Here is a 72,089-nt window from a genome sequence, read left to right as displayed (position 1 = left end):
AGGCTTACCTAAATGCTTTCCCCTTATTCTGGGTCTTGTGTCCCCAAGTTCTGGCTACCCTCCTTGCTCTCCCATCTCTTCGATAGCAGATTTTTGTTTTTATTTTAATTTTTCAATCCAGCTTTTAGTTTTTATCAGTAGAAGAGTACGTTGAATACCACCTATGCCATCCTAGTCAGAGAGAAAACCCTATTCAGATGGTTTTTAATACTCATTTTCCTATTTTCTCCACTCACTACACCTTCTTGAGGACAATGATCAAGCTTACTCTGTTTTAGGGTCAGTAAACTACAACCTACTACCTGTAGCTTGATTTTGCTAATAATGTTTTATTGGAATACAGCCACACTCCTTCCTTTACTGTTATTTATGGCTGATTTCACTCTACAACAGCAGAGTTGTGTACTTATGATGGTGACTGTATGACCTGCATAGCCTGAAATATTTACTATCTGCCTCTTTACAGCGAAGGTTTGCCGACCTCTGCTCTATTTCATTTATTTTTCTGTAACTCCTGGAATTTTCAGGCACTCATTAAACAAACATTTGTTAAAAGCTGCCTAGGTACCAGGAACTGAGCAATATTCCTGAGATACAAAGATAAAAAGATACGATCCTTTTATATGTAGCATGTAATGTACTCTGCACAATAATTTCTGTTGACTGAAATTTAAAAGACAGTTTTGAATGTAGCATTTATTATTTCGAATTGGAATTACTAATCTATTATTTGAGGCTTTGGTGTCCTTATTATGATTTTATTTCTGTTGCTCTCAGAGAGAGGTCAGATCTAGAACATACAGTTCACTCATTTTGCCACTTCCAGTCATGTACAGGACCTCCTTCCATCATGGTGATTTTTTATTTAAAAATATATTTATATATTTTCATTGAAACAAATACAAATATTTCAAAGGCTGCAAATTTTTTTTTTGTTAAACATCATACAAATATAGAAACTTTTAAATTTCTATCTGGTTGGTGACAACAGAATACACTTTTTTCTTCCAATATTGTCCAGATGTGAATTTCTCATCTTACTAATAAACATTCAAATAACAATTAGTTGTGATGAGGCAGAACATTTCCCTGCTAAAATTGTTTATCATTTGCATGGTACATTTCTTCATTTCATGAACTGCTTTAAATTGAGGATATATTATTATCCAAATGATCTATTCTTACTTTTTTTGAATCATTTATTTTTTCACACTCTTTAAAATAAGATGATGATCTGAAATCTAAACCTGACTGTAGACATACCACAAAATAATAAACACTCCCTGATGCACAATGGGACCAAGCTGACACCATATGAGCCAAAAGCAGACACCTGGATCTCTTGTTTCCTCTGGAAGCATTTTATTCTCTGCCATTGCCTACAGAGCTGTCCCTAATAAATACACATAATGGGAGATTCATGAATCACTGTAGCATGAAAAAGTGTTTTTGTAGCAGCAGAAATACAATTAACTGCAGCTTCAGTCATATCGTGGAAGAAAAAAACAAAAAAACAAACCTGTAGCAACATTTCTCAGGCAATGATAAATATGTATGAAATTCCCCAACTTTTCCATCTCACACTTAAAATATCTCACAGAATCCTTAAGAATTTGGTCTAAGAGTCTTGCTGTTGATACCCTCTTGACATCTCAATATATATTCTGCTTTCTTGTCAAGGTAGCATTTTAATTCTTAACTGATGTCTAATTAATATTAATATTTAAATTATATTTATTAATTTTTACAACTTTTCTAACAGCAGCATCAAAATTACCCAGGAGCTTGTTAGAAATGTAGATTTTCAGGCTCCACCCCAGACCCACTGAATTGGAATTTCTTTAAAAAGATCCCAGGTGATTTATATGCACATTCAAGTTTGCAAAGCACTGGTTAAGATTTTGAAGCTGATGGAGCATGAAATAGTTTCCAACAATGTAGAGATTTCCTAAAATTCGATCTCCTTGTGGAGCAGGATCAGTGGCTATGGCGGTGGGGATAAAAAGGGATGTGCAGGTGGTGGGGAGCTGGGAATTGGTGGGAAGAACTAAGCCTGGCTTGTGCTATCCAAGAAGCTCTTCACTTCTTCTGGCAAGGGTCTCTTGGTTGAAGAAAAGGTCCTCCACTGAGAATGCAGGAGATGGGTGCTTATTTCTATACTGCTCCTTGCATTTTGGGGGACACAGGCAATTCCAGAAAGCTTCCCCAAGCTGCAGGGCACTTCAATTCTCTTATGGTTATTTATATACAGGTTTTACCTCCCCCACTAGGTGAGTCTATCGCCTGAGGCCAGGATCCATGTTTCTTAAATCTCTACATGGCCAAGGATAATATCATGCCCACAGTAGGCCCTAATTAATATATGTCGAAAGGCAGAAATAGATACTTAGGTAAGCTAGAAGACTGAAAGGCAGGGAAGGAGGAGAGGAGGAAGGAAAGTACTCATATATAAGATTAATTGGTAAGTTTGACCCAGCCAAAGAATTTTACAAAAGTGGTAATACAACTAATAAAATAATCATAAAGAATTCTTAAAGCTACCATTTATTGAGCATTTACACTCTGTGCCAGCACTGTGCTTTTATATATTTTATGCCATTTATTTTCTACACCAATCCTCTGAAGCAGGTACCAGCATGAAAATCATCTCAGGAAACTGTTAAAGGCAAATTCCAGGTCACCACATCCAGACCCTTGAATGTACTCAGTAGGTGATGGATGGCAACCAAGAATATGCATTTTAGCGAACATCCAAGGTGATTTTGATGCACAATACCTTGATGACTCACCTAGACTTTAGGCTTCTATTTATCTAATCTAAGAAACATTAACATTTCTGGCAGCCACATCACAGTTTTCTCATGTTAATTTTGCTGTCAATCAGAACTCTTAAGTTCTTTTTACACTAATTACTTTTAAGACAGATACTGTCTCACTCAAGTTTCATATTTGTACAGTTCAAACTGAGAACTGCAATGAATAATTTTATATCCATTCCTGTTCAATTTCATGTGGTAAATACTGACTTCTATTCCAGGCTGTTGAGAACTTTCTGGATATTTCTGTATATTTATTCTGTCATACCATGAATTATCATCTCATCTCAAGCTTGGGTCATCCACATATTTGATAAGTGCGTCCTCTATTTGTAAGTCAATAATAGAGCTCCAAAAAGAAAAAGACAAAGGACAGAATGCTGTGATCTCATTAGATGCTTCTTTAAAGGTCGATGCACACCCATTATTTGAAAATCTTCAGCTAATCATAATTAGTCCACCAACTATGAATTCACCTATCTCAACTTCTCTCCAGTCTTTATTTCTCCAGTGGGTTATTTAGGAAAAATGGCTCATTTTATTAAATGCCTTGCTGATCAAGTTACAATATTTCTATTTCTTTCCCCTTTTGTACTAGTGTAAGAAATTACAGAAAAGGAGGGTTGTCTGGGATTTAACTCAATACACATTTTTGAACACCTATCTGTGTCTGGGAACTGTCTTGTACTTAATGAACACACATTAGTCTTGAGGGGTTCTTGCTTTCTCTCGTAAGTGCTCACAAGCCATCCATTTAGCAATGCTCTCTAGAATTGGATAAGACAGAGCATACAAAGAGGAAACATTGTGCTTCCTCCCCCTAGTGGTTTTCAATTGATTCTCCTTGGAGTTTTACATTCTCCAAGGAGGTGTCAAGAGGATCACTTTAACAGAAAAAGTCAAAGGAGGCATTTTTGCAGAAACTTAGATTATGTAGTTTAGACAAATTCTTTTTGATCCCAATTAACACAGGGATCAAACTAGAAGGGATATCAGGCATACTTTTCTGGTGACATCTTCTCTACTGTTTTCAACTTTATTTAATTCTTTTAGAGCTATTTATCTTTTATAAAGTTAGCCAATATCATCCATTCCCATTAGGCTGTCAATTTCTTGAGAAAAGAGGACACATTTTATTCTTCTTTTAAAACTCTAGTACAGTGCTTTGCCCAATATTGGAAACAATGAAAATTATTTGAGGATTAATGACTTTGGGCAGACATCTGAGAGGTTAGAAGGTCATAGAACCAACAAAAAGTAAGGAAATAACAAAAGAAAATTGTGTTGGAGATCAAGCAAATTATGCAGCTCATAATTTTGCCTAGGGTGGACCTTGGGCCCACTCTACTGCTAAAGAAATTGGGGCATATTAAGCCATCAAAATTGCCTGGTTTTCAGCCTTTTCAAAGGAAATGTAGAAGCAATCAAATGTAATTTGCAAAGTGGAATTGGACCCAAAGTGGAATTAATTGCTTGCTCAATTACATACCAGGTACTTTGCATGTATTATGTCATATTTAATGCTTAAACACCCCATGAAATGATTATTACTGTTGCTCCTCTTCTACAGATGAGGAAAGGAGAGCACTGAGAGATAATTTTCCCAAAGTGAATGGTGAAGCAAGGAAATTCCAGGCAGCCTGATGGAAAGACCCTGCACTCTCAACTTTTCAATCTATACTCCACTGCATCCGATGTAAAGAGTATTTAATATTAATATTAATAATCTTTAACACAATATCACAATGAGTTTATATTTTGGTCAGTGTAACTGCTTATCCTCTGACTTAGTCTACTTTTGGCTCCTGTGTGCCGTCTGCATAGAGAATGGAAAACTATACTCTCTCGTGGTGTTGGAGTCATTTCACTGTGCAGAAGAACAAATCTGTTACAGTAAAAAAATTACATTTACAAAGAGAAAAGTTAAATTTCAAATAAAAATATAATTATCTTGGTTAATGTAACACAATACGAGACACATATATACACATACATATACATATATACTTATATATAAAATTGATCATAATTTGCAATCAATTAGACCTGCAAACTCATTATCCTAGTGATAATATTAGTATAAGTGTATGTGAAAAGAGAAACACCTCAAGATAGCCTTGAGGAAAATTACAACAAAGTTTATACCCAAATGGACAATTTTACAACTGTATCTCCCAACATTACAATACTTTAAGCAAAATATGTCAAAAAATATGCCAACACTTTTCTTAAATCAATCCAAATACACCAAGAAATACAGGAACAGAAAAGTAAGGTTAAAACAAATCCAATTCAACATTTATTATTTGATAGTTCAATATTGAAAATTCTAAAATATGAGCTTTATTTTTTTTTAACTTTTTGTTTATTGCAGTAACATTGGTTTATAACACTGTATAAATTTCAGGTGTACATCATTATACTTCTATTTCTGCGTGGATTACATCATGTTCTCATGTTCACCACCCAAATGCCAATTACAATCCATCACCACACATATGTGCTTAATTATCCCTTTCCCCCTCCTCCCGCCCCCTTTACCCTCTGGTAACCACCAGTCCAATCTCTCTCTCTATGTGTTTGTTTGTTGTTGTTATTATCTACTACTTAATGAGTGAGATCACACGGTATTTGACCTTCTCCCTTTGACTTATTTCACTTTGCATAATACCCTCAATGTCCATCCATGTTGTCACAAATGCCTGGATTTCATCATTTCTTATGGCTGAGTAGTATTCCATTGTGTGTATATACCACACCTTCTTTATTCATTCGTCCCTTGATGGGCACTTAGGTTGCTTCCAAGTCTTGGCTATTGTGAATAACGCTGCAATGAACGCAGGGGTGCATGTATCTTTATGCATTGGTGTTTTCAAGTTATTTGGATAAATACTCAGCAGTGGAATAGCTGGATCATATGGTAGTTCTATCCTTGATTTTTTGAGGAATCTCCATATTGCCTTCCATAGTGATTGCACCAGTTTGCATGCTCACCAGCAGTGTATGAGAGTTCCCTTCTCTCCACATCCTCACCAAACTTGTTGTTTCCTGTCTTGTTAATTATAGCCATTCTGATGGGTGTGAGGTGATATCTCATTGTAGTTTTGTTTTGCATTTTCCTGATAGTTAATGATGTTGAACATCTTTCACGTGCCTGTTGGCCATCTGTATATCTTTGGAGAAATGTCTGTTCAGGTCTTTTGCCCATTTTTTAATTGGGTTGGTAGTTTTTTTGTTGTTGAGATGCATGAGTTCTTTATATAGTCTGGAGATTAACCCCTTATCAGATGTATGGTTTGCAAATATCTTCTCCCAATTGTTAGGTTGTCTTTTCCTTTTGTTGATGGTTTCCTTTGCTGTGGAGAAGTTTTCAGTTTGATGTAGTCCCATTTGATTATTTTTTCTATTGTTTCTTTTGCCCAGTGAGACAGGGTGCTTTAAAATATGTTGCTAAGATTGATGTCAAAGAGCGTACTGCCAATGTTGTCTTCTAGAAGTTTCATAGTTTCAGGTCTTACATCCAAGTCTTTAATCCATTTTGAGTTAATTTTTGTGTATGGTGTAAGGTAAGGGTCTACTTTCATTTTTTTGCATGTGGCTATCCAGTTTTCTCAACACCATTTGTTGAAGAGACTTTCTTTTCTCCATTGTATGTTCTTGGCTCCTTTGTCAAAGATTAGCTGTCCATAGATGTGTGGGTTTATTTCTGGGCTTTTGATTCTATTCCATTGATCTGTGTGTCTGTTTTTATGCCACTACCATCCTGTTTTGTTGGCTATAGCTTTGTAGTATATTTTGAAATCAGAGGGCGTGATACTCCAGCTTTATTCTTTTTTCTCAGGATTCTTTTAGCTATTCAGGGTCTTTTGTTGTTCCATATAAATTTTAGGATTCTTTCTTCTATTTCTGTGAAAAAATGTTGTTGGAACTTTGATAGGGATTGCATTGAATCTATAGATTGCTTTAGGAAGTATGGACATCTTAACTATGTTAATTCTTCCAATCCAAGAGCATGGAATATCTTTCCATTTCTTTGTGTTTTCTTCAATTTCTTTCAGTAACGTTTTACAGATTTCGGTGTACAGATCTTTCACCTCTTTGGTTAGGTTTATTTCTAGGTACTTTATTCTTTTTGTTGCAATTGTAAATAGGATTGTATTCTTAATTTCTCTTTCTTCTACTTTGTTGTTAGTGTATAGAAATGCAACTGATTTTTGTATGTTGATTTTGTATCCTGAAACTTTACCATATTTGTTTATTACTTCTAAAAGTTTTCTGGTGGATTCTTTATGATTTTCTATATATAAAATCATGTCATCTGCAAATAGTGACAGTTTCACTTCTTTCTTTCCTATTTGGATCCCTTTTATTTCTTTTTCTTCCCTGATTGCTCTGGCTAGGACTTCCAGTACTACGTTAAATAGGAGTGGTGAGAGTGGGCATCCTTTCTGATTCCTGTTCTTAGAGGGATAGCTTTCCATTTTCCACCATTGAGGATAATATTAGCTGTGGGTTTCTCATATATGGCCTTTATTATGTTGAGGCACTTTCCTTCTATACCCATTTTATTCAGAGTTTTTATCATAAATGGATGATGTATCTTGTCAAATGCTTTCTCTGCATCTATTGAGATGATCATGTGATTTTTATTCTTCATTTTATTAATGTGGTGTATTATGTTGATTGACTTGCAAATGTTGAACCAGCCCTGCATACCTGGAATAAATCCCATTTGATCATGGTGTATAATCTTTTTAACGTATTGTTGTATGTGATTTGCTAGTATTTTGTTGAGGATTTTTGCATCAATGTTCATCAGTGATCTTGGCCTGCAATGTTCTTTTTTTGTGTTGTCCTTGTTTGGTTTTGGTATCAGGGTAATGTCAGCTTCGTAGAATGAGTTAGGGAGCTTCCCGTCCTCCTCGATTTTTTGGAAGAGTTTGAGAAGGGTAGGTATTAAGTCTTCTTTGAATGTTTGGTAGAATTCACCAGGGAAGCCGTCTGGTCCTGGACTTTTATTTTTGGGGAGGTTTGTGATTACTGTTTCAATCTCCTTACTGGTGACTGGTCTATTCAAATTCTCTATTTCTTCTTGATCTGGTTTTGGAAGGTTGTATGATTCTAAGAATTTATCCATTTCTTCCAGATTTTGGAATTTGTTGACATATAACTTTTCATAGTATTCTCTTATAATCTTTTGTATTTCTGAGGTGTCCATTGTAATTTCTCCTCTTTTATTTCTGATTTTACTTGTTTGAACCTTCTCTCTTTTTTCTTGGTGAGTCCAGCTAAAGGTTTGTCAATTTTGTTTACCTTTTCAAAGAACCAGCTCTTGGTTTTATTAATTTTTTCTATTGATTTTTTAGTCTCTGTTTCATTTTTTTCTGCTCTGATTTTTATTATTTCCCTTCTTCTACTGATTTGGGGCTTTGTTTGTTCTTCTTTTTCCAGTTCCTTTCGGTGCATTGTTAGATTGTTTCTTTTAGATTTTTCTTGTTTGTTGAGATAGGCCTGTATTGCTATAAACTTCCCTCTTAGAACCACTTTTGCTGTATCCCATAAATTCTGGCATGTCATATATTCATTTTCATTTGTCTCCAGGTATTTTTTGATTTCTCCTTTGATTTCTTCATTGGCTCAATCATTGTTCAGTAGCATTTTGCTTAATCTCCATATATTTGTGGCTTTTCTGATTTTGTTCCTATAGTTGATTTCTAGTTTCATACCGTAGTGGTCAGAAAAGATGCTTGGTATTATTTAAATCCTCTTAAATTTATATAGACTTTTTTTTGGCCTAATATGTGATCAATCCTAGAGAATGTTCCATGTGCATTTGAAAAGAACGTGTATTCTTCAGTTTTTGGATGGAATGCTCTGTGTATATCTACTAGGTCCATCTGTTCTAGTGTGTCATTTAAGGCCAATGTTTCTTTATTGATCTTCTGTTTGGATGATCTATCCATTCGTGTAAGTGGAGTGCTAAAGTCTTCTACTATTATTGTGTTACTGTCCATTTCTCTTTTTATGTCTATTAATAACTGCTTTATATATTTAGGTTCTCCTATTTTGGGTGCATACATATTTATAAGTGTTATATCCTCTTGTTGGATTGTTCCCTTGATCATTACGTAATGCCATTCTTTGTCTGTTTTTACAGTTCTTGTTTTAAAGTCTATTTTGTCTGATATGAGTATTGCTACCCCAGCTTTCTTTTCATTGCCATTTGCGTGAAGTATCTTTCCATCCCTTCACTTTAAGTTTGTGAGTGTCTTTAGGTCTGAAGTGTGTCTCTTGTATGCAGCATATACATGGGTCTTGATTTTTTATCTAAAATATGAGCTTTAATGATGAAAATTAACTGACCAGGAGTTCATCATAGAAAAATACTGTCCAAAACTCTTAAAGCTCTTCCAGCTTAGAGAAGACAATTATTCCAAATATATTGCATTACTATTTGCTCCTGAGGAAGCATGCATCTACAACATAATTTACATATCCAAGTGAATATGCATTATGTGTTCACTCAACGTAGAATCTGAAAATTAATTTAACTCAAAATATTGTAGGAAAAGAACCCTTTGGAATATACGTTAAATATTAACAAACATTTTAGTAAAACCAAGTTTAAGAAGTCTAATCCTGTGTCTTCATACCTAAACACAAAATGTAGTTTTTTGCTTTACCAAATCAGTCTTTTTACAAACGGGGGAATGGTTGGATATAGTCTTATGGGTTTATAACACAGTTAGAAAATCATTTAGAGGGTAACGATCCTTTTAGTTGGAGATGTTTACACCAAAGAAGTTAATTGGCTCTTAACACAAACATCATTTTACCTTGGGGAAGCACTATAGTTTTTGAGTGCTCATGGATCCGTGATATTAGTAGAGTACATATATTCTTGAGAGTCTATTTACCAAGCATAACGTTCTCCTCATTGTTGTAAGAAGTTGAAGAATAATAAATTTGATTGTATTTTTATTTTAAGTCCCGGTTATATCTAATTAAATAAGGCACTCATATCTCTTAGTTCTTATTTAATTTTTTTTTGTTTTATTTTTAATAAAGTAAAATTTTTTAAAGTTAATATTTATTTTTTTGTACTTTATAGCATACTTTAAATACAAAGTATACCCATGTTGATAGTTACTGTATAAAGAATACACAGAGTTCCATTATCATTAAATACTGGTATTATCATTATGGAGATAAACGGAGTTGGAGATTGCTTCTCAAAATAAAGAACATCGGATACGTCAGTTGATGTAGCATCATGTACTGCCAGGTTTTCTTACATGATACATTGAAAAGTCTATACTGAACATGACTTATATGTACAGAATTGGGCTAAAAGTAAAACATAAGACAAAGAAGACATTCATCCTAACTGTGGCAAAATAATACAACTTTTTACATACCATTTCAAGTTTATAAAGAGGTTTCCATATATTACCTCATTTCATTTTTACTACAATCTTAAAAGTAGATAGAAAATATATCCTTATTTGCATTTTCAGACAAGATGTTTATGTGGAAAGAGGTGAAGTGGCTTGTCCAAGGTTATATAACTAATTGATGGCAGTGCTGGGCCTTGAACTTAGTGCTCTTAATTCCAGATGGAGAGATATTTCTTTTGTTTTGTTGTCACAACCTACATTGTATTAGATATGGATTGGTAAAATTGAAATGCACCACATAATGTTGCCATAAGGATGTTTAATGATGTGGCACAAGAAGTGGTTCATGTTTTTACTTAATGAGAAATTACATTTTCATTTTGAACCTCAAGCACGAAGGACCTCTTTCTAACAAAAGGAAAGTAAAAAGCTCTCCCAATCACAAAGGAATACAAAGAAATGTCTAACCTCATAAATAAAATGTAGCAGCTCTTTCTTCCTTCCTTCCTTTCTTCCTTACTTCTTGGAAACATCATACACTTCTGGTGGGGGTATAAAATCGTGTATTCACTTTGGAAAACAGCCTGGTAGTACTGAAATTGTTCAACATATAGTTACTATATGATCCAATAATTGAACTTCTAGATATATACTAAAAATAAATAAAAGGGTAAGTCCACATAAAAACATGAGCATAAATATTAATAGTCAAATTATTCATAATAGCCAAAAAGTGGAAACAACCCAAATGTCCATCAACTAATAGATGCATAAATAAAATGTGGCGTATCTATAAAACAGGAAATTATTCAGCCACGAAAATGAATGAAGTACTGATACATGCTGTGACATGGATGAACCATGGAACAATATGCTAAGTAAAAGAAGCCAGACCCGAAGGACCACATAGTGTATGATTCCATTTATATGAAATGTCCAGAAGAGGCAAATTTATAGAGATAGAAAGTAGATTGATGATTGCCTAGGGCTGGGTAAGGGGGCAGGGGATGGGGAGATTAGGAGATGACAGCTAAAGTTTCTCTTTGGGGTAATGAAATGTTCTAAAATTGATCGTGGTTATGGATGCACAACTCCATGAATTTACTGAAAGCTATTGAATTGTACACTTTAAATGGGTGAATTGTGTGGCATGTGAATTATATCTCAATCAAGCTGTTAAAAAACAATTTGCTAGTAAAAACAACACATGAAGAACTCCTTATAAAAGTAACTATATAGAAAGAAAAGAAAGGAAGAAAAGAAGGAAGGAAGAACGAAGGAGGGAAGGAAGGAGGGAAGGAAGGAGGGATGGGGGAAACCACACAGGACTCAGTATATTTAGCTTGGGTGGAACAAACAGTGGAAGGGAAGAAAGAAGACCACACGGTGAGATAATGTCAGTTCCTGTTTGGTGGTAGATTCAAGAGTATTTATTAGATAATTAAAACAAACAAATAAAAAGATTTTTAAAAGATGGCTTTTTTCAATGAACAATGAAGATTTTGGGTCACAAGACAAGGATTATTATTAATCCAGTTCTGTTGACATGAGGTCCAAAAAATAAAATTCATGATCTGAGAGAAAGAAAGGACAGCGGAAGGAGTCCTTGAAAAGTCAAGAGGATGTAGGTGACAGAACTTGTAAATGTACAGTTTTTTTCCACTTAAGGTTTCCATTAATGTTGGCTCATCACTCATAATCAAAGCGTCAACAGTGTACCAAATAGTAGCTTCAAAGTAACTCTAAGGAATAGTTCAAATGGTGGAAGTATAAATTGAATAGTACAAACTAATTAAATCTCTCAATATTCTCAGTGTTAAAGGTCATTGGACTGGAGGATTATGAAATCCACACTAGCTCTAGGATTTGATAGGCCTGAGGCATCTAAATGCCATCCCTTCTAGAATGCTATTCCTTGTTAATAAGGTGTCTAGATCACTATGAGTGGGGAGCAGGGGTGCCACTCCTGTTGGCCTCTATGGGTCCACATGCCCACCACATGAAAATACTAACAAATAGGAAAGACAATTTCATGTCCCCATAGAGTTGATAAAACATCATATTTTTATTTTTATTTTTTTACTTTTTTCCCCAAAGCCCCAGTAGATAGTTGTATGTCATAGCTGCACATCCTTCTAATTTGCTGTATGTGGGACACAGCCTCAGCACGGCTGGAGAAGCGGTGCTTCGGTGCACACCCAGGGTCCGAACCCGGGCCGCCAGCAGCAGAGCGCATGCATTTAACCGCTAAGCCATGGAGCCTGCCCAAAACATCATATTTTTAAACAGAAATAATTTAGCCATGATATAAGAATTTAGGGGAAAAATATTTTTTTCTTCCCTCTGGAATATTGGTCTATCTATAATAGTTACCTGACTAATTGATGAGGACGAAAGAACACTGAAGAACATTTCACAAGGATTTTATAGAAAATGAAGGTGCAATGTGGACTAGAAAGATTAGGAGGAGCTTAGATCATTTTTTTCTATAATTACAGTTTGATATTAGCTTTTTCCATAAACATTGATTAATTATAAGTAAGAAAATGGAAATTATTGAAATATTGGGCTGCAGTACAGCTAAGATTAAAATTAACAGCTGGAGTGTTGGTGAGGTAACCGTGTTCCTTGGCACTGATTTTGTTATTATTTTAGGAAAGTCATTTAAAAGATTGTTAATTGGCTACTAATGTTGGATGGGCTCGTTGCAATGAACACATTACTTCAAGTCATGGTGAGTCTATGTTCCCAGCTAAAGATACCATGTGGTCTAAGGACTATATACAGATATAAGAGGGATCTTGCTTCTTAAGTGGGATCAAACCAAATCTTTAAGACAAAAACATATCAAATAATCATAGAATATTAGAGTTGGAAGTAAATTTGTCAAAACTATTCATGTTTTAATGACAAAACTGAGGTCTAATGTGGTTAAAAAACTTGCCCTTGATCATTTAATTTGGGATGATCAATGATTCCAAATGTCCTTCTTGTTTGTCCTATATTTACTATACAGAAAATAACATATCTCTATCATTATTAATCTGTATTCTGAATTCTTACAAAGCTATATTTTTAAACATTTGGCGATCAACTCTCCACTCTTAAATGCAGCACAAAATAACCTCCAAAAATGGTGAAGTTAAACTTGGTTTTCCCATAATATGGTCTGTGAAAGCAAAAATTGCAGCACAAAATTAAACAGGTAAGAAAGAGTTTATTCAAGGCTATTGCAATAAGACAGAGAGTCTAGAACTCAGTCTGAGCTCCATTCCACTGAATCAAAGGATGGGAGAGTCTTTGAGAGCTGGAGTAAGAGAATTGTAGGCCATCTGTGTTTGCTAAGTGACTTTGCCCATAGGAAAAGTGAACTTTCTTCTTTCTTTAGGACAGGAAATAGTTTTAAAACTTGGAGCTAGATACCCATGGAAGTCAGGCTACTACTCTTCCACAGAGACTGGAAGATGAGGGCATTATCTTCCTTGATTATTACATTTCAAAGGGATGACTCCCAGGTTCTTGATAAATATATACCTGGATTATAAAACTAGCATGAGACTTCTGAAAATATTTTCATCTCAAAGGGTAGAGAATGAGTTTACAATTTTAAGTTTTCCAAAGTAAATACTCTAAGAAAAAAGAGAGAAAAAGGGACCTCTGTGGTTAGGCCAACTGGATTCTGTAAGGGCTAGGATGAAAGGATAGGTCAGGGGCATAGAGGCAGGAAGAAGCTTGTCCACAGTTTAGTCAAGCTAAGGGGAAGTTTAAGGCCATCTTGGTCATGCCCCAGGATGGCTCTTCAAAGTAAGTTGATGGCATTTTTTATAACATTAATTATATCAGAATCATCCAAAATCAGCCAAAGTCATTGGAAGCATGAACAGAATTAGAACGTCCTGTAAAGACTTAAGAAATCCATTTAGGGTTTTGACATTTGGAAGATTCTATATTCTCTTCTCACATGAAGAGCCAATCATTCTCTATCTTCTAGGGGAAGACAAAGGATGAGTGTTCTAATTCTTCTCTCATCTCATCTCATCATTTCTAATCTATAAATTCACACACACACCCTTCAAAGTAAATTTTTTCCTTTTCCCTTTTTGCAACTTCAGGTCTTCAGATTTATTTTCCTGACTCCAACACAATTGCACCCTTTAAAGATAAAACTATTAGAAGAACTGGGAGTGGCTGCACCAAAGAAATTTTTTGATTCATTTTTGGTGAGAATGATTTTAATCTTTCCCCTATCTTCATTTTTGGTTAGAATTGTATATGTTAAAGTCAAAAGCATTTACAGCTTTGTAAAATTCAAGTTCTATATTTTAAAAAAATTTAAAACATTTTGGCAACAAAGCCACTTTAATCATTTTTATTCTTTCCTTTAAATTGTAATTTCCAGATAAAATGGTAATTTTGAAATTATATTTAGTGCTAGAACTTTATTACTGTATATTAGCTTTTTCATATGGATTTTTGATAATTTATAGTAAATTTATTTTTCTGTAACATTCTGTCATTTCTTTAGAGTTACACAGGAGAGATTATCCTTCATTTTCATCCAAAATTACTAATTATTTGAATGGCCAATTTTTTAACAATAAAAAGACTTTAACCAATAGATACCAATAAAATATTCCAGGAACTAATTAAATTCTTTAGTAACTTAAAAAATTGTTAGACAAAATCTCATTCTCAAACTGGTTACCAATCATTTTCAAGAGAAAAAATAACTGTTTATTTCCCTTATGCGCTTTTACCCCATTGGAGATTTAGCTTCCAGTTCTCAAGATGGTGAATCCAGCTTGGGTTTTGATTCCTTCCTTCCACTAAGCAAGGTGGAATTAATGTGAAGTCTTGCTCAACAATTAGAGCATAAGTATGAGAAAGTCCTGGAAGATTAAAGGCAGATAGGATCCAACATAAGGGAAAATTGGTGGCCTGGAGAGATGAGGCAGAAGACACAGGGGAGAGATTGGGGAAAAAGGAGAGACTCAGAGGGGAGAAGCAGGGTGATGTGGCCAAGTCTCATTGCCCCTGGAGAACCACAACCGGAAGCTGCCACTTGGGTGTAATTGCACACCTAATGGCATTCCTGGGTGGAATAACTGTACCTAAACTGTCACCTCTGCCACTATGTGTGGAAACTTTGGCAAGTACTGGTGTGCTGAGCCAGGCATACAAGTAGGGCACAAAACAAAGGAATCGTGGTCAAAATCACCCATCATCTTGAAACTTTGATCCCCAGGTGTCGCTGTAGCTGTGCTGTTGGAGGACATGTAGCAATGCTGTCCAGGGGCAGAAGGAAAACACAGGGTGGTGTCAGAGCTGAGGTGAGGAATAGGTGCTGATGATTCTATAGTCTCCTGAGCATTCGTCCCTGACCCCTTAGGCAACTATAAAGGACAATAGTGGTCCCCAGAGCAGACCAGTGCCTGGGACGAAGGGGTGAGGTGGTATGGAGAGCTGGCAGGGATGCCAAGGAAAACAAACATTGTACATGGTTAAGCCCAGAGTTCTTAAGTAGAGTTAGCTACGAGGCCCACCCTGCTGGACATACAAAGGCTTTGTTTTATTTTATCCTCCAAAGTTGCTACCCCCAGCACAGGGGGTAGTTTCAGGGGAATAAAGTTAGGCTTGGGGTTAAGAGAAAGATAGAAAGAGACAGAGAGATACAAAGTAAGAATAGTATGCACAGGGAAGGAAATGAGACCCTACAGAGGAAGTGAATCTAATAGAACAGCCAGGATAACAATTTAAAATAAGCATAATAAAGGTTCTGGGCCAGCCCAGTGGCATAGTGGTTAAGTTCCCATGCTCTCTTTTGGCAGCCCAGGGTTCACGAGTTCCAATCGCCATTGTGGACCTACACACTGCTCATCAAGCCATGCTGTGGCGGCATCCCACACACAAAATAGAGGAAGATTGGCACAGATGTTAGCTCAGGGACAATCTTACTCACTAAAAAAAAACAATAAAGGCCCTTACAAAGATGACAGTAACAGCAATAAGTGGCTATGAAGCACTAATTGAAAATATTCAACATGAAAAAATAATTGTTGAAATAAAACAATGGAAGGATGGAGATCTGAGTAGATACAGAAAACAAATTGGTGATTGGAACAAATTGGAAATTCACACTGAGAAAAGTCTCCTAGAAGGCAACAAGAAGAGATAAAAAGATGAAACATAAAAAGACTAAAACATATTGGGCAAGAAATAAAAAAATCAAATCTTTCTCTAATAATTCCTCACTGTAAGGGTCCCAAACTGGCAAAGAGAAAGGAATGAATCCCTGAGTGGAGAGAGGGATAAAAAGAAAGCAAACAAAATCAAACAAAAAACTCTCCTACTTAAGTGAGCCTTCCAGCTACAATTGGAGCAGCAATTTTCTATGAACAAAATTTATAAATCTTGTAAATTTATGAGTTAAACAAAGTCCTTAAATTGAGTATTTTTGAGGCTGTCCAACTAGATAAGTGAATAATTAAAACAAAGAAACAAAAGAGACATTTGAAAAAGTGTCCTAGTTTGTTTTTCTCTGAAGCTGACTCTGAGACTAGAATGTGATTGAAGGCAGCTTATTTGGAAGATGATTCTTGAAAACATCAATCAGTCAGGAGCAGGGAAGAGAGACAGGAGGAGTAGAAGTCAAAAGATGGGGAGTTAGCCATCAGCTACCATTGCAGGCTCTGACTCAATACCCCTGAGGACTTCTGGGAGATGGTTTGAATGTGCTTGGGTTGTCTCCCCTGAGGTGAGGGAATTTGGAGTATATATATCCATCAAATTCCACTTGTTATTGGTTAAGGGCTGCTCACAGGAGTTTTGTTAACCCCCTGCAGTTTTTGCTTGTCCTGAATAGGGGCTGAGCATGTTCCCCTGGCCAGAGAAGGCCCTCAGCTGGAGTCATAAGCAGTATGGGGCTGGGGTGGGGCAAATACAGCTGTTACTACAAAGGAGAAGAGGTGGGAATTAATAAAAAGAAATCCTTAAAATAAAAAAGAATATAGCCATCATGGAAAAAAAAAAGTGAGCAAGAAATGCTTTATACCAGACCTAGCCAAAGAATAAGTTAATTTAACGAATTGGAAACTAATATTAGGGTACTCACATACAATGCAGAGCAGAGGTATTTGAAAAAATGTGAAAATACAGTTAAGAACCCGGAAGCTAGATAGAGATCCTGCAACACTTATGTAATAGAAGTTTTAGAAGAAAAGAGCAGGAGAGAATGGTGGAAAGGTAATAGAAGAAGAGATAATTGTAGACAGTTTTCCAGAATTGTAGAAAGACATGAATCTGCAGGTTAAAAGTACACTCTAATCCACACCTAGACACATTGTGAACAAACTGCAAAATATGAAACATAAAGAAACAATCCTAAAAGTATCAGAGGAATAAGAAAACTTACTTATAAGAGAATGTCTATAAGAGAAGTTGGTGAACCTGCTAGCTGATTTATCAACGGCAATAATAGATGTCAGCAGAGGATAAACTAATAACTTCAAAATGCTGAGAGTAAAAACATGTTTATTATATCCTGTTGACTCTCATGCTATAGTAAGGGCAAAAGAAAGACATTTTCAATTGAGCAAAGGTGATATATATATTAAAAGATCAATAAAAACATTGACAAAATATGATAGTACATGTGCTACTATGTAAATCTGCAGATATAACACTAAGTTTGTGTAAGTTCATGCATTTGAAAGGGGGCTACTTCTATTTCCAGCAGTATGGAGGAAACGTCCAAATAAAACAACTAAAAATGCTGAATAAAATATTTCCAAGTGTATATTTTTAAAGGCATTGATGAGCTAGCAAGTGAGCAAGACAAATTGCTAAATGAAGGCAGTAACCCAGAGAAGGAAATGAAGACTGAAGTCACCTTTCTCCTTGGGGGTATTTGCCACACTGGAAGAACTTGAACTTCAATTATTATGGCCTCATGAGATATGGAGATGGGAAAAAAGTCCGGATGGAGAATGTAATAGGCTATATCCTCAGTGTGTTACCACACAAAATTGGGGTTCTCTGCCTGATGCACATAAACAAGGCAATTAATTATGGCATCAGCCTTTGGGGGAGAAATCAGCTTTTATTCTGCAAGATTGATCTGCAGGGAGAGGGCACCTGCACTTAGATCTGTCTCTCTGATTCAGAATTTGGGGCAAAATTTAAGAGGCTAGAGAGAACAGGCTGGCATGTGGAAATGCTCGCGGGACAGGTTTTGATTGGCAGGCTTCAAGCATTTATGGTAAAGTTGTAAACATTTATGACAGAGTGGGGAAGGAATTTTAACACTGGATCTTCCTAAATGAGGGACACCTTGCTTCTGATAAGAGTCAGACTTTCAAGTTCCGGTTGTGTGCTGGTCCTTGGGTTGTGGAGAGGAGAATCTTTATTTCCGAGGTCGTTTCAGGTCATGATTTCTTCTTTTGTGTATGCTCTGGCTATGTGACTTTGCATTTTTTTTCTGAAAGACAATCCTTAACCACTTTCTTAATAAGAAATGGGGTCTGTTCAGACCAGCTCTACATGGGCCCCTGGTTACATAAGGGTGAAATAGAAATAAGCTTCTCCCTCCTCACCCCATCAGCCCACCCACCCACCCATTGATCCTTTTCTCATGCACACACCTACCAGGAGACTACAAGAAACAAAGCGAACAAATGAACAAACAAACACAAAAAATAACTTACTTGTTAAGAGCTTTGGCAACCTGCCGATGATTAGAGGGATTTTCTTTTCCCATTATAATTTGTAACCACAGGTTTTTCTCCCATGGTTTTGCAGTTTGAATTTACAGTATCTGAGTGATCCCGAATGACTCAAGCCAAGCATTTAGTTTAAAGTAGTCCTCCTGCATGATTACACTTCTATGAGGCATCTAAAATAGTCAGGGGTGGCCCCGTGGCTTAGTGGTTAAGAGCGTGTGCTCCGCTGCTGCTGCCCCGGGTTCGGATCCTGGGCGCACACTGACGCACCGCTTCTCCGATCATGCTGAGGTCGCGTCCCACATCCAGCAACTAGAAGGATGTGCAGCTATGACATACAACTATCTACTGGGGCTTTGGGGGGAAAAATAAATAAATAAAATTATTTAAAAAAATAGTCAAATTGTAGAAGCAAAGAATAAAATGGTGGTTACCAGTGGCTGGAGGGAGGAGGAGATGAGGAATCACTAATCAACTGGTATAAAATTTCAGTTATGCAAATGAACAAGTTCTAGAGCTCTGCTGTACAACATTGTGTCTATAGATGTGTTGTATACTTAAAAATCTGTTAAGAGGGTAAATGTCATGTTACGTGTTTTTACCAAATAAAATAAAAGTAAATAAAAAATTAAAAACCAAGTGAGAAAATAAAGTAGTCCTGCGCTAGTACTACCCTGAGTTCCCTAAAGCATCAAAAACTAACCTTCAATGTAGGAGTCAAAGAATTCCCATAGATTAGTTTCCAAGAAATATGAGCTCCTAGTAATGAGAGAGAGAGAGAAAAGACGACAGACAGGAAAGGAAGGGAGGAAGGAAAGAAGGAAGGGAGGAAGAAAGGAAGGGAGGGAGGGAGGGAGGAAGGAAGTGGGGGAGATAGAAAATGATGAAATACTCCAAAAAATAAGGCACCATGAGCAAGAGAAATAAAATTTAGCATACTCAGACCAGCAGGAATTTCAGATACTAAAATTACCCAACACAGGATATGAAATAAATGGGTTTAATATATTTAAAGACGTAAAAAAGGGGACAGAAAAATATAAGTATGACATAAAGCACTATAAAATGACAAGCAAATCCGAAGAACAAAACACAACTACTAGAAAAATAAAATATATATTTAATATTTTACATTGCTAAATCAATGTATGAGATTATCAGTAGATAGAAGAAGTTCAAGAGAGAATTGGTTTTCCAGTGCCTAGAAAGCTCCTCACTTAGAGATCCCCCTTGCTACTCCTTGCATCACTTCCCAGTTAAGCCTCTCTCTCCTCCCCTCCCTGACTGAAATTCCAAACTTTCCCCACTCCGGAGGCTTCATTTTCTTTTTCTCTGCTTTTATTTTTCTTAGGACTTGTCACTTAATATGTGACGTCCTTTCTGTAGTCTTTGTTCTGTCCCTTCCTCTAGAATGTAAGTTCAGCTGGGGCAGGGGTTATTGTGCATTTTCTTCACTGAAGTAGCCCAGGACTAGAAGAGTGTTTATACATAGGAGGGGCTCAATCAATATTTACTGAATGAATGGACCGGTGAATCTGTAACAAATTAAGAAAAACAAATCTAAAAAGTCCAAGAGATAGAACATATGAAGGAGAGCTAGGGGACAAACTAGGGGGAAAAAAATCACCAGAAAGTAAAACAAAAAGCCAAAGTGATTTAAAATAGCAGGATAGTGATGACATAATTCGAGGATTCAGTCTGTCCAGCAACAGACTAAAAGAAACTTCAGGAAGAGGAAACAAAATAATTAGGGAGAGGGACATGATCAGAGGAATAACACGAACAAGGATTTCCATAAGTCACAGGAGTGTTCTAACAGTGTGGACAGTGACCATTGATTTAAACAAACTCTTACATCACCTCGTTGATGAGATCAGAGGAGGGACAGCAGGCACAGGTGTGTGTCTGATGATGAGATAAGGACTATAAAGGAAAAACAAGAACTAGAAAACCTAGAACTACGTTACCCAGATACGGTGTAAATCTATGTTACGTAAAATGTGGGTGAATGCTTCTAACTAAATTAAAAATGATTGTCTTTGGATAGTGGAAATCAAAGATTAGAAGTGGTAGGATGAGTGATGCTGTTTTTAGTAATAAATCTTGTAGTGCTACTTGAGTGCAAAAGTGTGTATATGAATTAATTTGATATGGAATTAAAGTAACAATTATAAATTTGGTATATATACTTGATAGTAAGAAGAACTAAATAAACTTTCCTCCTCCCAAGAAAACTGGAATACAGAATTCATGGCCACACCCATAATCATTTCTAGGTGATGATCTGAGATAATTAAAGTGAACCTACACCTCATTCTTCAAAATTGTTTACAAAATATTTTGTGCCTTTGTGGCATACTAGAAAAATCGGTTTTCAAATATCTATATGTTTAGGGCAAGTCAACTGTTATTTCAAGTAAGCTGATTAAAGACACACACACACACACACACAAACACATAATCCACATCAAATAAAAGTATATCTTCACAAAAAATAAAAATATTTACACTATTTTGGGTAAAATACTACACTATTTTAAGACAAATATCTTTTTTCAAAGGAAAAATGTTTGTTTTGGAAGCAAAGATTTTGACACCTAGAAGATTTTGAAGTTAAAAGTTCACAGAAACAAAAATTTCAGCCTCAAATTTTTGATGGGAAAAATGTTTTCCTTCTCAGTCCTGCCACACGGGAAAGCTGATCTCAATCCCTACATTCGTTTAGGAAGAAAGAGAAAGATAACTACTTCCATGATGAGGCGACATTCTAATATATATGTCAGAATAAAACAAGTTAAAAAATCAGTTAACAACATATTTGATAAAATATACACACCTGCATTATTGGAGACACTGCAGGGCTTTGCATAACGACGAGATATAGTCTGAGAAATGTGTCATTAGGTGATTTTGTCATTGTGTGAACATCATAGAGTGTACTTACACAAACCTAGGTGGTATAGCCTACTACATACCTAGGCTTTATGGTACTAATCTTATGGGACCACCGTCCTTTATGTGGTCTGTCGTTGACTGAAATGTCATTATGTGGTGCATCACTGCAGTAGGCTTTGCCAATTGCAAACCAGCTGCAGTGATAACGCATGGAAATCAAGTTGCTGCTTCTGCAAAGCTTCATGCCAGTGATGACTTTTATTAAATCAGATCTTTTAGAGACATCATATGGTTTATCTTGGTGTGCTTTATGACTGCATGAATTTTCAGCAATTTCAAAAAAAGTAAAGCTTTTCTGTATATTAATAATCTTCACCTAACAAATATTTCATGAAACACACAGTTTCTTTGAAGGAAAGGCATAATTTAAACATTTAATAGACAATAATAGCTGATGTTTTTTGATTGCCTACCAGGTGCTACACATGATAGGAGGTACTTTATAATCAGGTTCTTATTAAACGATCACAAGAACTTTGTGAGAACAGGCACTGCCCATGTTATACCTCAACTGTGGGGTGAAAAAAGATCCTATTTCTGGAATGTTGGGGCTTAAAAGAAAAACTATGCAGAGAAATTGGTTGATTCCTTGTAGATATTTCCATTTTAGACTCTGGCAAGTTGGAAGGATGAACAGTTAAAGCTTTCTTCTGGCAAACAGAAATTTGTATTCCTCTATAGTCCCATGGATGTCAATGTGGTTGGGCTTTCCACTATGCAAATGGCACATTTCCTAATAGTTATGGACAGTGTGCATTTCACTAACATCAGCAAATAAAAAATAATTACAAAGTGACTCACTCCGATTAGTCTATTAGTATCATAAAATAAAATGCAGAGTCTCTAGTTTAGAGTGTGGAGAAAGACACAGATTAAATGGAAATTTTGAAAGTGTTCCTTTGACATCAGATTAAGAATTTGACTAGCTCATTAGATTGTTGAGGAAAAGAAAAAGCGAGGGAGACTAAGATCAAATTCACTATTGGTTGGAGCCAGATGTACTTGAAACAGAGAGTCTAAGGTGAAATATTTAACACAAATTAAATCTGTCTTAAACCAAATGTTGATATTTCCAAAAGTTGAATTTTACAATTAGCTGTGAATTTGGTCTTAAGTTTTTATCCAGTTTCTTAGAGTGTAGATCTAGATACTTTCATTTGAACTTGTCATATTAGGGTTAAAATAGAAGGAATTGCTTGTTATTCTTCACTTGGGTTGCAATTCACAGACTCCTTCACAATTTCCAGCATTTTGAAGGAAACAGTATCCAGTACTGTTGTACATCAAAAAATAGCAGCTGTCTCTAGCCCAAACCATGTGATGACTATGATTTTCCTTCTTGACAGCATTCTTTATCATTTTACACCATGGATCACAATGGCCACTTAATGACAAAAGGTAGTATGATCAGAGACCAAAAAAAAGCAAGAAATCTCCAAAACTGTCATTGTAACGGAGTAAAAATCATACAGTGGCACCTCATTAAGTCAGTGGAACCTCAACATTCTCATTCAATTCTAGAGTAGTTGGTGGTAGAGAGCAGGAGACTGAGGAGAGAAAAATGTCACCTACTGTTTCTAAAACAGGTCATTAGACTTAGCTCACGTCTGGATGGCTTTTGAGCTGCTGACAGCCTGCGTCCCTGCCAAGACCCCGGGAGTGAGATGTGCTGAAGCCTGAATGTTCTTGACTGTGTAGCTACCAGTGTGAGCATCTGCAGTCCTTGGCTGACAGCTGATCAAGCCGATTTTGATAGCCATTTTTGCACCATAAAAACAAAAGGAACCAAGCTGCTTATTTTCACATTTTAGCTTTTGCCTTTTATGTTTATTTCCCCAACTGATACCATTTATTCATTCTCTAATAATCTTATTGCCATCTCTTGAGAGTGATAGCTGAAATTAAATGATTTTTTAATAAACAAAAAGAAATCTGCCCAACGTATTTTGAACCTTAACATATATGTTACCAAATAAAATTTAACAAATTAGTACATTCATTTCATCAAAGATAGTTTGCTTGAAGAGGGAGAAAGGTAAAACCCACAAGTTAAAAGACAAAGAGAGTTTAAAAGTCACTACATCCTCAAAAATGTGGATGGATTTTTCTTTTTCTCTGAGCAAGTGAGCTGAAGCTGTCTATACACATCACAAGCGCAAAGTTTGGAACTTTATGATGTCTCCATAATCAAAAGTAATTGAACCCCACACCTAATAAATATAATGAATTTTGGTGGACTTCATAGCTGAATGTTGCTGAATATCTCACTTTAAATTCATCTTCTGAAACTTGGAGATATAGGTATAGATATATAATTTTATGAAGTGGATAAACAAATTATTCTGGGTTATTTTCAAAGACTTTATATACCTGTGACAACCAATTGCATCTGGAAAGAAAAATGAGTGGACACTTGCCTTACAATAAGTTGTTATGTGCTTTTGGTGTTTTAGATGTTACTTTCCCAGTGATACAAATCTTTTTACAGCATAAATTTGGATTATCCCTATGACATTTCTACTGCTACATATATTGATAACTAAGATTCAGAATACATTACCAATGTTGGGGAAGTACTTAATGGTTTAAACTGAGAGCAGTAATTCAAGAATCTTCTGACCATTTTGATAAATGTTTGTTGAGAAGGAAATATGTTCTTTGTACTCTTCTGAGAAGAGCCATACTGATCAGAAAAATTACGTGTTTTTGAAAGAATTAGATGAGGACAATATACCCCACCCAACCACCTGCCAATTTAAAAAAACCCACATCATTCTCAGCTCCCATATCATCTGTCTTAAGTGTCCCATCTTCTGCTGCCTTTATTGCCCAGTGGATGTTATTGTTTTCAGATCCACCTTGTGCTTGATCATTTTGTGATAATAGCTGGATCTGAAAAAGTCTCGTGTTTATCACACGCACTTCAAGATCAACAGAATGCAATTCATTTGGCAGAATGTGCCTTTTAATATCTGAGCTAAAAAATAGATCTTTTACAGGGAATTTATTCTATTGATCTAGAAGTCTTTCAGAAAATAAATTTTACTTGAACCTAAAAGAATTTTGTTAAATTTTCCTATTTAAATATCTCTATCATATACACACTTCAATGGGGCTTTTGGATGAAAAGGTCTGAAGGAAAATATACAAGTGTTTTCTGTACCATTGCTCTGGCAATATCCATGAATATTTTTGGTGACAAGATGGGAAGTGAATAAGAAAGGATGCTAACTGGGTCAATGTGGAAGTAGCTATGTTTCTAAATCCTAGTTTCAAGTCCTACTTTGAATCCTCTATACTTAGACTCGGGAATGCACTAAATTTTCCAGAGTGGAGTCCTAGGGACACAGTGTCTTTGATCAGGCTCCATGTGTAAATGATAGTCTTTCTATTAATAGGTGCTGTTTCGAACAAGGTCTCCAGAGAGGCTTTATAGAGAAAATACTGATTAATCATCAATATTTGCTCTGCAGTGTGGTCCAACCTCTCTCAACTAAGGAGACCTCATAGTAGAGTAAGTCCTAGAGCAACGAATGGGATTAATAAAGACTTTATATTCACAGCTAGAGATATATGTGGCTCAGCTGCTACTAATTGGCACTGAGTGCTATGTAAAGATCACAGGCTAACATCTTTCATTTACTATATCTCTTGCAGAAGTTATTCCAAAAAATTTTATAAAAATCTCCATGTCCCTGCTAAAAAGACCCCCTTTCCGACTCATGAACTTCAAGGGACCAAGGCAGTTGGTGGGAAATGTGGTATTCAGGAAAAGGGGCTGGTTTTCAAACTCTCACTTTGCTGTTATCAAAGATCCTTCAGCAGCTAGTTTAATTTAAGTTGGTAACCACATTCTTAGCTCCAATATACATAAATTACATTTCAGTGAGGAAGGTAGATAAATGCGACTTGGGTTGAAAAGATGACATTCACTTTTCCTGCTGAATAATTAAGTCTAGTCTAGCACATTATAAAACCCACTGGGATTTGTGTAACTCCTACACATGCACATAGTTCCAGTTTATACACTCGATTGTTTATATACTCAAGCTTGACAAAAGGTGTGCGTGTGTGTGTGTGTGTGTGTGTGTGTAGGCATCATCTTGTCCCAGAGTAAAACAATAAGATTTTATCTGTATCATGTGTCTGTGACTTTTGCCAGGGTGTCCTACAATAGCCACAACAAAGCATCCTACACAAATGGAGATCCCACTCCTAGGACTTTAAAAAGATTCTCATCCAATCACATGGTGGAAGTTTTCCATTTTGAATAGAAATATTTAGATAAAAATGAACATCGGAGGCAGTGTTTAAGGAAAATAAGTCTGAAGACTTAAAAAATGCAGTCTGTGAGAGGGTCTGCAGGAAACAGGAAAAGAGTCTAAGAGAAACCATTCCCCACTGGATTCTCTGAAGATATTTTAAAAACAGCTGGAGTCCTTCAGTCCAATACTGTCAATCCTCTCAACCTATCTTAATCTTCTTTGCCTTGGTTCTTTCTAGAAAAATATAATGTCTCTATATGAGCAGCAGTATGGCATAGTGGTGATCATTGTGGGCTCTGGGGCCTCACTGCCTGGGCTCTGACCCCAGCTCTGCTGAGCACAGTTGTGTGACCCGGGGCACCATGGGGTTAAAAAGTGCTGATCTCATGGGGCAGTTGTGAGGATTAAATGACATGTAAAGTCATGTAAAATGACATTAAATGTATGTAAAGTGCTGAGAATGATGCTTGGAATACTTGAAGCATCCAAAAATCACTAGGCATTATAAGATTTACATAGTTTAACTCACTCTTTTTCTATACCAGATAATGGTTCTTCAACTGGCAAGATCTAGCCCAGAAAAATAAAACCTTACCTAATAGAACCTAATAGAATAATACATCTTTAATATAGAAATGTGATGAATAATGCCAGTTGTTGATTTTTGGAAATATCAGCTTATGGCCTGTTAAGAAAGCAAAGCTATTTATTAGAATGGACTGTAGTCTTAGCAGTATCACAGAAGAGGAAGTCAGGCAGGGTATATAGGGCTTTGACATTTGGGCTCACGTGGATTAGGACATGTCTTTCAAGAAGGGAAACTGAATTTGTCAAAGTTTGAGGTACAATAGTTTAGGGTTGGTGGACAAAGTGAGTGAGGGTCTTGGAGGGAATCTGGATAAGTCAATGTGGTTGGGTAATTGAGCTGTTTGCCCAGGTGAGTGGACTGTTGTCTCAGGTAAGTCATTCTGAAGGGATTTTCTGAAGCAAACATTGAAGTCAGTTATTGGTTTACAGTCTTTCGTTGGTAATGGTTTCCTGGGATAAATAACAAAGTCATGTTGACATGGGTGGTCCCAGTTCTTCGTCTTCATGGCTACGTCATGTTGATGTAGATGATTACAGTTTTCAAAAGAAAGTTTAAGTCATCCACAATACTAAAACTCAGCTGCTACTATGCTTAACATTTCGATATATTTCCATTGTCATTATTTAATTCTGATATTAAGTACTTAAATACATTTACGTTCTGATTTTTTTACTTAATATCATATCATAAACTTTTCCCATTTTAATAAAATGACAACAAAAATTTTAATGACCATTCGCCTTATAATTTCATTTTTTCCTTATTATGTGTCATTTATTCAATTAATCCCCATACAGATATTTAAGTTGCATCATTATTTTTAGATTTTATAAACTATGCCATGATGAGCATCCTTGTACATAAACTTTGTGTGCAGTATTTCTATTTTGTTACAAAAAATTCCAGTTGAGAACAAAAATACCAATTCAAAGGGCATAGACATATTTATATATATTTCCAAATTGCACTCAAAGAATAATGATATTTGAGAGAATTCATTGAAAAAATTATTTTAGGAACTAAATAACTAAAGGGTCATACAGCCATGGTTCAGAACATTTTAATAACTTTCTTGGAAAATTGTCTTAGAACATATTAATAAACCATGCAAGAAAGGCCGTTACATTACTGTAAACACTTTCTTTGTTTTTAACCCTAAATGTCATTATCTACCTTTGTCAAACATCTTATTCATGAGACTTGGCTGTGCAATAATTTTGCTTGTTTACAAGATTTAAACCTTCTAACAAATGCAGTAGGGTTATTTTAAAAAGTACATCACAAATTACCAAGACATATTTCTTAAGTCTTGAGAATAATTGCTGAGCGGCTAAAAATAATTTGCAACCTAAACAATTACTTTTTGAAGTAGTTGTCCTCATTTTAATGTTTGTTTTGACTCATTTTTGAAGTTCTAATATCTTTCTAAATTAAGCAGGAGTTATTGAGCACCTAGGTATGGCTATGGGCAGGAAGGTGAACAAATTGTCGTCGTAGACATTAAAGAGCTTACCAGCAGTGTGAACTTCTGTATACTAATTAAGTGGGATTTCCCAGGAACAAAATGCTCACCCATCCTTCCTATTTTTTACCACTATATTAGGACATAGCTAATTGTGAACCCTGGACAAGCCAGCTAGCTCGTCGGTGTTCCACATTCCTTTTTTGAAAGGTCAGAGTAACATTTATAGGTTTCTTGTGGGAATTATACGATGCAATGTATGTAGAGGTACCACAAGGGCTATAAAAATGACAGAAATTTAAGAAACTGCTATTATTTATGAAAATTTCTCATTTCCACTGTTAGAAGTCTTGAGATTTTTAACAACATCTTCCAAAGTCCTGAGAGATCTGTTGAGGACTATCTATGTAGTGAACATTTTTACCAAACTCTATAAATTCATAGGTAATATCAAGTGAAGAAATCTGTTTTTCTTTTGTTTTATGTTGATGGAATTAAATTTTAGTCTATTTTTAAATACATGGTAATTGTATTGCAAATTGACTGGTTTCTTAAAAATGACTGGTGTCTGAATCTTCTAGCAGATGCTTCTACTAAAAATCAGGAAAATTAGAGATGGGAGGGAGTTTCCAACGAAAGACTGTCCCCAAGATGTGGGCCAGAAAATGAGAGGTTGAGAACATAAGACAAAAATGGCAGATGTTGATTGTTTTGAACGAAACAGATGAGCTTGTTGAGACATAGTGGATCCTTATAAGTAACTTGACGGTATGTGGATGATATCTAAACCTTGGAAATTAGCTGCTTACTGAGTTGGAGCTGGAAAAAAGGTTAAATAGAGTGGACCCAAGACACAGGAAAATATGAAGATTCTGAAGCTAGAAACCCAAATTAAAAAATGCAAGCAGCACAGTCTTAATACTTGGCATCTTTATGACACTTGCAAGCATTTGAAATGATAAAAAGAGGGGACAGAATGGTCACAGAAATGAAAGAATGTGAGGAAATATAAGCCGAACAATATCCTCTAAGAAGATCTATTTGGGGGCTCTACTTCAGATGCGTTTTTTTAAAAAAAATACTCTATTGAAGTATGATTGACATACAGAAAGCTGTACATATTTAATGTATACAACTTGATGAGTTTGGAGCTAAGTATACATCCGTGAAACCATCACCACAATCTATGCCATAAACATATCCAACACATCCAAAAGTTCCCCCACCCCTTTTATTTTAGTTCATTTTTTTGTTTTTAAAATTGTTTTCTTTTGTGGTAATAACACTTAAAAACATAAAATCTACCTTCACAACAAGTTTTTAAGTATTCAATACAGTACAGTTATTGTTCATTACAGGTCCTGTGTTACGCAGTAGATCTCCAGAACTTGCTCATCTTGCATAACTGAAACTTTATATCCTTTGACCAACAGGTCCCCATTTCCCTCTCCCCCCAGCCCCTGGTGACTACAGGTCTATTCTGTGGTTCTATGAGTTTGTCTATTTTAGATCTCATGTAAATGGTATCATGCAATATTTGTCCTTCTGTGTCTGGCTTATTTCACTTAGCATAATGCCCTCCAGCTCTATCCATGTTGTTGCAAATTGCATGATTTATTTCCCAAATGTATTCTCCATACTATTCCCTAACATATATCATGACTCCAGGTGGTTCATTGTACTAATAAATGATGACACATTTTACTTGGGGAAGGGACTTTTTCCAGGAAAAATAATCCCTATTTAGTGACAACGTATTTACTATTCATCAAATGCATGTGCTTAGCAACCCCAATCCTCCAGAAAAAAGTGCAGAGATTCTGTGAACAGGTCTTAGTGTTTTTTTTTTTATCTTTTCCTTGTGGTTAAGTTGAGAAAAATATCTAGTGTTAATTTATCTCCTGAGACCAATCACAATTAAATCAGCTGCTATTTAATATTATACATTATCAAGGCACCCTTCTTAGCTATGCCAAATAGTTCGGTTAAATAGAGTATTCCCAAACATTTTTCATTGAAACACTGGGCAATCATATCCCTGGTACCACAATATAACCCAGGATGCAGGAATATAACCTCTCAGCCACAGAATTAGATGGAAAATGAGCACTTGGAAGGAGGACTGGACATGAACAAAAATTTCTTGGCAGGACTTTGATTAACAGCAAAGGAAAATGCGTGTGTAAGCACCTTGTAGAAACCGCACAGAAGGAAGATTTTGAAAAGTTTCCAGGGAACAAGAGTACATAGCATTACATTAGGATATCAACAGAAGCTGTGTAAAATGCCATTGATACTCTTGTTGTTTACCGATGGTGTTGGTTATTGCTGTTACCCTTTGTTATTTGAGAAAATGTATAATATTTATCAGATTTCATAGATTCACTGCTGTCCTCCATTCCATTCCCTTTACCCTATGTTTTTCTAATAATTCCTCAACTCTCAAATCTGCTGTACCAGTGGGGGAAGGAACCCAAACTTAAAAGTCACATAGAGACCACTGTCCCATTAAGGTAGCCCTTGTATTAGAGAACATGCCTTCTCTGGCCTTTTCCTCATTGGCTCAGCTAAAGAGACTCTCTGAGCAACATTTGCTGTAGAGTCCAATCATTTTTGGCTACACCACTGTTGCAAAAGGATTTTCACAGGTGATAGTAATTAACACAGTAAGCAAAGAGTGATTCAGTTTCCCCCTCGTGCCCTACAATTAAATTTATTTACTCTGGCTGCTGAATATCAATATGGAGTTTTGGCTTATAAAACCTGGATAAATACAGTACTCCAGGGAACAGTCCTTTTATCTCTGCCTTATTTCTGTATTTTAACCATCCTCAAATCTTCCTGATGGCCCCGGACAAAACTATACGAAGTTTGTAGAGGTGGGGCTTAGCACCCTTGCTGTTGTGCTTCGCTCCTTTGTAATTACTTTTTTAATAACAGACACAAATTCCATTTCATCCATTCAAATTATGCATTTTTGATAAGAATACTACAAAGCATACTATGTTACTGAGTGAAAGGATGAGGCCAGTGCAGAGAAAATAAGCACAGTGTATCACTCAGATTTTAGTGTTTTAAATCAAGTTAATTCAAATGATTATTGCTCTGTGCTCTTTGTTGGGCCAGTATTTAAACCTCAATGAAGTAGGTGACCTATAGAATCTGATGGGTTTGGACACAACGGGGAAAATTTTTGGATATGTTACAAATTTTCTTCAGCTTTTATAATCTATGCAGAGGTGATACTTACCTAATGGCTGAAGTTAATTTATTTATCCTTCTACTCTGAAAGGGGCTGTTAGTTACTAAACCTCACTTTTAGTTCTGAGATTGTCAGCAACAGAATTGATGAAATTCTCAATTTCATCATGAGAATGAAATATAGTAGTTTTTGTCAAGGGCAAAGCTTTCATTAATTCTGAGACCCAAAGGAACTTTATCACATATCGTACATTGCTGTTTTCCAAGCAAACAAAATTAATAACTGCTGTTTTCAAACCCAAGGTAAAATAAAACAATAAAAGAAAGAGTCTGCACTGAGCTCTGTGGCTGTGGTTCCCAAGCAAGAGTGCCCAGCAGAGTCACCTGGACAACTGGTCAACCCGTGAGCTGTGGCCCCTCACCTTGGAGTTTGTCGTTCCGAAGGTCTGAGGTACATTTCCAACAAGTCCCCAGAGACACTGATGGGGCTGGTCTGGGACCACAGTTTGAGAACTGCTGCTCTATGGGCTTTCCTCAGGTCACTCAAGAGGGGTTCCAATACATTTAATTTTCTTATAAGCTTAATTATCTAGATTCACTTTAGATGCCTCCTACACAGTGTGGAAATAGCAACTGGACTTGATGGAAGAGTAGACTAGAGCCAATCCTGCCCTGCACCCCCCACCCAAAGCAAAACTACAGTCAAACATTCATGAGCTACATTTTCACGCCTCTTAGTAAGAGATAAATTAAAGAACACATAAGTAACCAAATTCAACAAAAATTTTTATTGATTATCTACTAGGTTCTATGCTCAAAAACATACAGATTTTTATTTAAGTCAATGATGTAGACAAAGTCTCCCAGGGGTCAAGTTTGCAGGGAAAAACACTGCAAGGATGGAAACCAGACAAACTCCAGTATAGGTAGAGAACCACAGCAAAGTCCCTCCTCTTCCTCCTCCTCCATTCTCTTCATCCTCTTCTTTTTTGTTGTCATTTTAACTACAAAGTGAATCTCTTCAGAGGAAGCAATATCTATGTGTAGTCTAAAAATGATGCGGGCAGATTATAGTAAATAAAGCTACGTTCTCCATTTTAGACATGGTTATTTGTCTAGATCTGTACTGACTGACAGATGTGGCTATCAGGCACTTGAAATGTGGCTAGTGTGAACTGAGCTGTGCTTTAAGTACAAAATACACCTTGGATTTCAATACTTAGTATAAAAACAGAAGGAATATAAGTATTTCATTAATAATCTTGTTTTCATATTTCTTGCATGTTGAAGTGATATCATTTTGGACATGTTTGTTTAAATAAAATGTATTATTAAAGTTAATTTCACCTGTTTCTTTTTACTTTTTTAAGTGTTGTTACTAGAATACTTAAAATTACCTATGTGGCCCATGTTTTATTTCTGTTGGACAGTTCTGGTTTAGATCTCAATCCAAGAGTTTCACTCACTTTGCCAAATGCCAAGGGCATCTTTGAAGAAACTCGTCATGGTGTTAGCTGGGCTAAGGCCAGTGCTGGCTCAAGCCGTGTCAGTGTCCAGTGCTGAGCGGGCAGCTCTTCATCCTCAATGCACTTTCATCTGCCAGAGAAAGTAGATCCACTGTTTCTTTGATTCATTATTTAGTAGCTCATCTATTCAAAAGAACAAGACTTCTGTAGAGTTATCCTGCTCTTGACTTTTTTTTCTTAGTATTCTTAAAACGTAATCTTTACATTGGGATAATATCTAGATATATTATTTCAGATTTTTTATTATACCAAGGGCTAGAGTTATGATACTAAAAGTTTCTGGGATTTGGAATAGAAAGACGTGTCATTTACAAATAAGCGAGAAACGCTGTCATTAACCTTTTTCCTACAACTTTGAATGCTAGGAACAATTGGGCGATTCCTTTTTAAATTCTTAGAGAAAATCATTTCTAATGGAAAGCTTATCTCTAGCTAAAATAGGCATCAATTGTCAAGATTTAAAAACCAAAAACACACACATCTGTAACCTTAACTACACCTGCAAAGCCCCATTTGCCATATAACAGCTTATTCATAAGTTCTGGAAATTAGAGTATGAACATTTTTGTGGGGCCAGTAATCTGCTGACCACAGACATGACCAAAAGTGTGAGATGTTAATAGAGTCCGTGATAGTTCACATGGCAATTAAGACATTGAGAAGTCATGGAAGGAAGTTAACAAGTGCCCTGGACAGAGACTCTCAATGTTGCTTATTATGCTCCATTTTAGTCTTATAACTACAGGCCTACTAGAGCCAGTTCAAACAGACCTCATCTCTTATCAACAGAGTGATTAAGAATTGTTTTTCAGAAAATTTGCAAAGTCAGGTAGCCAGGGCATGCACAGAAGAAGAAATCTTGACCTGAAATGACCACGGAACCAAAGATTCTCCTTCCCGTGGAACCAAAGTCAGACTCTCCTCACAAGTGAGGGGTCCGTCATCCGGGAAGATCTGGTGTTAAAAACTCCTTCCCCACTTTACCGTAAATGTTTAAAACCTTACCATAAATGTCTAGAACCTTACCACAAATGCTTAAAGCCCACCAATCAAAACATGTCTTGCCAGCATTTCTGCATGCCAGCCTGTTCTTCCTAACTTCTTAAATTTCACCCCAAATCCTGAATCAGGGAGACAGATCTGAGGGTATATGCCCCCTATCTCCTTGTAGATCAATCTAGCAATAAAGCCGTTTTCTTTTCCCAAAAGCTGATGCCGTAATTAATTGGTTTTTTTATGTGCATCAGGTAGGAGACCCCCATTTTTGTGCGGTAACAGTCTTGTAATGAAAAGAGGCAAGATGTTCCCTATCTTATTTTTTATTCCTGAAATTCTATTTATTTATGTTATTTTATATTTCTAAAATCCATCATTGTTAGCTTAATAATGGATATCAAAACCAATTTGCCTATAAAATGTAATTTCACTAATTTAAGTAGTAAATCTGCTATTTTGTTATTTGAGAATCTCAATTTTTAAAAAATAATTCTGTTATTTAACGTTTAATTTCTTATATTACTATGTGGAAAATTATATTTAGGTAATAAATGATAAGACGGCTCCCTATCACCCTCTCTGACTCACAGATTTGACCTTTAAAATTGACTACAAAGATACGTCTACAAGTGATGAATCATTTATGAAAACAAGGCAGAAGTCTGAAAATAATCAGCGATGTTCTTCATCCAATACACAAGATGAGTTAGCATGTAATAAGGGTTTTAACCATTGTATTTGAAAAGTAACTAAAAGATGTGGCCAAAATCTAGTAGCATTGTTTAGTCAAAATAATATATCTACACAAGCAAATCCGAATGAGTAATCATGCAATTATTACCCCACCTACACCAATGAATGCCTTTTGATGTGGTCATTATCAGTGAAAATAAAATGAGATGTGAACATCACCTTGTCTCTTCTGCATGTTGGCATCCCTATGTGGAAGGAGAAGTGGCAGAATTCCTTCTTTTTATGTATGTTGTAACAATGCTTGCCATGTCAACCACCTTTCTGTTTCCTCTCAAATTAATTCTCAGCCTTTCCCCTGCTATATTTCTTAATGAAATATAGAAAAGAAAGGCTTTTTTGCCTTCTGGTTTCTAGGTACGTTGAGAGAATGAGAAGCATTGGAGGAAGAGAGAAGGATAGAAGAAGAGAAGACTGATTTTTTCTCCCTTCCTCTCTGCTTTCTTTGGCGTCTCCTTTGCAGCTCTGGATCCCATCAGCTAGAGTTCCACCAGGTGGTCCTGGCCCCTGGGCTCTGCTAGCATCGTCTTCTTTCTTTCTCCCTCTTTTCATACTTAAGACAATGGAAGAAACTATAGCAAAAGTACTAAAATATTCATTATGTTCAAGTCATCCAATATAGGCTAAACCAAAGCTAAAATTTGTCCCTCCAGAATTATTTATACTGTGCTGCCTTTAGTAATAAAGAAGAATCAGACATGTCCTGCTGCTTGGAATATTTTTGATGTCTAGTTTTAGATATTTAACGCGTGGTTTATGGGTTCTCAATAAGTATGACATGAAAAGATATGAAAAGCCAGCAAGCTTGACTTTTTGGTCTATTACCATTTCAAATGTTTATACCTTGACCTGATGCATACCAATGGAGCATAAATCTTTCATCTGCTTCCCTATAAATAACTAGACTGTCATTTAAAGTCACTTCTATTCACTCAGTCTGTTCAACACAGCAAAATATCCAGACAGTTACTGATGAGCTTTTTTTCAAGGTATCTTACAGGGAAAGAGTGGCACTTGAAAAATCAATGTGTTACCCTCTATTTGATTCCATGGTTTAGCAATATCCATGGTAGACTAAAACAAAGCATATTGAAAGCCAGCAAAATGTCAAACATCTTTCTTTTCCATGTACATTAATTTTTCCTCTATAAATTCTATTAGTTTAAATTGTCTGGTTTGGGAATTACGGTATGGATACTTAGCAAATCTTTACTAAATTTCACATTTATTTACAAAGAGTACATGGTATAGAATATGGTAAGGTCTGTTTAAAAATATTACTTATAGATAAATATTTTTATATTTAAATACAAATTTATTTCTATATTTAGAGTTAAATATTTTTATATCACTTTGGGTATACTGAGCCTCAAAGTATTTTTGAGTTCACCGAGCGTTGGGAATAATGCTAATTATAATGTTCCAGTTTGAGAATGTGTGTATTCACCTTTTAAGATAAACTCCAAAAGTCACATTGAGTTTGTAAGTGTCGTTGAGGTGGACGCACGTATATTTACAAAAATGGATGTATTAGTTTCCTTTTGCTGCTATTACAAATTTTCATAAACTTAGTGGCTTAAAACAACACGAATTTATCATATTGCAATTCTGGAGGACGGAAGACTGAATTGAGTTGCACTGGGCTAAAAGCAAGGTGTTGGCAGGGCTGTGTATTTTTCTGGAGGCTCTAGGGGAGAATATATATATATATATTTTTGCCTTTTCTACCTTCTAGAACCTTCCGGCATTCCTTGACTTATGCCATCCTTTCATCTTCAAAGCCAGCAACAGCCGTTCAAGTTTTTCTCACATTGTATCTCTCTGACAAGGACTATTCTGCCTCCCTCTTCCATCTTCCCAGGACACTTGTGATCACATTAGGCCTAAGGGATAATCCAGCATAATCTCTTTAATCTTAAAGTCAGCTGATTAGCAACCTTAATTCCACCTATAACCTTAATTCCCCTTTGCCACATAATATGACATATTCATACGATCCAGGGATTAGGACATGGGCATCTCTGAGGGCCATCACTCTGTCTACCTCAGTGGGCAACCATCGACTATCCCCAAATTAGCAGCTCAACACTTGTTATGATAGTTTTTAAAATTCTTGGTCAATTTCTTCCTCAAGATATCATGATCTGGATTTTTAAATTGTATATGCAATATCAAGATAGAGAAGACTATTTTTGATATAAATATTTTTTTAAAGTGATGATAGATATCCTCTTTTATCTTACTAAGAAACTGCCTATGAACAATTAAAATAATTATTAATAGGGCCAGCTGGTGGCGTAGTGGTTAAGTTTGCACACTCTGCTTCGGGGACCCAGGGTTCACAGGTTCATGTCCTGGGTGCAGACCTACTCACCACTTATCAGGCCATGCTGTGGCAGTGGCCCATATAAAGTAGAGGAAGACAGACATGGGTGTTAGCTCAGAGCCAATCTTCTTCAGCAAAAAAGAGGAGGATTGGCAACAGATGCTAGCTCAGGGCTAATCTTCCTCACAAAAAAAAAATTATTAAGTGCGTTGATCTCTGATCTGCTAGTGATTTCTTAGGTAAGGCTCATCTTAGGTAAGTTTAACATATGAGGGTAAACTGTATGACTTTGATACAGATTTCAGGCTTTAATGCTCTTGTTTGCCCTTTAATTATGTCTAAATACCTGGTTTCTATTTTAAAATAAACTCAATTCATGTTTTTCTGCCTCTGTAATTTGAAGGATGCAAATACTTTTATATTTAAGATGTTGTTCTATAATAATTTTCTAAAACTAATTGTAAGAAGTAAAGGAAAATAGTGTTACAAATTATTAGAAAAAAACACAAAACAAATCAGAACTCAATTGCTTTGTACAGTAAAGGTTTTAAAAAGCTATTAACGAGCAATACCATAAAAATATAGTAGAAACGTCACCAAATAGATCTCTCATGGTAATCAATGGAAACATGCTAAATTCCTTTATTAAAAGACAATTACAGCAAAAGTCAACATCCGATTAAAAGCTGAATACAAGAGACACACCTAATACAAATCAATTCATGATGATGAAAAATAAAAGAATGAAGAAAAATGTACAATGCCAAAGCCTATGATAATGATTGCAATATCTGACAAGGCAGAATTTAAGGAAAAAATCATTAAACAAGGCAGAAAAGACATGTAAAACGTGAAGACCAAAAGCCACGAATATCTACATATCAAATAATAGAGCAACAACAGCCCAAACTACTGAAGAACAAAGGGAGAAAAATAGAAAGTCCTTCTAATCTGAAAACAAATTCTCTCTTTTGTCAATGTTCTCTCTTTCACTCTCTGCTCTGTTCTCTGCGTTTGCTTTCTAAGAGCTTGGTTCTGCCTGTTGGTGGTATAGGGGCCATTTTAAGCTCCTTTGGGGCTCAGTTTTTGAAAACGGGTTTCCCATAGTGACTCAACATAATGCTTCCTCAGTAATGCTATTAAATATCTCATCCTCATATTCCACTGTAACAGCTCATGGAATATATTTCCCATAAACTTATAGACTACAGAACAAGCAGAGACCGATAGAATATTATGGAAGTCCTTAATTATATGTTCAGTTTGCTTTGATTTGTGTTAAGTGCTGTGTCAGTCTATTCATGCTTTTAATACTGATTATGCTGAAGTTCGAAAGAATATTAGCCACTATAAATGGAGCGTAAGAACATAAGGCAATATTTTTTAAAATATCTGACATCTGTTCATCTGCTTTGTTGAATCCCGTCTTAGTTTTTGTCTTTTGATGTCCTCACTATACATCAATAAGACATGTACATAAAGATTGTAAATTGCTCGATAATACTCAAGTGCAAGAAAGGCCATGTTGCTTTATTTTTCAAATTAAAAAACTAATCCCTATTTGCCAAGGTTGATGACAATGCTACAGTCATTTGTTCTCTGGGGATTCCCCTCTCTCCCTCCACTAGTCACACAAGAGGACTTATGGCCTATGTGTGTATTGGTAAAGAAAAATGGCACTGGACAGGATGAGCAGACAAAAATTGATTTTATTCCTATACTATTGACAGCAGTAGAGGCAAGAGCACAGACAAGGTCTGGGTACACAGATGAAGTTTCAGCTCCATTGAAACAAAGGGCAGGAGAGTTTTTAAGAGCTGGGGAAGGGTACCATAGTCCATCTGTGTTTGCTAATTGGCTTTACCCAAAGGAAAAGTGAACTTTCTCCTATTCACTAGATGGAGGTATATTTACAAATTGGAGCAAGGCTCCCACTGAATTAGGATTCAACCCTACCATGGAGACTGGGAGATAAAGGCACTATCTTCCCATATGATTACATCTCAAAGGGATGGCTCCTAGGTCCTTGAGAAAGACAGTCCTGGCTTATAAAACTGGTGAGAGGTTTTTTAAAAATTTTTTAAATTAAAACAATGTACACCTCAAAGGAACAGATAAAAAATTTAATAATTACAAGTTTTCTAAAGTAAATGCTCTAAAAAAAGAGAGAGAGAAACCTCTGTGGTTAGGCCCACTGGATTCTATAAGGGCTGAGGTGAGAGGGAGGTCAGGGGCCTAGAGGCAGGAAGAATCCTGTCTAAAGTTTAGTCAAGTTGAGGGGAATGTTAAGGCCCTCTTGGTCAGTGCCTAGAGGAAACTGGTCTCTGAACATAGCATATGTACAAATACTGACCACTTGAACTGCTGATGGACACTAAGAGACCCCGGTAGACCTCGGTCTGCATATCTGTTCACCTTGCTCATGACTAGTTGATCCCTTAATGTTTTCAACACATGTACAAAATCTTGGAAGATAAGTTCTTGCACTTACCATATCCCCATGTAACCACAGGCCCTCCAGGACCAGTTTAACTGATCCCATCTCTTATCAACAGAGTGATTAGGAATTGCCTTTCAGAAAATCTGCAAGGTCACGTAGCCAGGGCAGAGACTCAAATCTGCATGGCAGCCATGCCCTCATTTACTGGGCTTTGCCTGAAAGCCTCTCATCTTTCTTTGTCATTAGCTGAAGATGATATTTAAGATGGTGGCTTGGGCCATTTCAAGGAGTTCCTGAGTTTTCCTGGATATCTCCCGTGTATACGGGAGGTATACACGTTATTAACCTTCCGTTTGTTTTTCTCCTCTTAATCTGTCTTTTACAGGATAGTCTCAGCCAAGAACCTAGAAAGATAGATGGAAAATTATTTTTCCTCCTCCACACTTCTTTCCCTTAGTCAGCACCTTCTGTGTCCTCCCCAGGGCAATGAACCACCCACTTTCTTGATTTAGTCCTGTTATGGTCACTTTATTTCCAGAATCCTAGGAAGCCATCTGCTGGGTGGCTGCTGTTGTCTATTCTTCTCAAGATCAGTATTGAGGAAAAATGCCCATGCATTCTCTCCAGGGCTCCTGTGGATAAAATTTACCCTTTTCTCTGGAAATTGCCATCTTTCATAACATTTGCTGGATTATTTCTCTCTCTTGTTCAGGAAGGCACACACTTGATTCGCTGGGTGGACAGTGTCCTTCCTGGTCTTAGATTTTGGTAGACTCTCTAGTTTGCATTCAGTAGCAACCATCTAATTTGCAGTGTTATTGTGGTCATGTCTAATTATCAAGTGGGATGAAAATGCCCAGGCTGGTTGTCATGGGGCTGTACAATGAATCACTGTAGTTAGGAGGGGAGAAACTCGATTTCTTGAATTAACTGCATCAAAGCCAAACTACATACCATCCACAGGGAAGAAGTTGCTGTTTTATTGAATACAGGTTTTTACAGATTAGGTTCCTTTTCGGTTGTGTCATAACACTCTCATTCTTTCATAAAAACATCACCTCATTTGTTTGGCAGCAAAGCAAATTTAAAGTAGATAACATATTTAAACAGAACATTTTTTAAATAAAATTTGAAAGGGCTTTTTTTGTAGAATGCAAGCAGAGAAACGAGTGCACCATTTAAATGTTAAATTCCTTCCACTGGCCACAATCTAGTGGAAAGTACAAACCTTTTCACAGGCTTCAAATTGCACATATTTTTAGAGCAGGAGAAGGCTAAAAGGAGAAAGGACAAGTTTCTCCCAGCAGTAGATGACAGTTTTGATTACCCTGATCTCCTAAATTATGTGCTGTGCATACTAAACATTTTAGTTAGTTTAAGTTAATGAACGGAAAACAAGAGTCAGTATTCAATTTTAAATCTATACTCTAATGAAGGTGAATAGTTTTCAATTAGTTTGATGGCAGAATAAGAGTGTATTTTAAAAATTATTTTAATTATAAAACACTTCATAGTCATGGTACGTATTAACTTAACGTCTCTATTTTATTGTGGGTTTAATTGCTGAATCAGTAGGTCCCTCAGCTTAAAATGCAGGGACCAGAACTTGGCGGTGTTTGTTAATTAATATGAGAGCTCAATTTAACTTTTAATTTATTTTATGTGGTGGTGATATGGAGCCAAGGTGATGGAGGGCAATACACCAAAATGCCTATATGGCAAAGTGGTTTAGAAGGTGTCACTAGAGTTAGCAGCTCTGGGTAGAACTTGATAATGGTCTTGGAATTTTTTCAATCTGAAAGCATGCAAGTACCAGTGCCACAGGACGGGACAGCATGGTGACAGAGGATAGCACAGTGGCTCTCTGGAAGCTCTCCAGAAAGTCTAATGGGGTTTTCAACATTTAATTGCACTAAGGTAGCATCAAACAAAAATAATAGAGAAAAACATGGTGAGGAAGTGGGTGTCTAGAAATACCATAAAGAAGCTTGCACTTTGCAGCAAAGTGAATTGCACACAACCCTGGATGGTTTGCATTTGCTTAAGAAGATAAAAAGGAATGCTTTGATACAAAATCTCAATGATTATTTAGCAACATTTTCTGTGGGTTGTCTTCTGATTAAAAAGCGATAACGGTTATTATTGGAAATTTGGAAAATACCTCAACTATGTACATTTTTTAAATTTAAAAATGAAAACATCACTAAGGCCTGAAACACTGTTAAGATTTAGGAGTTTATGTCAATCTCTTTTTTCCTTAGTTCATCTCTATCTCTATGTCTTCTCTGGTATGGACTTCTTTATATAGCGAGGATACAAATAGCACCACGTTTCTTTATTTTTTCACAGAAATTGCAACCAACTTGAGATCTCAGGTCCTAAACAGGGAGAAGTTCTAAGGGAAACCCTGAAGACACAGCCGTGGAGAACCTTCGTCCTCCTCCATTCTTTCTGCTCCACATGGCCACTTCCAAACCATTCCTTCTCCATCCCCCTTCAAAGCTCCTAACCTCATGTTATTAGACTTACCAGGCACCTTCCCTCCTTAAAAAAATCTCTATTGACCTAAGGTCACTTTCCCTCCTTCTTTGCAGATTTTAGCTGCTGTCTCACTGCCATTATCTCCAACTCTGGGCCTGTCATCATTCTTGGTGATGTCCATATTCACACAATACGTTCCTTCACCCCCTCTCTTCGAAGAAACTTGTACCTTGTCCTTTTCAGTCTCTCATTCCCGTAATCACATCTTAGAAACCTTGTCACTACCTGTAACTGCATCTGCTCTGTGGTAGCACCCTCCATCTTTCCCAACTCAATCTTTCTGGTACCTCAATGTCAACAAGTCTCATCTCCCCACTGGGCCCTTGAGCCATTAAACCTCTCACTTTTTTCGCCATCCTTTGCTCCCATCATGTCTTAACTCCTTTATTCAGCTTAAATTCCATCCATTTGTCCATTCATTCATTTATATCTTCATTTGTTAACAAATATTTATTGATTTATTAAGTGGCCATGTGGAGCAAAGATAAACTGTAGGAGGAAAAATTGTGCAAAGAATTATTCTAGGGACTGAAGATATGTCAATGACATACAAATATCCCTGTTCTGATTGAGCTTACATTGAAAAAATAAATCAAGAGGATGAATAAGATGAAAAGACAAAAATTGTATACTCAGGTGGTAGAGTCTAAAGGAAAAAATAAAGCAGAAAAATGGAAAGTCAAGCGGAGTGGATTTCCAGGGTCAGCCTGGTGGCGTAGTAGTTAACTTTGCGTGCTCTGCTTCAGAGGCCCAGGCTTCGCAGGTTGGAGTCCCGGGCACGGATGCTCATCAAGCCGTGCTGTGGTGGCGTCCCACATACAAAGTAGAGGAAGATGGGCATAGATGTTAGCTCAGAGCCAATCTTCCTCAGCAAAAAGAGGAGGATTGGCAGTAGATGCTAGCTCAGGGCCAATCCTCCTCACCAAAAAAAAAAAAAAAAAAGAGGAGTGGATTTCAGATAGAGAGGCCAGGAAAAGCCTCAGCAGCATGTAATATTTGAGTGAAGACTTGAGGAGGAGGAAGAGGGAACCCCCACGGATTTTCAGGCAGAAGGAAAAGTAAGTGCCAAGGCCCTGGAGTGGGAGCGTTCCCAGAGTGTTTAAGGCATATCATGGAGGCCAGTGTGTCTGCAGTGGACTCAGCAAGAGGGAAAGCAGTTGGGAATGAGGATATATTGGTTATCGGCCAGGGTGGAAACGATGTAAAGTCCATTTTTATAATCAAGACCTTGAATTTGTACTCAACTCCCTGTCCTTCTTTCTTACTATCCTTCTTACTTTACTCAGCCATAGCCCTGGTTAAATACAACTTGTCTACACTGCTTGCAACTGTGCAGCTGAGCTCAACTGGAGTAGGGTATTCCACCATAGTGACCAGCTCACTTTAACTTCATGGTAACTCACCTCAAATGAGCAATTAATGCTGCCAACACCTCCCTCCCCCTCCACACACACCACCACACCCACATGCACACATGCCACATGCCACACACAAACACGCATACAAACCCTGTACCACACATAAACATTCAACAATCTCCACACACACTACAACCCCTCCCACACACCACACATACCACACCACACAAACACACGTATACATATATCACACACCACACATAAACATACCACACACCACACACACAGACAACTCACTACAACACATAAACACACACACACACACACACACAACTTCCTTAGTCCATCTACTCTCGCATGCTCAGAGGCTGCTCAATACCTTTTCTCTCCTGAAACCAAACCCTTCCTCTAGGACGGTAAAAGGGGAATGCTGGGTCCAAGTGCACGTGGGCCAGTAGGTGTGGTGGTAGGTGCCTATGGAAACTTTCTTCTGTTTTCTTCACTTTTTTCAATCAACTGAAAAGTAAGACTGTCATCTGACAACAAATATGGGAAAGGAGCAGAAGGAGGGGAGGGTGACTGACAGCAGAAGCTGCATTGCTCTAACTTTTAAATTCTGTGGAAAAATGATTATTCTTCTCTCTTCTACAGGAAAAGAGATTGCTTACCAGAAAGCTCCCAGCTATTAGCAACAGAATGTTCTTTAGCCCCCAGGGCTAGCAGAGGAGGAAATAATCACCTTCCATTAATTCCTGATGAGTCAACTCCCCAATAAGAGATGGTGTGAGGAGGGAGCACGCATGGAGGTTTTGCACAGGGACAAAATACGTGGGCTTGTGATTCAGTCCTGCCGGGATTGTAATCTTGGCCCTCTCCCTTCAAACTGCATGATTTGGGGCAAATTATATAACCCCTTTGAGACTCAAGAGTCTCATCGATGAAATGGGAATAATCTCGGGTTGTTTCCTGTAAGGATTAAGTGCGATAACGTGTAGATATGCTACCATAGTGCAGGGCACAGAGGAATTACAGACTCAGCATGGCAATTAAAAATATGTCAACTGAGTTTTCTATAACTGAGCTTCTGTTTCAAGTCTCCATCTGCCTGATGGTAGACAATGTAATTTTCAGGAACTCAGTATAAACTCACCCATTTCAAGTTCAGCGGATTTCCCCTCACTCTCCTTCTCCCTGGAGTGATGACTTAATTCTATAGACTTGGTTAGCATCACAGCATTGGGGAAGACTCCAGCCTGTTCACACTGGCAATATCTGAAATGTGGCCTGGTCCACACACACAGTCATTTTCACTAGCATCCCAGGGCTCTCTGCCAGTCTATCCATTCTCCAGTCAACTGGTCCATTGTCTCCCGTGAGGAAGTCTCCAGGCAAAAATCTAAGCGTTTTCTTCCTTTCCTGTAAATCTATCAACATGTCCTTTTAATTGTACTTCCAAAGCAATACTCCAAATACACCTACCTCTACACGCTTCCCCTACCACCACCTAATCCAGTTGTTAGCCCTTCCCTGGAATCTACCCCCTGATTGGTGGTGCTGCTTTTCTTCTTCCTTAATCACTTTCCAACTCACTGCAGTGCAGCCACGGTAATTTTTAAAGGCGTAAATTAAGTATGTTATTCTCCAACTTAAAACTTCCCATTTTCTTCACATTTCATCTACTATAAAATATGATCTTTCCCTAGTGGACCAAGCCCTACATGACCTGGGTCTTGTTTATCTCTCTGACTTCATTAAGTATCAATCAACCTATCATGCACCTTAGCTCTCTTGTTCTTTTTTTTAAACACCACTTTATTGAGGTATGAGAGACATGTAACAAGATGTACATATATAACGTATACAACTCAATGAGTTTACAGATAAGTGTACACTCGTGATGCCTTCATTATCGTCAAGGTCGTAGATATATCCATCACTTCCCAAAGTTTCCTCCAACCCGCTTCATTATTATTACATTTGTGCTTGTGTATGTGTGTGTGTTAAGAACACTTAGCATGAGATCTACACTCAGCAAACTTGAAGTATACAATACAATATTGTTAGCTATAGGCACTATCCTATATAGTAGATCTGTGGAACTTATTTATCTTGTATAACCAAAACTTTGTACCCTTTGACCATAATTTCCCCTTTCCCTCTCCTCCCAGCCCCTGGTAACCACCATTCTACTCTCTGTTTCTATGAATTTGACATTTTAGATTCCACATATAAGTGAGATCATACAGTGTTTTTCTTTCAGTGTTTGACTTCACTTAGCATAATGACCTCCAGATTCATCCATGTTGTTGCATATAACAGGATTTCCTTCTTTTGTAAGGCTAAATAATATTCCATTGTGTGTTTATACCACATTTTCTTTATCCATTCATCCATCCGTGGGCATTTATGTTGTTTCCATATCTTAGCTATTGTGGATAATGATGCAATGAACATGGAAAAATGTAGATATCTCTTTGAGATCCTGATTTCAATTCCTTTGGATAAATACCAGGAAAAGGGATTGCTGAATCATGTGGTAGTTCTATTTTTAATTTTTTGAGGAACCTCCATACTGTTTTCCATAACGGCTGTAACAATTTACATTCCTACCAACAGTGCCCAAGGATTCACTGTTCTCCACATTGTCATCAACACTTGTTATCTTTTGTTTTTTTAAATAACAACCATCCAAAGGGGTGTGAGATGATATCTCATTGTGGTTTTGATTTGCATTTCCCTATTGATTTATGATGTTGATCACCTTTTCATATACCTGTTGGCCACTTGTATGTCTTTGGAGAAATATCTATTCATTGTTGTTAATATATTAAGATTTTCCATAGCTTAAGACCCCTGTATGAGCAGTTCCTTCCAAGAGGAAGAATCTCACTTCAACCTTTGCAAAGTTGTACTTCCAGCCAGATTTCTACGCAGGGCTAGTCATTCAGCTCTCAGCCTAAATGACACTTCTTCAGAAAGGCCTTCCTTGACTATCCAATCTAAGGTAGCCACTCACATCATTTTCTGTCACATGCCAACATTTAATTCCCTGTATACATATTTTCCTGTTTATTTATGTTCATCTGTTTGGTGTTAGTCTCACTTAACTACAATGTATGCTGTAGTTAAGTGCCAGAACATTTTCAATTTTCTTCATTATTAAATTTTGATCACATAAAAGGTGACTCTCAGAGAGCTAGGTGTTTAATGAACATGTGGTAGGTGTGTGAATGAATGGAATTCCCCTCCAGATATGCAATGTGAAATTAACCAACCACAGATAATATATATGTGGAACATTTGGTTGAGAACATCGTTTATAGAGTTATTGCCAATTTGACAGATTAGTATTTTCTCATTTTAATATGCATTTCTTTTGTTAATAGCTTAATTTTGCCTATGCCTTAATAGTTATTTGCATGTACTCTTTTGTGAATTATCTAATTTTTCTTTTGATGGTTATTTTACCATGAAGCTAATCATCTTTAAATTTTAAGATATTTATATGCTAAACCTATAATTCATTCCTTGTATCTGTAAATATTGTTTCATACTTGTTATCAAGTTATCTTTCATACTTTCATACAAGTTATCATGCTTGTCTTAAATTTTATAATGATGTTTGACATAGAATTTTGAGATTTTATGAATTTAAAAAATTCTACCTTTTCTCTACAATATTAGTTTATTTCTTTAACACATATATATGGACCAGCTTCTGTATGCCAGGCATTTTAGTGAATGAAAGAAGTAAAAAATAAATTTGCAATAACATAAGAGCTCTGAAGAAAGCAAAGCAGATAAAAAGAGAAAGAGGCTGACTTGGGCATAGTGGTATGGGGAAATTGGGTGATCAGAAAAAGCATTGCTGAAGAGTTGAGATCTGAGTTGAGAATGAGAGGATAAGAATGAGTCAGGCTTGTGAGTTGACATTGCATTCCTGACATTGCGGGAAGAGAGAAGAGAAAATACAGGAGGAGCAAGCTTGGCATATCCGAGGAATAACAAGACAAGTGTGTGTGACTGGTTAGATGATGCTTAATGATGTTAGGGAGGGAAGGGGTGGGTAGCATTGGGGGTTTGGGTGGTAGGGACAGAATCATGTAGGATTTTGTAGATTATGTTAAAGATTTTACGTGGTATTCTAGTTGCATTTGGGAGACATTAGGCATGTTTTAGACAGAAGAGTAGCATCTCTCGTTTAAAGAAAAAATCCCTCTGGGGCTGGCGCCATGGCCTAGTGGTTAAGTTTGGCATGCTTCACTTCGGCAGCCCAGGTTTGGTTCCCAGGCATGGACCTACACCACTCATTGGTGGCCATGCTGTGGCAGCGACCCACATACAAAATAGGTGAAGATTGGCACAGCTGTTAGCTCAGGGTGAATCATCCTCAAGCAAAAAAAAAAAAAAAAAAAAAGAGGAAGATTGGCGACAGATGCTAGCTCACGGTAAAACTTCCTCAGCAAAAAAAAAAAGAAAGAAAGAAAAAAATCCCTCCTAAAGGAATGTGGAAAATCAATTGCATGATGAGTAAGGTAGAAGATAGTAAACAAATAGGAGATTGCATATATCAGGCAAGAGGAGATAATAGCTTATTCTAGGAAAGTAGTAATGGAGATGGTGAGAAAAAGCCATATTTGAGATATATTTTGGAGCCAACAGGATTTTATGCTTACTGAATGCTTCCTTCACTTGTGGTTTACAAAGGCCCTGTCCACCCTGAAATAAGACATTTACCAGTATTTCCTTCCAGTTCTTTTGTGTGTTTATTCATATAACTCTTTAATGTATTTTATTTCAGATAACGTTGTGAGATAGATTTATAACTTCATATATTTTTCCAAATATGTAACCAGTTGTTAAGGCACTCTTTATTAAATAATTCGTCATTCTCTCACTCATTTAAATAGCAACTTGATTATAAATTAAATTGTTATATATACTTGAGTTCACTTTTGACGTTTCTCTTCTGTTCCATCGTTCTGTCTATTCAAACACCAATAATAAACATTTATTTGTGGTACAATTTTAATAATTTTTGTTATCTGATCATGCAAATCCTCAATTATTGATCTTTCCCAAAATGTTCTTGGTTGTTTATTTCCATTTATTTTTCAAGTTAAATTTTCAGATCATCTTGTACTTTGTCAAAAAAACTCCATTATATTTTTAAATGGTGTTAAATTATAGGTACACATTAATTTTGAGAAAATCACATATTTGCAATATTTTTCTTCTAATAAGAAATCTGGTTTATCACTTCACTTATTCAAGCCTTTCTTAAATGTTCCTCCAAAATATTTTTTAGTCTGATTCACACAGGACTTCCACATTTAATTTTTATTCATTATTTGATTACTGTTCCCAACTTTTTGAGATTAACACCCTGGAATAAAAAAATAACTTTACACAAAACAATTCCTGGCAATAATTAGAGAAAAAGCTAAAGAGATCTTGTTATTATGACATTTTATAAAGTCTTAGAATGTGAGGCAGCTTTAAGGCAAAGTAAGTTTGTATAATTATAAACCATTACTGTGAAAAGAAAGCCAGCCACTCTGTAGATGACAGTATAAGTTTTTGCACAGATTCCCTAAGATGCTTTTCAGGAAATGCCACCAACAGTTGTGTGATGAGGGCAATGTACTCCCACTCAAAGCTGGTTTCCTTCTAAGCAAATGAGAGTAATTATGTGCCTATATTGTTGGTGTGGATTGAGCAAGGTAATGTATGTTATATGGGACCTAGTACATAGTTAGCACCCGACAAATGTTAGTTCTTCATATGAGAAAGCTTTTCTGGTGCATAATTAGGATTCTGGAAAACGTGATTTTGCTTTAGTAGCAATCTTAAATCCTTCTCCTCAACTTTACATCTTCAAATGACCGCATTTAAAGCATGCCTCTATTTTAAATGGTATCTTATTATTGTGTTAGTTTCCTGTGGCTGCTATAACAAGTTACCACAAACTTGGTGGCTTAAAACAACAGAATTGAAATCTGCATGGCTGGGCAGAATGGAGGTCTCAGCAGGGCCGTGCTCCCTCCGGAGGCTGTAGGGGAGAATTTGTTGCTTGCCTCTTCCAGCTTCTGCTGGCTGCTGGCATTCATCAGTTTGTGGCAACATCAGTCCGATCATTAAGGCCAGCATCTTGAAATCTCTCTCTGCTCCATCCCCATGTTTCTTCCTGTGTGTGTGATCAAATCTCTCTCTGGCTTCTTTTTATAAGGATACGTGTCAGTGCATTTAGCACCCACCTGGACAATCCAGGATAATCTCCCAGTGTCGAGATCCTTAATCACATCTGCAAAGTCATTGCCATATAAAGTAACATTCCAGGGATTAGAACTTTATATTTTGGGGACCATTCTTCAAACTATTGCAATCATGTTTTGCTAAAGTTGATTTAAAACAATATAGACATACTGTGATAAATTTAAATTGAAATTGGAAAAATTCTTGTCAAAAATAGAAAGAATTTATTTCATAGGTTATATGTTTTCCCCATTTCAAACAAACCCTTCTAAAGTCTAAAGAAGTTGCTGAACAACTTCGTTGTTCTGGTTGTTTCTTGAGGAGGTGGGAATGGGGTGGGGATCTTGAAGGTGCCAGGGCGGATGGGAGCTGTGCTTAAAGAAAACCAAACCCTGATACCGCAGGAGTCAATGTTTTTAAATGTTTTTCAACTCCAGATCCTCTGGAACAATCTATTTAGAACCTTTGAAACCCAACGTAATGGAGTCAGCAGAAGGGAGACACAGTGTGAAGGGTGGCTGATGTCCAAGGCTCAGGACCAGATTTATGATTATTCTGCCACTAGAGGCAGGGAACTTAACAGGAGGTATAGAAAAAAAGCCTTCTGACTGATTTCCTTTGTGGTGCTGGAAACAGCAGAACAGCTTAAGCTTAAATGCTATTAAATCACTTCTGGAGACTTTGGCTCATGAGGACAGGACTGTGCAGTGGGGGAAGCGAGTTACCAAACAGCTTTTGCATTTCATGCCCACTGAGGGACGTTAGCATAGATTATCCAAGAAAGGTGAAGGCTCCAAGGGCTATAGGAGGTAAAGTGACCAGATCCTTAAAAGAGAGAGTTAGAGAGAAAAGTAATCACAGATTTTTATATTTTTCCCCAGAGAGTGGTAAAAACAACAACAACAACAATAATAAGGAGACCATGGCCCTCTTGCACACAGTACTCTTGACTATGGGGTTTGGTGAATGGGGGGTGCTGTGGCTCTGAGAGTGGCGACAAGGGACTGGCCCAACCTTTTCTCAGAGGTGAAAAGGACCTCTGTCGGAGGATGCTGAGTATCCAGAGACCAAGGAACATAGGAAGCCCAGCGTTGCTGACAACTATGTATGCAGTACAGTGACCACCACCATGGACACAGGGTGGAACCTCCTACCACTTTTCCATCTTGTAATCCCCTGGGATTCTCATACAACCTTAGGAAAAGGAAGGGACCTCTCCATGCCAAACATGATTGGGATTGAAAAATTTCATAACCCTGTTGAGGGAGTTTAGAAGAGGTTTTAATTTTATTGGAAAAACAAAACATACCAAAACAATATGATGTGACTTTTTTTGACCTTCGGTGTTGTGTCTCAGGCTCATATATATTATACGGGCATATGACAAAGCTGCAAAACTGGGACCAAGAATGATTGCATTTAAGAAATTTAGTCTTTATATAAGGACAGATCTTGTAACTTATCAAATAAGTTTCAGGAAAATTAAAACTCTCTAAAATATGACTTCTTGAATAAAACAAGGGACAACACAGTGTATACAAAATTCCTCTATTTGTGTAAAATAGGGGGAAATATTTACGTATATGAATTTGCTTAAATATGCACAAAATATCTGTTGAAGGACTCAAGTGGCATTTATGACACTGGTTTCCTCCAGGGAGGGAAACCTGTTGGCTGGGTGACAAAGATGGGTGGGAGACTTTTCACTGCACGTGTGCAGTAATAGTAGCAATGAGACTGGTTCCACTGCTGAAGAAGACTCACTGGACCCCAAATGGCAACGCTTATTAATTTACAATTTATTGCAAGAAAAGGACTCAATTTAGTTACAGAATTAAAGAAAAGACATCGTAGCTAAAGGATGCCACCCAGCAAGGAGTCTGGAGAGGCAAGTCCAAGTTCTAATTGTCCTCCTTCTGTAGGATCATATCAGACATGTTTTTCTCTCTTGAATCAGGAACCACTGACATGCAGAGAACCACTTGGAGATGACTCTGAGTCCAAAAGTCAAGACATAAAGAGAACAACTTAGAACAACTCCAAGAGTCTTGGCTGGGGCTTCTTATACCTTGCCGTCAGGTAGGCATATTTCTTACTATGTAACCAGCACCAACAAGAGCCCACTGGAGGTCTCAATGAGACCAGGTATAAGTCATGAATCCCTCTGTTATCAATAAACAATGCTGACAAGCTGGTACAAACTGCTGCCAGCTCCTCAGACCCATGGTCACAGCACAACACTGTGAATCAGTACATTTTGCTTTTTGACCAGGGATCAGTGTCATGCAGGTACTTCAGCCAGACAGCAGGCCAGATAGAATTAACCCTTACATTACAGTGCACTTTGGTGACTTTTGAATTTTGAAGTACGAGGCTACGTAAAAGTCAAGGTTCAATCGGGGAAACAGAACCACCTTTATTATTAGGGCATAAGACAATAGGAACTTACACAGCTGTGCAAGTACTAGGAAAAATAAGGGTCTGAACAGAGGAATGGGTGGATCAGAGAAAAGCATGTGTGGGGGGACAAGATGAAGTATGCAAGGGAATCTGGGACACCAGCATGCCTGGCTGCTGACGTAGGACTGTGCAGGAGACTGGTGAAGTCTAGGGAAGGTCATTGCCTCAGGTTCTTGGCATTTGCTATTCCTCTGCCTGGAACAGCTTTCTCTCTAGATATCCACATGCCTTTTTCCATCATATCTTTCCTGTTTTACTCAGAGGTAACCTTCTCGGGCCACCACTTTAAAATTGTATCCCAATCTTCCCACACATTTTTTCGTACTTTATTTTTCTTCATTCACACTTATATTTTAAAACTTTCTATATTTATTTGTTTTGTTTATTTTCCATCATGATGGCAAGAATTTTTGTCCATTTTGGTTCCTCTTTTATCTGCTGTGCCTGAGATAGTGAGTGCTCAGTTAATGCATGCCAGCTTTATGAACAATAAAGTCAGGCAAATTTGTATTCTTGCGTAGCTTTATGTTTTTTTTTGAGAAAAAAGTATCTATTTCCATATCCTTTTAAGAAAAATATAGCATGAATACTTATGATAAATTCTTTAGCCTGCACTCAAAGATACATAATTTACCCCAGGCAAAATTAACAATCATTTTAATCATCTAGCCACTTGGTTACTTTTCTTCTCATCCCTAGAAATGAATTTCTAGAGAAAATCTGATTCTGAGTTATAATTAGTAATTAGTTTTAAGATAACCAGTAGGAAGATAGAATAGTGATACATGGTCGAAGTCTCCTTTTTTTTTTGTTCTGACCCTCAAGTTTAAGGTTCCAGGCAAAGAAGAAAAATTGCTACAGGAAAGAGAAGATTGAATAATTATGGTTCATTCTGAATAACTTAATTGTCGTTGCCTCTGGCAAGTAGGATAATTTATAGAAATATCTATTCTACAGAAGAGGACGTAGGCACACAGGGGTTGGTTGGTAATTCAGCAACAGGCTAGAAAAGTGCTCAGATATTGCTGGCCCATGATGTTGTGTTCTTGTAAAACGATCTTAACACTGGGCAGATTTAACCTGGAGTTTGGATCAATGGTTTTTTGTGGGATAAATTTGCACAGTAACAAACTTGGCTATGTAATCTAAAGTCCCTTGCTTTGAGCTCAGGCAGAATCTACCCAACACCCTCTTCTGATCTGTGAGTCCACCTGCAGTCCCTGCTGCAAAGGGCCCTTGCTCCACACCCCTGCAAGCGCCAGGTGGACACAGTGGCTTGCTCTCCTAGGAAGTCTCTTCCATTTTGTACCCTCGCAGGTCCTTCTCCTGGCATGGAAAGCAAGCAGTGGAAGCAAGATTGTCTGTGCCTCATTCTCAGGCTCACAGGGCCTGTTAGCCACCCTTGGGCCCCTCCATGGCTGTGTGGCCTGGGGAGACTTGCTGAACTTCTGTCTTCAAGAGCCCAGTTAGGAAAGAGGTGATGGGGCTTAAGTTCCCTAGTTTCTTGTAGTCTCATTATCGAAACCGTCAGAGTAAATAATATTATGCTTTCCTTCTATCATTTCTCATTCTCCGGGTTTATACTGGGTTGATAAGAACACAAAGAATAGCCTCTATTCCTCCTCTAAAGCTTTTTATATTCTAACCTCTTTCTTCCTTGACTCAGAGAACCTTCTGCAGGGGAAGGCAGGGCGGTGGAGAAGGAACGGATTCTGCCTCTGCATTCTCTTGCTGGTATATTCTATTGCATACCCAGGGGTAACTTTTGAACCTAGAAATCATGAAACTTGCATTTTTGTTGTTATTGTTGATTGCTCTGTGAACCAATTACTCCCTCCTTGCAGGTGAGGGTGACCCAGCATGTCATAATTTAACTGGAGGTGATTGTGAAATGGTTAGTTTATTTCTCAAACAATCATTCCATCACAGTTTTAAGTCCTTTGTTTTTTTTCTGAAATCAATTTGTCCACAGTTTGCTATCCAACTGTGAGAATATTTAGAATCTTCTAGGCGTTTCTGTAGTGCTGTGCTCTACACTAAAGACTATGCAACTTTTTGGTTGTTTTCAGTGCAGAAGGGGATGCGGTGATGAGCAGGGAGGAATGAACCCACAGAAATGGGACTATGAATCATGGAGATAAAATGAAACTTTAAAATGAAATGTTTGTTCCGGAAATCTTATTTTGTTGGCCTGACATAATTTTTCAGGTTGCTTCATGTAGAAGAAATAGTGAAATCTTTTGTATTGACATCTAAAACTGTGAGGATAGCTAGTTGTTAAATGAAAAGATAGATCTGTAATTAATTGACTCTGTGACTGATTCTGTGGCTATAGGCGGTGTGGTTAGAGAGTCTTGGCGTCCAATCCCTGTTCTCTTTGTCACTGGCATTGTGAACTTGTCCAGAAATACTCTCATCTGAACAACGGGGATAATATTTCCCCAGTGAAGTATTGTTGAACTATTTACATGGGGAACTGCATGCAAATCATCTCAAACAAAATGATTTAGTAGAAAAATATTCTCTTAGCTCAGGATACATGTTGTTTAAAAAATATTCAAATGTCCATTTGAACATTTCTAAAATCATTTGTCTCTAAAAACAATGAGAAAGAGAAGTTAAAAATAAATACAACAAATAAAACAAATAAAACAACAACAGCACTGCGTGAAACAAGGGAAGAGAGGACAACTGATTATTTTCCAGATATAAAGGGAAAGTGTGAACTAGATTCACTCATGCAAAATTGGCAATTATTCTTCCTATTCTATAAAGCCCTTTTTAATGTGCAGAATTTTTAAAAAACATTATTTGATGTTTGACATAACTATTCCCTTTTAAAAAAGGAAATATTGTTCATGTTCTGTTATGCTTCCATTTTATAAAGCAAAATTTACATTATTATATTCCTCTTGGCTATTATGAGGATAATTTTGAAGATCAGCTTTCTTTCCAAAAAATGCTACCTAAATGTAAAAAACGGAGTTGTTCAGATTTCTAAAGAACAAGCAAGAACTAAGTTGAAAAACTAAACAAGAGAGTGAAACATTTGAGTTAACTACCTGAGTTATCCCATTAGCTCAGCAAACATTTAAGTGAGCAATATAATGGCAGGCACCCAATTTAACCAGTAGGCATGTTAACATTATAAGACACTTTCGTAAAGTTCTTGTATACAAGAGAGTCACAATTTCCCTTGAATGGAATTGGAGGCCAAGACACACCAACACTCGCTTTTCCCCTCATCCTTAAGGTAATGCAAAATTTTCTGGAACAGGCTCTTTGTCTGACTTATATTCGCTCACTTGGAGCGAATATGTTTTCAGTGAACCTTTGGTTTTGTAGCATACTATCACTTCCAGTCCGTGCTTTTTGTTCTCCGTTAAAATTGTACTCTCTGTGGTCTCTGTCCACCGCATATATCTCAGAAATTATCAAAGATAAAGATTCTTTTTGTAGTATTTCCATGTGCCTGTCCACTATCCAGTATCTAGTGCTCTACATCAGGGGTTTTACTGATAGCCCATGTGACTCTTCCCCTTGGCTCCTCAGGATGAATCTTCTTGCTAACAGTGCATCATGGGCTTGAATACACTACATCTTTGTCAAATTTCTTGATATTTCAGGAAGGTAGATATATCTGTCCTTGGTTGCTATAGAGGTATGAATTTTTCCCAATGTAATCCTTTAGTAATTTCAATGGACATTTTAATGAGGGTTGGAAGTTTAAAGTATGGGCTCAGATCAGCAGGTTAGACTCAAATCCATAAATTAACATAAAAAAATAGCTTTCTTCTTTTATTTTATTTATTTATTTTTTTGGTGAGGAAGAGCAGCCCTGAGCTAACATCCATGCTAATCCTCCTCTTTTTGCTGAGGAAGATCGGTTCTGAGCCAACACCTATTGCCAATCCTCCTCCTTTTTTTTCCCCAAAGCCCCAGTAGATAGTTGTATGTCACAGTTGCACATCCTTCTAGTTGCTGTATGTGGGACGCGGCCTCAGCATGGCCGGAGAAGCGGTGCGTCAGTGCGCACCCGGGATCCCAACCAGGGCTGCTAGCAGTAGAGCGTGCGCACTCAGCCGCTAAGCCATAGGCCGGCCGGCTTCCTTCTTTTTAAGAGTATTGACTCATATGAAGAAGCTTATCTGAGGAAGCTTATCTGCATCCCTTGGACTCAATCTTTTGTTTTCTTTTTGATACCACTTTTTATATGCTTGAAAAACATAGAAACTTTGTTTACTTAGAGACATAATATCAGCAATAAGTTAACATTTGTAATCACAAAATAAAATACTGTCAATATATTAAAAATGCTTATGTTCAAAATAAGTCCCTTAATCCCTGTCTTTTTTTTTTTTTGCTGAGGACGATTCACCCTGAGCTAACATCTGTGCCAATTCCCTCTATTTTGCATGTGGGTAGCTGCCACAACATGGCAGCCGATGAGTGGTATATGTCTGCGCTGGGGAACCAAACCCAGGCCACCAACATGGAGCAGGCCAAACTTAACCACTAGGCCACAGGGCCAGCCCACCCCATTGCCTTTCTTGCCAATCAAAGCACAATGTTTCCAATTAATTATTTAGCTGAAAACAGCAGACATATTTGCTTTTCATTTCATTCCTCATATATCGTCTATCACTGTGGTGGATCATCACAGTAATGGCCCCCAATGAATCTTGCTTTCCTGTATCCATGCACATTGACCCCCTCATTGACACTGGGCTTGGCCATGTGTCTTATTTTGGCTAATGAGACATCAGCAAATGTGACACAAGCAGAGGCTTGAAGAGTGCTTGCTCATTGGAACTTGACTACATGAAGGACCTTGTGGAGAAGCCACGTCTAGCATGAGAGAGACATGCAAGACACCGGTCTGAGGCATCTAAGATCATTGAGCTCCACTTCAGCCATCAGATAGCTGCAGCCATATGGTGGAGTTCAGGTAAGACCAAAAGAAAGCCACCCAGCTGAGTCCAGCCCCAAAATGCTCAGCCACCGAATCAAAAGTAAATAAAGTGGTCGTCCTTTTAAACTACTAAATTTTGAAATAATTTGTTACATGGGTTTAGATAACATAGTCTTTTTTTTCTTTTTATTTCAGTAACATTGGTTTATAACATTTTATAAATTTCATGTGTACATCATTATACTTCTATTTCTGCATAGATTACATCATGTTCTCATGTTCACCACCCAAATACTAGTTACAATCCATGACCACACACATGTGCCTAATTATCCCTTTCACCCTCCTCCCTCCCCATTTCCCCTCTGGTAGCCACCAATTTAATCTCTGTCTCTATGTGTTTGTTTGTTGTTGTTATCTACTCTTAATGAGTGAGATCACACCGTATTTGACCTTCTCCCTCTGACTTATTTCACTTAGCATTAAGGTAAATATTTGTCAAGGAAGCTTTTTCTTTTATGAATGGGTACATGTGCTTAGCACATTATAAATTAACACTCTATTACGAGATATCAATTCTACAATTCATGTAAGTGGTAGTGATGAGGGTGTGCTGCCTAGATCTCATTTAGGAGAGAACTTGCTGCAAGAAAGGAAGAGCTGATGATGTCCAGCTGCTGCAAGTTCAGGGTCCACTACCACTTTCTTGTGCCTCTCTCTGGGCTACTCCCAGCCAATGATTGAGCATAATCGGTGCACTAGAGCCGGGAAATTTCTGCCCATTGTGGGGTTCCTCTAATGGGCATTCATTGCTCTGGAGCTCCTCATTGGCCTGGCTGACAAGTTCTCTGAGCTGCACTAGAGTTACACCTTCAATAGCAGGGTATTAAAAGAAAATTGCACCTGCATTTTAATTGCCAATCTCACATCATTGTCATTTGAATTGTTGAATTTGTTTCTCTATAAGAAATGTCTTGTTTTTCTCTGGTTATTTTCAAGATTTTACCTTTATTTGTCTGCAGTTTGCTTATTATGTCTCTAGTTATTTTTTCCTTAGAATTTATCCTGTTTGAGTCTCACTGAATTTCTTGAATCTCTAAATTCTTGTCTTTCACAAAATGTGGGGAGCTTTTGGCCACTATTTTGTCAAATATATATATTTTTCTGTCCCATTCTCTCTCACCGATAGCTATACATGATGTATCGGGTACAAGAACCTGGTGTAGATAGACCTTTAATAATGTGGTGGTGAGGTGTGGGGGGAGGGCAAGTATTGTATAGCCTATGATTAGGTCTCGGTGTTTAGTGAGCCTGTGCCTCTGAACTGCGAACTTTACAAGTGCTTCTCAGTTTTTTTCTCCCTCTTATGTGAGACACGATGGTTAAAGGGGGTGGGAGTTGGATATTTCCCTTCCCCAGGTCAATTAGGCTCTGATAATACTCCAGCAGGTCAAGCTCTGGTTAACCAGTTACTCCTGAGGACAGACCTTAAGAACAGACTGCCCTTATCTGTTTTCAAGATGGTTCCTTTCCTCTTCTGGCTGCCAAAAGCCCAAGGGGATTTTTCTCCAATATTTACTTGGGAATCTGGTTGAGCTCCTAGAGGTAAATCTCACAATACTGCGAGCTCCCCTATGACTGAATCCCCGTGGATTTTTTAATTCTCAGAGTCATCCACACTGATCCTCCAGCAATTCACCAGCTACAATTCAGGTTTTCCTACTCCATCACTGGTTCCTTCAGTGGTTTCTCCCATGAGTCTCTGCTCTGGCAGTCTTGACTCACCTGTCTGTCCCTCCAGTCTTGGGGGCAATGGTTTGCCCTATGTCCTCCTCTCTCTGATGGATCTAAAAAGAAGTTGATTTTTCAGTCTGTTCAGCTTTTTTTCTTTTTCTTTTTTTTGCTGAGGAAGATTCAGCCTAAGCTAACATCTGTTCACGGTCTTCCTCTATTTTGTATGTGAGCCGTCACCACAGCATGGCCACTGATGAGTGGTGTAGGTCCGCATCTCGGAACTGAACCTGGGCCACTGATGTGGAGCACACTGAACTTAACCACTAGGTGACCAGGGCTGGCCCTCTTTTCAGCTTTTTACTGGTTATTAGGATGGAATGATGACTTCCACGCTTCTTATGTGTGGAACTAGAAACTGAAAGTCATCATACAGTTTGAGAATCTTTCTCCTCTACACTAGAAGCACAACTCCTAGTGCATTGAATTTTGGTGCACTCATTCCTTATTATTCTTACTACCTCTACTCTAATCTTGGTCTTTGTGAGTTTTAGATAGACTGTGCAGTGGTTAATAAATAGTTTACAACTAAGGGAACTATTTCAAGCATCTTATTACTGTTCACTTGACTAAGCCATCATCTTCCTCCAATCTCTCATCTCTTCTACTTCAAGACACATAACTGTGATTATATAATTTTGATGCAACTAAACATGCAATGGCTCTTTGCCTAAAAATATTTTTTTTCATGTGACATCCAAAGCTTTTCACTTTTTGAAACCACCTTCCATTTCCAGATTTCTTTACCATACTAAACTCTATAATTTATTTATAATGAATTTATTATTTTTTTACCCTTTCTGTTTATATAAAAGCATTTTGTATAGCTGATAATAGGGGAAAAAACACAAGTGTAGTACAACTAAGACAAAGCAGAATGAAATAAATACCCAAGAAATAAGGCAAAAGAGAAAAAGGGAAAAAGAAAGATATAACAAAAATATATATATATCATGGCTTAGGAAACGAAATGTAATAGAACCCAAATACAGTTTTTAGTTTTCTATCAGGCACGACATAAAAGGAAACATGATGGATCATGTATTAGTCTTGCTGGTTAATAGTTGGAAGATTATAATATACACATAACAAGATTACTTTCTTCCCAAAACAGTCCTTCTGCTTTCTTGCATTTGATTGTTTACTGGGAATCCTCTTCTCTTAAGTCACTGTTTGTCAAAAGCCAATTAATCCATCAAGCCCAATTGAAACCACATCCATGAAACCTCTCATCCATGAGGCCTCCATGAACCCAAGCCCTTCCATCAGAATAAGTCTCTCTCTCTCTCTTTTTTTTTTTTTTTTTTGGCCCATTGTGCTTGTTTTTTCACTTATTCATGTGCTGCCTTTTTTGATAGTTTATAGTGGATGTTTTTTGTCTTTGTTGTCATCCTTTGTTTGAATTACTAGTGACAATCATAATGCTTTAGATAATTTTGTGTTCATTAAAGTCCCTCAAATATTAAAATCCTAACTGAATTCAAAGGCAATGGATATGTGATTTATTTACGTTATCAAAATCTTCTGGCCTGGAGAAGAAGAAGAAGAAAGAAATTTAGAAATAAGTCAAATGATATGCAAAGATATTTCACAGAAATTTCATACTCTCGAGATGAGATGCTATTTCTATGAAGAATCATCCCACACTGATCTGTAGATTCCACTGTCATTGTTGGGGGCAGGAGTGGGGAACAAGGAGCATCATGTTCAGTGGCATCTAAAAATAGATATATTTTATGAAAGTCTAGCAGAAAATAATCCAAGACAAGGATGTGAGCAGTTTCTTACAGGATGCTGTGGATAAGGAATAGCATTATGAGGTTTCAGATGAGTAATGGTAAAGAGAATGAGACATGTACTTAAGTAATTTATATTCTGAACTTTACCCATGAAATTCCCATGTTCAAAGCCCAAACTCTGGTGTCTGGTTGGGTAATGATAAATCATTATAAAACCCAGAGAACCATATGGCCTTCCTGTTGTCATCCACTCAGGACAACAGCCTAGCCTTGCCTCCTCACCACCATGCCTTTCAATACTAGTTGATGTCTAACAGGGGCTATTTTCATTTTCTGTTACCGTCCTGCACTTTTCTCCTCCTGTTTTATGCTTGAGAGTAGATCCTAGCTTAAGAGTATGTAGAAGCTTCTCTTCTGTATCTATTGGGCTCCCTCCTAAGCACTACCATCAACATCATTACCATCAACCATATATTAAATATCTATGATGTGCAAGGCCTTAGGGATTCAAGACGTAGCATCTGTACATTGGAATCCATGGTACTATGCCAGTGATAATTAATGATGTAAGTAGTAATTTATTCAGAAGTTTAGGGAAAGTAGATCTTAGCTAGGTAAAAGGAAAGGAAATCCTTTTGGGAGAAAAATATGACAACAAATATGCAGAGACCAATTTCATGAAAGTAACTCGTTCATTTAGAGGAGTAAGAGAAGATATCTTTGAAATACAATTAAAAGCAATATGTTGTGGCATTTTGAATGTCAAGTAAAGAAGTATTTTTTATCCTGCAATAAGGAAATCATTAAATGTTTTGAGGTGGGAAGTGGTATATACAGTTGAAGTTAAGAATAATTGGGAGACCAAAAATTTATTTATTCACCATGTATTGAACACAAACATGGAACCCAACTACCTGGGACAGAAAAGGAATAGATACACTACCTTCCATAGGAACTTTGCATGGCAGAGGGTGAGAAATTGCTACACAGAAATAACTGTAACACAGCATGTTTAGTAATATAGAAAAATGTACGAATGTATTTTCCTCAAGTCAGAGAAACGGAAGTGATTTATTCCACTTAAGAGGAAGCATATTGGCAAGGGAATTATAAATAATATTTCTTTAACCTAATCAAGGAGATAAAGCCAATTTCAAGTGCAAAGAACAGTGAGCTAAAGAACTGAAAGGTCAAGAAATGCTAAACAGGACAATGTGATTGGAGCTGCATAAAAAGAGCTGAAATGTCCTGCACTAAGGCATGAATTTTACAATAGGTTGAAAGGGTTAATGGACTTGAAACTTTGGAGATAGATAAAATAATTTATTGCAAAGATCACAAACAAATGTTTAGCTCAACGCTACACAAGCGTTGAGTTAACTTACATGGATGTATAACTACTGTTGAATTTAATATAATCTGAAATAAGTCATTGTTAATTGTGTACTCTGCATGTGGCTGGCTCCCTGCTGAGCACTTCATGCTGATTTATATTCTAAGCTAGCCAGTAGACAGAAAGCTTCATTCTTTCAACAAATATTTATTGAGCCTATGTGCCAGGGTCTCTTAGGGGAACATCAGCGAACAAAACAGGAAAAATTCCTTCTATGGTGATGCTTACATACTTGATGGCACCATCCTCCTCATTTTCGTAGCCTAAGGCCCCACACAGTGCTTGATACAGGAAAGTCACACATGCTTCTCTAGCTAAGACCACCTGGATCACGCCTGGGGTCCACAAGTTGGCTTTGTCATTAGCTGCAGTGAGGGAGACTGCCCTCATGGGGCACCTTGGGACCTCTCAGTAAAAGAGTGAGTACTGGGGCCGGCTCAGTGGTGTAGTGGTTAAGTTCCTGCACTCTGCTTCTGGGTTGTGCGGCCCGGATCCCGGGCACGGACCTATGCACTGCTCATCAAGCCATGTTGAGGTGGCATCCCACATACGAAATAGAGGATGATTGGCACAGACGTTAGCTCAGGGCCACTCTTCCTCACAGAAAAAAAGAGTGAGTCCTTCTAAAAAGGACTTATTCTAGGATTGGAGTTTGTTTTAGGTGATTTGGAGAAAAACTCAAGGAAGCAAGGATTTTGTCTATCTTAGATGCTGTCCAAAAATGGACAATTCTATGATTGGGAATAATACATTTTGTCTACGAGGGGAGACCAGAGCGAAGCTAAGAGAGGGATATTTGGTAGCTGGATATTTGTTGTAGTTTTCACAGTGACTTGGTTTTTGTCGTGCTTAGACAAAATTAGGAAACGGTCTTGCTTTTTGTTTCACTTCATCACAGTTGTAGAGTGACCTTGTCTGATGTTGATGTTCTGTGAAATTATTTGTTTCCAAAAGGAGAATAACGTGGTAGAGCTGTGAGTGCCAGACCAGCTCCTAACAACACCAACACTAGCTGCCTGGGATGCCCGGGCTGCTCTTTTCTTTCTCAGAATTAACCATTCAATTAAGTCCTAATGCAACCATTCCCAAACTCCTGTCCACTAACCACAAAGGAAATGGTGTTCTTTTCTCTAGCCTAGTTTAGTTTCATGCCAAGTGTTGCTATTTCCTTGTGTCACATTGTCTCTCGACTCCCTGCTGGTTTTAGAAGGCACTGGTTGCCTTCCAGATGTGTATCAACAAAAATAGTAACAGTAATAGTGATATTGGTAATAGGTTTCATCTTTCAAACTAAACGCGTTTTCTGAAGTGATTTTTCTTCATTGTAGTTTCAATTGTAGTTTCAGTTCGTTTCCATTTAAAGCTGAGACTATTGCTACCACTCTTTTATTTTCAGGTCTTGCTTTGGTATTTTCTTATCTGTATTCTGTACTCCTAAAAAGATGTTTGTTTTGTCCTCAATGGCAAAAAGCTTTTTATTTCCTATTTTTCTTTCTGCATTCACCCACTCGGGCCTGTGCTGAGATCCCACAAACCTACCCTCCCACCTGAGTTGTTGGTGAGACAAGTTATAGAACCTCCTGCCTGGTGAAATCTCCACACTACATTGGTTATGTTGCTACAGGATTGGTGATCTCATCACTGACCCTTCTCACTCAGCCACTCCTCTTGGCTCTACTAGCAAGAACTCAGAGATCAAGTTTCAACTACTAGTAAGGCTTCCCATTAAGTGGCTTCACATCCCTCTGGCTTCGTCTCACTTAGCTTCCCAAAGATACCTCTAGACCTTCTTCACACACACTGAGAAAGACTGTGGATCTTGACATTTTCATTCTGAGAAGAAAAAATCATATTCTTGGCATGCTCAGATGATTGCCTTAAGGAAATAAATGACCCTTTGTCACCATTTATATTTCTAGCCCTTCAAAAATTATCTAGTTCTCACACACTTGTGGGTGCTGTATTGACATGATATACTGCTGCTTTCCTCGCAGATGATCCCTTTCCACAATCTTCTCACACTCTGTATATTCTAGAAAACATTCTTGTTCCAATGCATGTCAGTTTATATTTGAATTTGCTGCCCTGTCTGAGCAATAGCAGCTGAATTGGTATATATTACATTCCAATTATTCTGTAAATGTAAAGAGTCATGTAAGGTTGTATTTAGATATTTTGTGGGACGTTAGAGCAAACATACGGATACACAGAGAGAGAGAAGCCCCACAAGTTACATGGCAGAAACTCAACGTTATGTGTGATTTCTAATTGTGACGCTAGCCTGCTGTGTCTTCCTGAAGCTGGGCAGACTGTGTGGTTGATATAAGTGATTGTCCAAGTCTTCAATTCTTTGAGGCAAATAGAAATTATGTGACAACATTTCTAAAGATCCCTGTTTATAGTTTTCACAGATTCTCACATTGCTCATACTATGACTGACTGTTTCAGTACACACAGTTCTTTTTATTGTTTTCTTCCCTGCCTGGTGTGTATTACATAGTAATGCATATTTTTGTTATCCCAAATGAAATTGATTTGCAGTTGGGAAAATAACCGCTCTGGAGATCAGCTGATGCTATATTTACAGAAAGAAAATATAAAAGAAAATCAGATATGCTAAATATATAAAAAAGCGCTAGTTTACACCTGATTTAATTTATTCTGTCCACATTTTTGTTTGTTTATACTTCCTATAACTATCTGTTAGCACCATTCTCCTGGAGTGAGCATATTTGCTATTTTTTGACAGAAAAACACTAGAGACCCTGAGGATCAATTAATCATAAAACAAAATAAAAATTAAAAAAATGCTGTCTAGATAAGAAACTGCTAAATTGGCTATAAAATCTATTCAAAAACCAATCTAACAGCAGAGGCCCAGAAGACACAAATAGGCAGCTCATGTTTCTGAATGTTTTCCCATCTTAATTTCACATTTAAAATTGCATCATAAAAGACATTGGTAGCAGGTCAGGAATATAGGAAACTGTTTTTATAGGAAACTATTTTTTTATCTTCTAATACCAAAGATGGTCTTGCTTTTTTATTACAAGAGATTCAAATTTCCTGATTTGGGTTTTGGTTTTCTTGACTCTATCTTATAAAAGATGCTGAAGACTAGGGGAAAAAAAAAGGGAAATTATTCATCCTGGCATGTGATGTTTATAATGTTCCTACTGAGATACACATCTGTCACTGGTGCACATTGTTACAACTTGGTAAAGGGTATGCAATATATTTTTCAGCCTAAGTATAACATAAACCATTGGACAGAGACGGGAAGGAAACCAAATTAACTTGATGAGCAAAAGGGAGAAGGGCTTTCACTGCCAAAAGCAAATGTCAAAAGCAAATAGCAATTTTATGGAAAAAAAATAATATTCAAATTTTAAAGTACAGTTGATGTCTAGTGGACACAATGTCTTGTCTATGGGCACTAATGAGACAAAGTTTTTCTTTTTTCCTTGGCATTGGACAATCTTAAAAGAGAGAAGACCAAGAATATTATTTTTAAAGATTGAACAATTATTTCATTATGTAATATTGTGTAAATGTTCGAAAATACAAGACACGGAATTCAAAGATTGAATGCGTTTTTAAGACAAAACTGAAAGCTTTTCTAAAAAATTCAAATGGATACAAGTTAAATCAGAAAAAAATATTTTTTAAAGGTTAAAACTATTGAAGAGTGGAGTTTTCATATAAATAAGCTATGAAATAAAATTTTAAGTTAAGAAGTGATAAAATAGAGGTTAAAAAAGAAAAATCTATTCAAATCAACTATTGCATTAGTCTTTAGTAGAATTTAACTACTCACTGGGTATTCTTAGCTAAATGCTAACTATATTTTGAAAAAAAATACTGATTTAGATACCACTAAAGTGTCATTTATGTAACTATATATAGCAGATAAGTAGATAGATAGAAGATAGATGTAATAGGTAGATAACAGTAAATAAGCATTCATGTTTTCAATAACCATCTTTCCTCTCCTTGCAAATGCAGTAAGATACGGAACATTTTTGATCTATATGTTTTGATATACATTAATCCCTGGGAATCTTACCCCTTGCCTTAGAAATGAGAAAATGTAAGAATAAAGATATCAGGAGACTTTTCACAAGACAGTCCCTGGAGGACTAGAAAGAAAATCCAGGTCTTCAGATTCCTTCTCCAGAGTTATTGAGAGCTGCCTGGTTTTACTGTTTATCAAGTGATCATTTCTATGTCCTGAGAGGTAAGATACCAGTGTTGAGGAGGCAGAAATCTTCCCCTTGTCCCTCTTGAGTTATTGTGGCTGGACTAATAATAAAATGAACACAAGACAGATTAACAGGAGAAAAACCAATTTAATATGTATGTACCGGAGATCATAAAAATGATGTTCAGAAGTGACCAAGACAGGCAGCTTTTATAACGCCCAAGGAAACAACAAATTTTTGAGTATTTGACAGGACAAACAAACTTAGATTTGAGTGCTTAATTAGCAAGGAATTTAAGCAGAGTTTGGGCTTAGAGTAGTAAATTAGCCAAAAAGCCTTTATACTGGCTTCTTGGCCCTGAACTCCTCATCTCTAATGGTAAGGATGTCTCCCTAGCTCCTGGTGCAGGGAGGGTAGCTTTCACATGAGAGATTTATTTCCTGCTTTCAGGGGGAACAGAGAGGGTCAAAATGCCTTTTTTGCATCACCTACTTCTCAAGTAACTTTAATTTAAAATAATCAATGTGCCATTGTGGGATATTTTGGCAGAACCTGCCCTGGGCCCCAACACCAGCATAAAGGCTTCATTTTCTGGCCACAAAACTTAGCTTGGAAACAAAACCAGCTCTACCATTCATTAACTGGAAGAACGCTGAAAAGTTAATATCTCTGTTCCTCATTTCCTCATTTGCAAAATAAAGCTACTAATAGTATCTACTCCATTTGTAATTATATTAACTGAGTTAATACAGCGTGGGTATTATGTGTCTGGCACAAAATAATTGTCCTATTAGTTGAAGTAATGCTGTTAATAATAGATTTGAAATTGATAAATGCTCAAGCCAAGTTAAAACTGCCTTAATTCATCTGAAATATATATCATAGTCCAAAGTACTTCCCCACTGTAGCTCTCATCATATTTTTAATTAAATCAATAATTTAAAAATTAGTTATTTATTCTCAGTCGCCTCAGACACTACACAACCTCTGTGAGGATAATGGTTGTGATTTTAGCATTCATAGCAATATAGCAACAGTGACTAGCACAGTAATTGAACAAAAGAGATGCTTAATAAATGTTTGTCTGACAAGAAGGTGGATAAGCTAAGTGACTTGACAAAGGTCACAGGGTTAATGATAAATAAAGCCATATTTAGAGTCCACGATAAAGTTATAACAGTCATTACCCATCATCAGTGTTGGCTTCATGGGTGTGTGACTTGAGCAGTTGCAGAGGACCCCAACTCAGAAGGGCCCTGCATGTGGTTTAATGCTCAACTGTGCTGTCTTGAAATTCTTAATAATTTTTGAACCAGGAACCCCACATTTTCATTTTGCTCTGGTCCTTGAAAATTAGGTAGCCTCTTGACCATCATGCAGCCTCTTGTTCAAACTGCAAAACAGATTCGAGGATCCTGGACTGAGAAAAGCCTTCCACAGATTAATGCAGAGTTGAAGACTTTGGACTCCTAGTCTATAAGAGCAGCAGGAGGAAAGGCTTCCTTCCCTCCAGCTGTTTCCAGGGCCATGAACATTCCTCTTTCGAGAGCTGGCAGGGCCAAATGACAACTGCATTGCACTTGAGAGAATTACATTAGCAGTCCCAACTGCCACAATGAATTGACAGCACAATTGCTCTCATCAGACCCCTGAGGCCATACTTGAAGTTGTAACATTTAGATTATAAACAACATCATCTTCCACATAAAATTCAAAGCAGCCTTTAGCAGTTGCTGCAGCCTCCTGTCTTGAAGCTTCTCTCTCCTTCAGGATGTAAATGCTCTCTCCTTTCCAAGTGCCTCACTCTGCAAAACTTCATCTAGGGCTCAGCTCCTCCGAATTTGTAATCAATTACTAAGCCATGGTGATTCTGACTTCAAAATATCTCTCAAAGAGATCTATTTCTTTTCTGAATCCACCATCACCAGCTTAGTCTGCACCACCATCATTTTCAGTTCACCTACTGCAATAGCCTCTAACTGGCATCTCTCACACAAATCCCTCCAATCTAATCTTTGCTTAGGAGCCAGATAGACACTTCTCCATTTAGAATTCAACTCAATTTGGTAGCATCCTGTTACTTCTGTTGGTGGCCTGAGACCTTAATCCTGGCTATAACTCCTTGCACGATACAGGCCCAGTGCCTGCCTCATCTTGAGCTATTCTAATTCTCTGTACTTCATTCACAGTGGAACTTGAACAAGACATGCTTCTCCTTACCTTAGGGCCTTTGTCATGTGGTTCCATTTGCTTGGAAATCTCTTCTTCCTAATCTTCACCTGACTACATCCCACTCACTTTAGAGTACGTCACTTAAATATCACATTCTCAGACAATCCCACCCAATCCTTCATATCAGGCCCATGCTTCATATTTGTACAGTATCTTGTATTTCTTCTTTGAGTACTTGCCACAATTTTAATTATTTGCATACCATCTACCCCACCCTCACCACAGCTCTTAGCCAAAGAGCTCCAAGAGGAAGGGATCATATCTGTCTCTTCCATTTCTGTGAACCGTGCTTTGAGCCTTGCACCCCACACAAAGTGGAAATTTACTAAATATTTAAGCGAATGAATGGGCCAATGGAAACTGCAGGTACTAAAATCCTACTTTGAAATTTTGTAAGGTAAGACCAAAGTTGCCTTCAGGCTGGGCTTTGAGCTCCTGGAGACAGCAGAGGGAGGATTATATACACCTAGGAAAAATGAAATATCTGGTTTCATAAAATTTTGTCATTTTAGAAATGGCCCTAGATCGGCTCTTTATGGGTACACGGCCGTGCTGAGGGACCTCTCCAAAGACATGACTGTAATAAATCTACATGGCTCGGACACCCTCTGTGGTCTGTTTCTAGGATGAAATGGTTTGTATTACTTCTCTACATGTCACAAAAGTAAGTCACCAAGCCCCACAAGCTGAGAAGGCACCACACTGAATCACACTTAGGCATCAGGAGACTGAGAATTATCGTCCACAATGCTTTCACTCGTGATGTGTATTTCAGTGAGCTACAGGGATTTTCAATTAATTTGCTGTTATATTTCTTTTCTCTGTTTTTTGCACTTTTTGAGATTAGAAGCAACAACAGCAATGTCATTTCCAAAGTGTTCAAGCAATAAAATAGGGGTTTTTTTTTGTTTGTTTAAAAAGTAGAAATACTTCACTGCATGAGAACAGATGCTGAAAGCACTACTCCTCCTTTATGTCTTAGCACGTTATTTTTCTCCAGATCTTTCTTAGCAGGCTAATTATATGTGCCATGGGGCATTTGCAGATTTAACTGTATCAACTTGCTTTCTGTGGTGCAATGATGGTGAAAAAATAATGGGAAGAGGAAGATGGGCACGGATGTTAGCCCAGGGCCGATCTTCCTCAGCAAAAAGAGGAGGATTGGCAAGGAATATTAGCTCAGGGCTAATCTTTCTCATTTAAAAAAAAATGGGGAAATATGGTATTTTATAATGTTGCTCTACCTGCACAAAAAAGGATGAGGATGTGCAATATATTTCCTGGCCCCGAATATAAAATGTCTGTACCTCCAAATCAGTAAACTATAAATTAACGAAAATATAGGGCTAGACTATGTGTGTCCATTAATTTGATAAAATGCTTGTTCCGGGAAACTGCTAATAAGTATTCTTAATAGATACAAACCTTCAGATTATTGTCATTAAGCAAGACAGAACACAGCAGCATAGCGTTATTAACATGATTTCTCCATTTCTCCCATATGCTTGTTTGTCTCTCCTTCTATTTAATGGAATGTTCCTTATTTATGGTCATTTCTTTTCCAGCTGTACTGATAAAAGTTCAGGCAAAAATATCCTTCTCTCCTGTTCATATCAATGCTGCTCATATTCCTAAAGACACTTAAAAAAAAAGGGTTAGTGTTGACGTTGACCCATGAGGGTTTATAACACTCTCTGGCTTTTTTTCATTTCTAGGAAGAATTTAGAAGCCACATGTGGTCTCCACTAAGGTAAGAGCAGGCATATGTCTGCTTCTTCCAAGAAAGATTGAGAAATCTTAAGATAATTTCCTACAGCACCGAGAGCACTTAGGGTTTAATTATGTATTCTACTGCATTTTCTTTGGCTTCATAGACAGCAGAAAAATGGACTATAGGTAGGAGCAAGTCATTTATAAAAGGAACATAGAAAAGAAATTATATGTGTTGAATTGATGATTACCCCAGTAATGAAGAATTGCTAATAGGAATTAAATGTCATTTTCAACTATTCTGCTGACAAATCTTAGTACAAATGGTAAGGAAAGTACTTAGATAAAATACAGGGATTCTGGAAAGATTCAGAGAATGCATCATTCTTTCTCTCCGTTATCAACAAGAACACCTCCGGCTCACCTGTCCAGATGACTGTGGGAGGCAGTAGATTCCTTGGTGTGAGAGAGGCCTTCAGCTCCGGGAATTGCGGAATTCCCAGGAAGAGACTTATGAAGGGCTTTCCTTCCACGGGCTTGGTGAGATGCTGGTAAGAGAGCCCCTGAGAAAAAGTTGTGGAGGATATTGGAAAAGACTTGACTTATAGAAATCTGTGGACCCCTGGGGATTTGGACAGGACAACACTGGACCAATGTGTCTGTGTGTGTGTGTGTATTTGTGTGTGTGCGTGCATACCTGGTTGGGCCTAGTCTCCTTACGCTTCAAAAGAGAAAGCAGAGCTGAAAAGATGAACTGATGCCTCCCTACTCCTGAGGCTGGGAGAGTATGAGAAAATCAGGTCACAGGTAGGATTTTTCCTGCCACCTGTCTATTGGCATACCTTTAGCCAACAGAAGTAGGTGGTGATTCAACTTCCATCTCTTCTGAGAGTTCCTCTACTTAGGGTCCTTCAACAACCAAAGCTGATTCCTAAAGAGATCACAAGGAAAGATAATCACACATCTGAGGGATCCAAATAGACAGCAAAGGAAGATGAAATAGATCAGGCATCAGGCAAAATAGAACCTCTGGGGGAGACGGTTGAGGACTCAGACAACACCAATATGTAGTAATAACATGGTACAGGACAGCTACGAAGATTCCAGTTCAGGACAAAACAGGGCTTTCTAAAATGAAAACTAAATGTTTGAGCTAGAAAATCCAGTAGATGACTGGAAGTATAGGGTGATGGCTGCTAAGACTGAGAAGAGCAGCCTGGAAGAGTGAGTGCAAGAACATTATCTCAAACTGCAGACCAACAATATGAAAAGAGAAAATTTGAAGAGAAGGATATGAGATCTGGAGAGTAGATTTCAGAAACTTAGTATCTGAGTCACAAGAATTTCAGAAGGAGAAAAGGAAACTGATGGGAGATATACAACAACTATACTAATGACTGGAGAGTGTTTCTCTGAGGTAAAAGATTGGCTTCTACAGAATGGAAAACTAAACTAAGTCTCTGTAGATACTAATGAGAAAGACATATGCTAGCAAGATTCCTGCACTCTTAAGGATAAAGAGAAAAAGAGGATGGTTTCTATTAATTTTATCTATCATCTGTATAGTAACTTAGTGAGGGATGGGATGATAAAACAGTTTTATGAATTGTAACATTAAAATATTCATTTATACAACTTTCTGAAGTATCTTTATGCATTAGCCTCACAGTTCCACAACCAAATGTATTATTTATTTGCCAAGAACAGTGATTAGAGAGTATTATATCATATTGATCTAACTTGAAAATTTCTTATCTGAGAGGACTTTAAGTTGTATCTCATTGCATTGGTGGCTAAATTCTTCTTGAATTTGCAATGTGTATCTTTTATTCTAATGCATTAAACATTTTAATAAAAGGAAATGAAATGTATCCAAAAAGTTTAACTTTTTCACATTGTGCTTCCAATTCTCATGTATAAATTAAATCAGTATCCTAAAGGAACACAGTGCATAGTGCTCATATGGATTATTTCAGCCACTTATGACTTTAAAGAGGAAACAGAACTTGAAATTATAGAGGAGATGGTTTTAAAAGCATAACAATGATGAGAATGA

This window comes from Diceros bicornis, chromosome 37 (genome assembly GCF_020826845.1).
Source record: "Diceros bicornis minor isolate mBicDic1 chromosome 37, mDicBic1.mat.cur, whole genome shotgun sequence".
Classification (NCBI taxonomy): domain Eukaryota; kingdom Metazoa; phylum Chordata; class Mammalia; order Perissodactyla; family Rhinocerotidae; genus Diceros; species Diceros bicornis.
This window is presented reverse-complemented; position numbering follows the sequence as displayed.